Source organism: Lissotriton vulgaris, chromosome 7, assembly GCF_964263255.1.
Source record: "Lissotriton vulgaris chromosome 7, aLisVul1.2, whole genome shotgun sequence".
In the NCBI taxonomy this organism is placed as follows: domain Eukaryota; kingdom Metazoa; phylum Chordata; class Amphibia; order Caudata; family Salamandridae; genus Lissotriton; species Lissotriton vulgaris.
Genome location: NC_141695.1, coordinates 951,919,894 through 951,991,982, shown reverse-complemented (window position 1 = coordinate 951,991,982; position 72,089 = coordinate 951,919,894).

Sequence of the window (72,089 nt, the reverse complement as noted above, 5' to 3'; positions counted from 1 at the left end):
TGTCGTTACCTGGCCTGGGTGTAAAATTAAAATACTGACCAAGTTGCGTAGTCTATCTGCGCCATATGAACCCTTTTTATGCCCTTAGGGAGCCTGTCAAACCGACAGTGAGGCTTTCATAGGAACTATCAACAACTATTGTGCGAACCCAGAGTCCTCAGACATCACCTGTGACCGTACTCATACTTTGTATCGTGCTGAACTGCTGAAATACTTCAGCAAAAGATGAGCTGAGGAGAAGAATGTAAACTGGACAGCGAGCTGTGAATAGGAACTTAATGTCTGATCTCCGGAGGGAAGCAATGAACTGAACTTGGGCACCACCATTCTCCCGCACCATTGGCTATTCCTCCCAAGGAAATGATGAAGGCAACTGAAAGTGGAGCACTCTCTCTTCCCAATATTCACAAAACTAGGACTAGAATGTTGTTCCTTCCTCCATATCCTGATTTAAATACAGTTACTGGTGTAAAGGCTAACAGTGTTAAGAATATAAGTGTAATCTTGCATTTACTGAGTGCTGATAGATATCTTCTAGGTACAAGAGTCTTCAGGGAGGTTGTAGTCATTGATCATTCAGTCCACACTCTAGAAGAACTAACATTTACATAATAAACGTTACCTACATTTCACCCATAATGGCAGCAGCAGGCATGAAACAGCCACCTCCATTTTTAAATGACTCAGGAGTTCCCATCCTGCATGGAAGGAATGGGTGAAACATTGTGATTCCTACTTATTTGCAGTAGGTGGGGACACATCTTCCCCATTTAGGAGACAACATATCCTATTGCACAATTATGGGTATTCAAGCTAGGAAGATATTTGAAAACCTGAGTCAGCCTGGCATAGAGTGAGAAGATGATGAAGAGGTGCAAATAGATGTGTACCAAAGAACATACCACAAACTAGAAGTGTCCTTTAGAAAAAAAATGCAGTTTCAGAAAGTTACACATTCTTTAGTAGAGTGCAAGAAAAGAATGGGAAGGTGTCCATCTACGTTGCAGTGTTACATGGCCTCAAACACCTGTGAGTTCGGAAACATGTGTGATTGTCTGATAAGAGATCAATTGGTCATGTGCACCAACAACTCGAAAATCCTTAAAAAATTGGTCACCCATAATCTTGACCTCAAGAAAGCAATTGGAATTGCAAAAGGTGGGGAACACATAGCTGAGTGCATTTAGAAAATGAAACAACCCATACTCGAGAACACAGTACAAAAGATAAAATTGTTCAAGTTGGAGATGAGACTGTCAAAGTAATAGAAATACATAAACAGTGCATGAAGTGAAGCCAAAAACCAAATCCATATCTATCACACTATCAAATACAATACTAAAAATATTTGTTTTAAGTGTGGAACCAGCAACCACTTTGTCAACAAGCCTAACTGTCAATCTAGCTCCAGTATTCGCAGAAAGTGTAATAAAAGAGGATATTTTGCAAGGGTATGCAGAAATGGGGACACCAAGGAAATACATACTGTAATTATCATGGAAGACAATCAAGGTAAGTTCGTACTTTGTGTAGACCCATTAGAGAAGGAGCGAAATGATAATTGCCCAACATGTGACATTACTCTGGATTGGCAAGTAAGCAATGTATTCGCAGACTCGTGTTCCCTGTTAGACCCGGGATCCCTAGTTGACTGAGGTAGGTACCTTAGGTCAAGTAGGGACCCGCGTTCCAACATCAGGGAAAGGAAGGTCACTTCTTAGATAGCCCCCCGCACACCTCCTCGGTAGCTTGGCACAAGCAGCCAGGCTTATCTTCAAGGCAAATATGAAAAGTATTTGCAACCACGCTCACAATAGCCCAATGATGACACCACAAATAGACTCCACACAAGTTTTATAAAAACGAGCATAAACTTATATAAAACGATACATGATAAGACCACATGATATATATCCAACATATGAGGTTGTGTAATATTCCTCCTGGCCGGTTGTTAGGCCAGCCATCCCTTGTAATTTCTGTCGGTATTAATGAGCACTTCTAAACATTCTCCTGTACTCCTAATATCATGTCATATAGTTCCTAATGCTAGAATCAGGCACTTTTGTAATGTCAAAAAAATGTAAGACATAACGCAGCAATCAGACACTCTGCAATGAAAAGAATGCAATGAATAACACAACAATCAGGAACTTTGCAAGGTAAAATAATGCAATGCTTAATACAACCACCAGGAATGTCGTTATGCAAAAATAAGGCAAAGCGTAGTACACTTATCAGGTAATTTGTTATGCAGGGACAATGCAATGTGCAATACGCCAATCAAGTAGTTCGAACAATGCAATGCATCATACAACAATGAGGTAGTTTGTTATGCAGATAAATTGCCATGTGTCATACACTAATCAGGTAGTTTGTTACACAGGAATAATGCAATGCGTAATACTCTAATCAGGTACTCCGATATGCAGAAATTATGCAATGTGTAATACGACAGTCAGGTACTCCGTTCTGCAGAAATGGAATAATGTGTAATACAGTCAGCCTCTCAACAGTTGCCCCCAACACGGGTAAGATGTAATCAAAAGTGCAGTTCTGTGCTCCGGCCCCTGTACTGCCACTCCCTTGGCAATATAGGCCGCAATACGAGCAGAAGCAGAGGCTCATGCTGCCAACACGAGAGAGAGGCCGGGAGCGTCTCCCTGTGAGCCCCAGAAGTCGACACACATTACCTGGGGGGCGGGAACTCACTCTCCTTTCCTCGTCCAGAGACTGGGCCTCCAATGCAGCTTTGTGAATTGGCAAAGGCAGCTTGGGCTGGCAACTCAGCTCCTCAGGAACTGCCGTTCCGGGCTGCTCCAGTTACGGGTATCTCAGGCTGCCACAAAGCACATGCACACAGCGTCGCTGAGTCTTCCTTACGCTTTCGGTGCACGATCACTCAGCACTCCAAAAACAGGTCTCAGGCTGCACAAAGATCACGCGCACAGTGTCACTGAGACTCACTTTTACTCCGGTGCACACGATAACAAGGCAAATCCTCAAGAAGGTCTCCTGGTGCCCAACGCACACAGTATCGATGAGACTCACTTGGATTCCTGTGCATACGATAACAAGACAAATCCTCACAAAGGTTTCACGGTGCCCAACGCACACGCACACAGCATCACTGCGACTCACTTGGATTCTGGTGCACACGATCACTGGACAATCCTCACAAAGAGGTTCAGGCTGCACAAAGCACAATCACACTGCGTCACTGATCCATCCTTGGACTCCAGGTGCCCACAATCACAGGGCATGCCTTACGAGGGTCTCAGATGCAACATGCACACACTCACAGCGTCACTGAGACTCTCATGGAAATGCTTATGTTCCCGTGTTTCCGAACAGGGAGCAAGGTCACCTCAGGCCCTTGGGGATAAGTTACTTCTGGACACCGCACGCAGCAAAGTCCTTCAAGCAGGGGGACACAGCACACAGCAAAGTCCCTTTAGCCTTTCCTTGGTTAAAACAGCAAACTGCAGGCCAGCCCCAGAACACACCGCAAGGGTGAGTCCTATCCTTCAGTCTCTTCAGTTGTTTCTTCCTTGGCAAAGGTCCCCTTGACCACTAAGTAGCTCCAGTCTTGTTCACACTTGATCAAGCCATTCTCCAAAGTTCAGGGGCTTCAGCTCTCATAGTTATACCCCTCAATGGCTTTGAAGTCTTTGTGTTTTAGGGGGCACTCACCCCTGTTCAAACCAGTTCTGGGTGCCTCTCTACCAGTGACACTTTTTTTCCTTTGATTAGTAGGGGTCTGTATTCTCAATCACTCAGCAGGAGATGAGCCAATTGTTTTATAGCTGCAACCCAGGCCTCTTCACCTCTAGGCACTTCTCCCCCTGCACTCCAGATACAGGTCAGCCTGTTGCTGTCTGACCTCCTCTCCTGGGTCAAGACATTCCCCAGATCCTATCACTTTAAAATCCAGACAGTCAATCCACAGCCAGGCAGAGACACACAGAAATGTTAGAACACAAAAACTCAGCCACTTCTAAAAGAGAGCCTTCTGAACACCCAATGCAAAAACCACCTTCATAAAAAGATGTGTTATTACATTGTGAGTTCAGGCATACTAAGCTTCATCGTTCCATTTTAAGCCTTTGGGAAGATAAGCTGGAAAACATATTACACAGCCTCCCCATTATGTTCTATGGGCAAGATGGCCTTTCAACAGTAAAAAATGAAACAGACATTATTTCACTGTCAGGACATGACACACACCTTAGTACATGTCCTACCTTTTACAGGCACTACATCCTATCCAGGGGGTACCCTAGACCTACCATAGGGGTGTGTTATGTACATAGAAAGGGAAGGGTAAGGTCTGGCAAGTAAGTGCACTTGACAGAACAACATGGCAGTTTAACAAACTTGCGCAGGCCCTGCAATGGCAGGCCTGAGTTCCCTATTTACGGATACTTGTGTGGGTCACACAAATAGTGCTGCAGGCCCACTAGTAGCCGTTGCATTACCAGCCCTGGCACATATAGTGCACTTTACTAGGGACTTCACTTAGTAAGGCAAACCAATCATGGACAACCAATTACCATTACACTGTATACAGGGAGCACTTGCACTTTGATACTGTTTAGCAGTGGCAAAGTGTGCAAAGCATCTAAGTTGGCAACACCCTGTCAGAAAAAAGGTCTAGGGGGAAAGCAAAAAGTGTAGGGACTTTAGCCAAAAAAGGGCCAAGTCCTACATTCCCTTTATACCCTCATTGGAAAAACATATTTGTTTAAACATTTGCAGGGAAAGGATATGTCCTACAAGAGGCAGATGTTAAGTCTGTAGGGTACATAAGAGATACGACACTCCTCGCAAGAATGGCTAAAATGCACATGTCTTTCAAAGATATATCCACCATAGGCAAAGGGTACATAACAGAACAAGGCTCTAATTTACTGTGGTGTATTGTATTGTATTGTATTGTATTGTATTGTATTGTAAGGGGTGCTTGTAAAGTGCACTGACACCATGGGTTTCCTGGCGCTGGTTGGATGTAAAGAGGACAGAAGAACTAGCCAGATTGGGGGAAAAGCCAGGTTTTTAAAGACTTACGGAAGAGGGTCAAAGAGTTAGAGGTTTTGAGAAAAAGAGGAAAAGAGTTCCATAGCTTGGGGGCCTGGTGTGCAAATCTCCGGCCTCCAGATCTGCAGAGCTTGTAAGAGGGGACGGTCAAGAGATGAAGGTGAGCGGATCTCAGATCCCGGGATGGGTGGTAGGGAATGATGAGAGATTTTACAAAAGCTGGGCAGGCCCCAGCTAGCGACTTAAAGATGATACAGCCGATCTTGAAGGCTACCCTTGAGGTGACAGGGAGCCAGTGGAGTTTAGCAAGGAGGGGCCTGGCGGATTGCCACTTCGGGATCCCTAGGGCCAGTCTCGCCGCTTGATTTTGAACCGCTTGCAGTCTGGCCATCGATGTTTTAGGCAGACCGTGGTAGATTGCGTTGGAAAAATCTAAGCGGGAGAGGACGAGGGCCATGATGACCCACAGGAGGGCATCAGGTGTAAGGAGGTATGCCACTTTCCTGATCCTGCGCAGCTGGTAGATGCAGGACGAGACCACCGTCCCCACTTGCGGCCCAAGGGATAAGCCGGAGTCGATTGTGACCCCCAGACTCTTCACCGAGGTCACAGGTGTGGTGGAGGGACCAAGTTCCGCCGGCCAGAATTGTGGCCCCCAGAAGGTGGCGCCCCTGCCAGGGAGGAGGAGCTCCGTCTTACCGGGGTTCAATTTTAGCTGGTTGTGGCCCATCCAATGAAGGATGTGGGACATGACTGCCTGAAAGTTGAGAATAGCAGAGGGGGAGTTAAGAGAGAAGATGAGTTGTAGGTCGTCCGCATAATTAAACACGGTGACGTCCCACTGCCTCAATGAAAAAAGAAGGGGGCGAAGATAAAGATTGAAAAGAAGAGGGGATAGAGAAGAACCCTGGGGGACCCCACAGGGCGAATGCTCCCTGGGAGCCCTGAAAGTGCCCAGACTAAGGGTCTGAGACCTGCCGGTCAAAAAGGATTTGACCCAGGCCAGCGCCAGGCCTTGGATGCCAGCCTGTTCGACACGGTGGAGAAGGATGTTATGATCCACCGTGTCGAAGGCGGCTGACAGATCTAACAATACCAAGGCCTGGGGGGTACCCTTGTCGACACCGTCTCTCAGGGCATCCAGCACGGCCAAGATCACTGTCTCCGTGGAGTGGCCGGGTCTGAAGCCAGCTTGGTTAGCCTAGAGAAAGTTGGAACTCTCGATAAACTGTGAGAGACAGGTGGTGACGTGGGCTTCCAGGATTTTAGAAAAGAAAGGTAAGAGAGAGATAGGACGGTAATTTGCCGGGACGGCGGGGTCGGCCCCTGGCTTCTTCAGGAGGGGCACCAACACAGCCTCCTTGAAGGCGCCAGGCACCGTACCGGAGGAGAGAGAGGAGTTTAGCAGGGGGAGGATGCAGTCGGGTGGTGGAGACATCAAAAAGAACTAAGGATAAAGTTAGACCCTAACACCGCAGAACAAGTCACAGAAGTATGCAGTGAGTTCCCTGAGATTTTTGAAATTGAAAAGTGATGCTGTACCCGTAGCACACAAAGTAAAAGCAGTTACCCACTTAATGAAAGAACCCTTAAGTAAAGAAGTACACCAACTGATAAAACATGGAGTCATTGAACCCACTGAGAGTTCTGAATGGCTTGCTCACATAGTAGTTATCTGGAGGGAACTGGATTTGCCTATGTGTTGATTTAAGATATCTTATTCAAAATATTTGGGTAGATACATATCCCTTTCCACGTATTAATGAAATGCAAAGTATCATCGAAAGTGCTAATTATTTCAGCGTAATTGACCTATCATCCACCTTTTATTAGGTGGCACTTCACCCAGATTTGCACTCTCTTCTGTCATTTATTACCTCATTTGGAGCCTGTTGCTATTGCAGAATGTCCTTTGGACTAGCGTCAGCTGCAGCAGTTTTCAAAGGATTATGCAGCAAGTTGTGAGCAAAATAAGTAAGGTGTTGTGCTTCCAGGATTATATCCTAGTTTATGGGATCTCCGAAGAGGAACATAACAACACATTGAGGGAAGTATTCAGTGCACTAAGGAAAGCAGGGCTAACTATTAAACTAGAAATATGTCCAATTGGAGTAAATTCCATTCACTACTTAGGCCATGTGATATCTAGAGACGGGATCAAACCATAATGTGAACTAATTCAGCAGTCAGAGAAGCTCCGCCTTTACCTTCAAGTGTGAATTCAAATCCTTTTCAGGATTAGTTGAGTTTATGTCAAAATGTATTTAAAAACGTCTTGCTGACCAAGTAGCACCGTAGTTGGACCTCTTTAAAAAAAGGGTTATTTTTGATTAGAGTGAAGAATGTCAAAATACATTTAACAAAATAAAACATGCTATAGTAGCAACCTCCACTTTATGGATTTTTCATGTCCACCATATGACTATATTGACAACTGGTACCAGAAATAGGGGTGTAGGGGCCACCGTTTCACAAAAAGGGGATAGAAGGAAGTAGTACAGGTAAATGCCTCCCTTACCATCAAGGACTCTGAGCAGAATAATTCCGCAGTTGAAATGGTAGCCCTTGCCTGTTATTGGGCCACTTCCATTTTTTTCATGGGGATTACCGTTCACACTGCACACAGATAACAAACCACTTACCTTCTGATTCTCATCAAAAGGGATGGAACACACCACATCTCGTATAGCATAATGGGTAATGGGGTTGAAAGTGAAATATTTTCCGGGTAACATGAATGTAGCAGCAGATTGCCTCTCAAATTTACCTCTAAAAAAAGATGAAAACTGAAAAGGGCAAGGGCGAGGAGCTCGAACCATACTCTCTGTCACCATTCTAGGCATTACTAGAAAAAATAGAGACAACCATATCAATAGTGATGATATGTTGACATTACTGAAGGAAACTATTGTATATGGTTGGATGATTTACAGGATGAGATTAGAGATTTTTGGGAAGTCAGACATGAACTGAATTTAGAGAGGTGACAAATTGGTGCTGCAGATAGAATGGTGGGACAGTATCACTGAGTTGGCCCTTGAAGGACACTCTGGAAAGAGCTTCACAAAGAATAAAGCAAGGCAAATTGCTTGTTTCCAAGAATGGATTCTTTTTTAGAGAATAAAGTGAAAGACTGTATGAGGTGTGCTATGAATGACTAAACCAAAACCACCAAGAAAACTCCTATGTCCCCAGTGATAATCCCCACTAAACTTTGGGACAACCTATCAATAGATATTGTATGTCATTTTAAATACTCTATATGTGGTCTGGAAAATATATATGGTAGTACTGGTAGATTATCATTCTCACTGGTTAGTGACAAAAGTAGTGAGGTACATCACCACAAGAAAATGTGATAGAATTCTTAACAGACACCTTTATGGTGGAAGGCAAACCCACTACTTTGGTCAGTGACAACAGGGTGCAATTTACCTCAGAAGAAATTAAATATTTTTAGTCTGCATGTCCATACATCACTTCAAAACTGTTTTGTACTGGCCTTGAGCTAACGGCTTAGTGGAGCAAGTGAATCACACAATCAAAGAATGAATGCATCTATGGTTTGTCTCAGGTGAACCAGTAACTAAGTCTTTACAAAATATGCTGTGGTCTTACCACACTACACCAAACGCCACAGCAGGAGTGTCCCATTTTGTATCACTCAAAGGAAGACACCAAGGAGCAAAACACCATCCCAGTTGGTTAAATGGAGGAGAACGATTGTGGGTACATAGAGATTAGTGAATGAACACATTTCCCAATATCAAGACAAGTAAAAAAATGACTGACAGCAAATTAGGTGTGAAAAAAAGTAATTGGCATGTGGGAGACATGGTAGGGGTCACATCTCCCATCCCCCACAGAAAAGGGCACAGGACATGTTTTAAGCCGTTGAAAATAAGTCAGGCCAAATGAAATGTAGTGGTCCTGGAGGATGGGAAGATATGGAGTATGGATAGGCTGATCAAATGTATTACTGTTCCAAATATGAGAGGTTTACAGGATCACAATAGAGCCCCAAAGGGAAGGGAATTGGAAAGGAGGTTTATTCAAAGATCCATATGTGTACCTGAACAGCACAAAGATTATATAATAACATCAATTTCTTACTTGATGTGTCCACCTCTCCTCTAGTATTTAATAATGGTGTGACAGATTACTAATGTCTTTCTTCATGAAAAATGGGGAGGAGATGTGTTGTAAGATATATACAATTAATGAGTTACTAGTATACCTTGATATTAATAATCTTCTAATCTGTTGTATTATCCCTGTTGGTATCCCCCACTTTATCAGCCCTGTTGTCTTGGTACATTCTGAAATGACAGTTGGCTCTTGTAAAGGGAGATGATTTATGAGAAAGCAAATCAAGATATATGTGTTTATTAATTAGAATCTCCAATAAAACCTTCTTAAGTTGCTTGGGACTCCTTATTCTTTACGGTAGTACTTGCAAAGAGCAGATAGAGAAGATACTTTTTTCCACCCTATACTGGAGGTGAGCAAGGAGGAGAACTGACTAGCTCTAGGGGAGTACCACAGGAAAGATGTTGTATGGGTCTCTATGAAGATTATGATCAGCCCCAAAATGAGCTTAGTGTGACAGGCTGCAAATGACTGGATCTGCTTTCATGGTTACCTCCACTTTTTGCTGGTGTCATTATGTTTTTCTGACTAGTCTCACTTGGATCCTGTTAATCAGGACCCCAGTCTCTGTGCTTCTTCCCTAAATTGGTACACCCCAGATTGGCCACTGGTTTACCCTTGTAAGTTCCTAGTATATGGTACTAAGGTACACAGGGCATAGGTCCCTGTGGCGGCTCGCAGGGGGCGTGCTGCGGGCGGTGGCGCGGGTAATGGGCAGGGTGGGGTGTGGTAAACTCACAAAATAGGACGGAACAGAGGAACTTAATAATTACTTTCCTCCATTTCATCGTATGGCTGAGTTTACTACCCGACACCCTGGCCCTCGCCCGCCCCTCAGCCCCGTAGCATGCCCTATGCGAACCGCCACTGATGGGTCCACCAGGGGTCCCCCATGGGCTGAAGCATGTATTATGCCACCCATGGGAGACCCTACAAATTGTGGATACAGGCCTGCCATTGCAGCATGTGTCAGCTGGTGCTAGCACCACTTACGACAGATACAAGTTTCCTTATAGCTGAGGTCACTGCACTTAAAATCTATAAGTCACTGCTAAGGCAGGCCTTTCAATTCTGAAGTGTGAAGGGGGCCCTGCATAAGCAGGACACCCCAAAATCCACTGAGTCCATTCTCCTGGGTTGTAAGTGCATCAGCCATTATGATACATAGAGTGGCCATGCCTTTTTAAGTGATGGCTAACAGTAAATTGGCGGTAACGAACCCTAGTGTGTTTGTATCAAACATGTTAAAATTATACCCCAACACTGTAAACAGTGTTGGAGGTAAGATTCAATGCACTAAACGGCCCCATCAGGAAGCCCTCAGTGCTCTCGGTACTTGTCTTGTAGACACAGAGAATGTATGATGTTACAATGCATACATTTACAACGCATGCCTTTACAATGCAGTTTTTACACCATGATATCCCTTACAACGCATACATTTACATTGCATGCCATTACAACAATTTTTTTACAAATACATTTACAAGCATTCCATTACATTGCATCATACCTTTACAACGCATACCATTACAACACATACCATTACATTGCATTTATGGTAAGTGTTGGATAGTGTAGGGGTAAACATTACTATTCTAACTCCAGGAGGTGCAACAGTAGGGTAAGTGTTGGATAGTGTAGGGGTAAAAATGAGAATTCTAACACCAGGGAGTGCAACAGTAGGGTAAGTGTTGGATAGTGTAGGGCTACTAGGCATTGTAATGGTCTGCGTTGTAGCGACATGCGTTGTAGTGTCATGCGTTGTAGTGGCATGGAATGTAATGGTTGGGTTGTAGTGACATGCGTTGTATAGGATGTTACGATGTAATGTCTGCATTGTAAATGTTGTGCGATGTGATGACTGCGTTATAAAGGTTGCTTCCCAGACCCAGACAGTAAACTATGGTTGCTGCCGACCAGAGACACGATTTTGCCCGCCTGTTGCTGAGCCAAGTTTGAGCGAGGGAAGGCAGAACAATAGGTTTCCTGTCACTGAGAGGTGTGACCATCTCTAAGACAGGACTTAATATATTGGCCCAGGTTGGGGGTGCTTGCAATTGCCCCTTGACTGCTTCGAGGGGCACATTTGGCGCCCTCCCTGCATACTCCAGTTGGAACCAGTTCAGGGAGCCATTGGCACCAGCTTTGGCACAAAACTGGACACAGGACATAGGATTATCCTCCCCACTGCCCAGCCCCTCCTATGGGAGGGACCCCTGAATTGTCCCAATCCTTTCCCTAGGGTACCTAAGAACTTACCTGTGGGTGGTTCCCTAGATTCATTGTGGGACAAGATTCAGATCCGAAACCACTTCTTCTTCAACAGTCTGGGTAGTTTGCACTTTGTTTGACTTTGCTTTGGGAACCGATACAGGAATTGGGAAGACTCCTGCTGCTCCCGGCCTCGTCGTCCTGACAGTCTTCTGTGTTTTCCGTGCCTGTGCTTCATACAGGTTCTTCTCCAGGCTTATCCAAGGCACCTGAAGGAATCGCCCTCGGAGTGAAGGAGTCACTCCCCTGCATCTGCAGGAACCAGCAACAAGCTGACTGGTCTGCTGTTCCTAAGATCCCATGGACTCTGAAATGTTCAGCAACACAGGTGGTAGTTCTGTAACTCCCTCGAGGCCCGGACTGCCTTCATGGCAAATTTTAACCCAGTATCCCTGGAGCAGTGCCCTTGCACACTATGTCGACTTGCCGTTCCCAAGGATTGTTGACTCTCTTCTCCAGAGATCTTCGGGCCCAAAGACGTTCCAGCATCAAGCATTTCTTGCAACCAAGACCTTTGTCCTTACCACATCGCATCCTCTGCACTGTGGACCTTTATCATTGGTGAGCTGCTCGAGGGCCTCTTGCGACTCCTGTACCTCGGACCAGTGGGTCCTCTTGAGGGTCTTCTTTGGGTCCAGTGGGACCCCCTGCTTTTTTGGGACCTGCTCGGACTTACCTGCTTGTTGTGAGTCACTTTGACCTTGCTGGTCCAGACACTTCACTTTTTTAGTCTACTACGGTTGTTGCCGTTGCCAAGGCTTGTTGGTGCTCCCAGTGGACACCGAACTCCCTGGCTCTTGACATCCGATGTGGAACAGCTCGTGCATGGCTCCTGGTCTTCCACAGAATCGCCTTGTCCGCACAGCTGCAGTGCCAACGTCACTGTCAACCCTCCTACATCTCCAGCATCGATGGGCTTTCATCTTCTGTGTTTTCTGGGCATTCCTGAGTGTCATCAACTCTATCCCTTCTGCTTGCAGGTACCTCTCATCTTGAATCCACCTTTGGGTTCCACCGGACTCTTTCACCTTCTTCGCCAGTGGCATCTCCACTGAAGTCTTCCATTGTGGGCTATGGTGGTTTCCGATGTCACGTCTTACTTGTGCACCCGGCTTCCCTGGTGTAGGTTTCCTGGTTCCCGGGGTATCCACAGATGGGGTGTCTCTCTAACCTTACATCTTCCATGGGGTTTCTTCAGGGTCCTCTAGGAAAGGTCCTTCTTCTTAAAAACTGGAAACGCAACTTACCCATTGACTTGTATTGAACACGTGGTCGTGTTCCCACTCTGCCCAAGGCCTCCAAGGGGTTTTTGGGTATTTACCTTGGATGGTTCCTTGGGTTCTCAGCTCCTACGTCTTCTGGGTCCAGTTATGACTTAGGTCGTGGTTTGCATTCCCCTTTCTTAGTATATGATTTGGTCTCCCCTGGAGACCTCTGTGTATTTGTGCTAATTCTTTCACACAAAATAGGTTTGATACAAAATAAAAAAAAGTATGGGATGGAAAGCCTGAATGGGCTCTTGGGGATTATGGGCTGGATGCCGGACCTAAATCTGAGTCTTATTCTCCTGGATGTTTCGTCGGACAAGGAAGTAACATGCTACAACAAGTTGTTCCTAGCACTAGCATCTCGGGTTGGCATACGGGACACAGCAGTTGAGTGGAAATCTTAAGTAAATTAGAAATGTTTGACTGGAACGTCAGTAAAGATGCATGTTAATTTTTAGGCTTTGCCTACACAGCACTTGTGCTGTGCTTGTGAGATCTATTGTATTACATTTAAAATTTAAAAGGGACTTACATCCTGTCAATCCTTTTCATTCAATTGTGTGCTTGTCACTTACTTTTACTCCACTTCTATTGTTGCTCTCTATGTCTTCTTATCATTGTCTCAAGCCCGAAGTACTCATTTCAATCCACTTGAACTTATTTGCTATTTTAATTACGAGCAAGCATGCCGCTTGTAAAACCTACTTCTTGATGACTGTGCTTCTTATGGAATTAAAATTTACCATTTTGTTTATATAGATGCCGGGACTCAAATCTGGTTCCCCACTCTAAAGCTGGCAGCTGTGGTCACAACACCGCATCCTCTCCCATCTCTCCCAGCCTTGCTTTCTTCAGCTGTCTGAATGGAGGGCGCTTCAAGCAAATCATGCAGAGGCGTAGCAAGGATGTCATATGCCCTAAATACACTCGGTTCAACTGTATCATAGGACGCCCATTTGTTTCATAGATTTGCAAATTACCAAACCAATTGCCTAACAAGTAAACATTTTATTTTCAATTACTTTAAGGGATTTTTAACCTCTATCCCAAGACTTCTACAGTGGCTTCTACAATTGCTACAGCTGATGAATTTTACAACTTGAAAATAACTTGGAGGTTTGACGTCATGTGAATTTGGGAGACTGAGTTTAAAGCTTTGTCCCCTTTCGAAATGCACTTTGTCCGAGCAGCATTCATCAGCACAGGCTTTTTTTTCTTGTTTCCTCCATCATCTTTGCTTCCTCTTTGCACTCCTCTCACCCCGAACCCTCCATGGCCTCTGCTTCTCTTCATTCCAAGTCGGAACTCAACCCTTATTGCAGATTTGCTTTCAGCAGTGACAGCATCTTCCTGCAAGTACCAAGGAAGCTGCTTTACACCTTTATTATGCAGCGCTCCATTAAACCAAATCACAACTCTTTCAAACTGTTTACTGCTTACTAAATTTTTCTGCGCTGTTATACAGCTCTAAAAACCAATGTATACCATTGCAAAACTCCACAAATAGCTTGTCATTGTTGAAAAAACTAACCCTGGGCGAAGAACTACGCTCCGTTTGCGGAGTTTGCGGAGTTTTGGCAACTCCGCGTTCCGCGGAGTTCGCGTAGCTGCCGATAACTCCGCTATCCGGTGCGGAGCGTAGTTGTCGCGCGCTAAATAACATTGTCGCGCGCTAAATAACATTATCGCGTGCGCGGCAATGGCTTACCTTGGTTCTGCGTTCGCTTTTTCCCGGTCGCGTCTGCCACCATGTTTGTAAACCCTCCCGTGCGACTGTGCGAACGCGATAACGTCATTGGAAGCGCGATAAAGCCATAAGGACGCGCGAGTATGTTTGTTGGTAAGATCGAGTTGCCGAACACGCAGAACCTGCAATCTTGCACAGAATAACTCGCGAGCATGTTAAAAGTTAAACCATAATAATAAATTACCATTTTGGTTAGCAAACAAGTGAAAAACCCCTCAAAGTTGTACCTTTGGATGTATTTTTTGGGGGGAAGGAGTCCTCTTTCTGTTTCTACTCTATTTTTGAATATTAAGGAGGAAGGGCTCTGGAGTTTACAACTTCCTGTTCCTGTCCACCAGGCTCCTCCCAGTGCTTTGTCCATGAGGTGGTCACTTTCATTTGGATTTTGAGCTGGCAGGATCACTTTCTGTGTGTGTTGGCTGCATTACTGCTCTTTTTGGATTTTACTGAGGACTTTTGGATTTTGAATTCTCTTTTTCAAGTAAGTTCAGTAATGTATGAGTGAGTATGATGTTGTAGACTTGTGTTTGTTTGATTTTAAATTTTTTAACTACAGTATTCATTCCTTGATTTAAATTATTGATGGGTGCCTATACTTTTATGAGGTCCCAACTTGTATTTCTTTTTAAATTTCATCCAGGCTACATAGAGAGGTACCCATGGGTAAAATCATAATTCTGTGTTTAAATTTTTATTCAAGTTTGTAAACAAACATCATGGCTGGCATTGGATTATGGTCATCATTATGCAATAGCAATGTCTGCTGTGGAATTTCTGTTTGTGTAATTAAAAAGTTTTTTATTTTTTTAAGCCAATAGCTGACCCTAGTACTCCATGTAGTTAGTGTGTAGGCATGTTTGAGTTCATTGTAATAACTTTCTGTGGTTGGCCTGGCCATGTGTTGTTGGCGGCCATTTTATGTTTCCCAGCCACTTTGCTCTTGCCATAGGCCTCCAAACTTGTGGCCTACTCTGCCAGTAGGCCAGAGGTACTAGTCATAGGGTCATGAAAGGTAATCAACTGTTTTTCTGGTGTACCTCTAATTAGAAAATCATGGATGGACTGGTTTGATTCAGAAAATCTTATGTTTATGTGTGGGGTATGTCAGGTTTTGTGTGTCTGTCAATTTCTGCCATTAGGTAACCCTAGGAATACAGCTCGGGTAGTTTTGGTAACGTCGCACCGTGTGAGAACGCGACCTTACCTTTTTTGTCTTGTTCGCGCGCTCAATGTACTGGCTCGGGAACGCGATAACGACTTTTCACTCGATTCGCGTTGCCGAACACGCCGATTTTGCATTCTCGCGAACAATATGTCCCGAGTTGCATAAAAGTTCCTCGAAAATGTTTAATGTGTCCCCTGTGCTACAAAAAAGTCCTCATTTATGTGTTATTTGGTTGTAGTTTTGTCTTCCTGGAGCATGGGCCACTCCCAGTTCCTTTCTGTCCTCTATGTAATGATTTCTTGTTTATGGTTGGGGTGACCAATTTGGGTGGTGGTGTCTGGTGTGTCCATTTTGTGAAGCTAAGCATTGTCCCTTTGGCATAGGCATTTATTGTCTGTCTTCTCTTTCTTTTCATGTAGTGGTGAGGGCCATTTTGTGTGTACTTACTTCCTTTGTGATGATTCTGCTATGTTGTTGTTGGTGGGCAGGCCATGTGGTGGCGGCCATTTTGTGTATGCTTCCTTTGTGACTGATTTTGCCATGTGGTGGAGGCCATTTTGGGTGCATCCTTTTTCCATGTTGTTTTTGGGTGTCCCGGTCCTCCTGGCCCTATGGAGGCGGCCATTTTCTGTGTCCTTCCCTGGTTCTCTTCTTTTGCCATAGCCATCCAAGGCTTTTGTAGGTACTACTACTCCCAGCCATAGGTGCATTCAAGTTAATCAACTATTTTTGTGGTGTAACTTTAATTACACCGTGTATGGCTTTGGATTGCTTCACATTTTTTGTAATGGTGGTACTTTCAGCTTTTGGTTGCTTGTGTGTAGCTAATATGGCACCCCCTGCCAGTAGGTAACCCTAGGAATACTGCTCGCGTACTTTTGGTAACGTCGCACCGCGTGAGAACGCGACCTTACCTTTTTTGTCTTGTTCGCGCGCTCAATGTACTGGCTCGGGAACGCGATAACGACTTTTCACTCGATTCGCGTTGCCGAACACGCCGATTTTGCATTCTCGCGAACAATATGTCCCGAGTTGCATAAAAGTTCCTCGAAAATGTTTAATGTGTCCCCTGTGCTACAAAAAAGTCCTCATTTATGTGTTATTTGGTTGTAGTTTTGTCTTCCTGGAGCATGGGCCACTCCCAGTTCCTTTCTGTCCTCTATGTACTGATTTCTTGTTTATGGTTGGGGTGACCAATTTGGGTGGTGGTGTCTGGTGTGTCCATTTTGTGAAGCTAAGCATTGTCCCTTTGGCATAGGCATTTATTGTCTGTCTTCTCTTTCTTTTCATGTAGTGGTGAGGGCCATTTTGTGTGTACTTACTTCCTTTGTGATGATTCTGCTATGTTGTTGTTGGTGGGCAGGCCATGTGGTGGCGGCCATTTTGTGTATGCTTCCTTTGTGACTGATTTTGCCATGTGGTGGAGGCCATTTTGGGTGCATCCTTTTTCCATGTTGTTTTTGGGTGTCGCGGTCCTCCTGGCCCTATGGAGGCGGCCATTTTCTGTGTCCTTCCCTGGTTCTCTTCTTTTGCCATAGCCATCCAAGGCTTTTGTAGGTACTACTACTCCCAGCCATAGGTGCATTCAAGTTAATCAACTATTTTTGTGGTGTAACTTTAATTACACCGTGTATGGCTTTGGATTGCTTCAAATTTTTTGTAATGGTGGTACTTTCAGCTTTTGGTTGCTTGTGTGTAGCTAATATGGCACCCCCTGCCAGTAGGTAACCCTAGGAATACTGCTCGCGTACTTTTGGTAACGTCGCACCGCATGAGAACGCGACCTTACCTTTTTTGTCTTGTTCGCGCGCTCAATGTACTGGCTCGGGAACGCGATAACGACTTTTCACTCGATTCGCGTTGCCGAACACTCCGATTTTGCATTCTCGCGAAGAATATGTCCCGAGTTGCATAAAAGTTCCTCGAAAATGTTTAATGTGTCCCCTGTGCTACAAAAAGTCCTCATTTATGTGTTATTTGGTTGTAGTTTTGTCTTGCTGGAGCATGGGCCACTCCCAGTTCCTTTCTGTCCTCTATGTAATGATTTCTTGTTTATGGTTGGGGTGACCAATTTGGGGGGTGGTGTCTGGTGTGTCCATTTTGTGAAGCTAAGCATTGTCCCTTTGGCATAGGCATTTATTGTCTGTCTTCTCTTTCTTTTCATGTAGTGGTGAGGGCCATTTTGTGTGTACTTACTTCCTTTGTGAGGATTCTGCTATGTTGTTGTTGGTGGGCAGGCCATGTGGTGGTGGCCATTTTGTGTATGCTTCCTTTGTGACTGATTTTGCCATGTGGTGGATGCCATTTTGGGTGCATCCTTTTTCCATGTTGTTTTTGGGTGTCCCTGTCCTCCTGGCCCTATGGAGGCGGCCATTTTCTGTGTCCTTCCCTGGTTCTCTTCTTTTGCCATAGCCATCCAAGGCTTTTGTAGGTACTACTACTCACAGCCATAGGTGCATTCAAGTTAATCAACTATTTTTGTGGTGTAACTTTAATTACACCGTGTATGGCTTTGGATTGCTTCATATTTTTTGTAATGGTGGTACTTTCAGCTTTTGGTTGCTTGTGTGTAGCTAATATGGCACTCCCTGCCAGTAGGTAACCCTAGGAATACTGCTCGCGTACTTTTGGTAACGTCGCACCGCGTGAGAACGCGACCTTACCTTTTTTGTCTTGTTCGCGCGCTCAATGTACTGGCTCGGGAACGCGATAACGACTTTTCACTCGATTCGCGTTGCCGAACACGCCGATTTTGCATTCTCGCGAAGAATATGTCCCGAGTTGCATAAAAGTTCCTCGAAAATGTTTAATGTGTCCCCTGTGCTACAAAAAGTCCTCATTTATGTGTTATTTGGTTGTAGTTTTGTCTTCCTGGAGCATGGGCCACTCCCAGTTCCTTTCTGTCCTCTATGTAATGATTTCTTGTTTATGGTTGGGGTGACCAATTTGGGGGGTGGTGTCTGGTGTGTCCATTTTGTGAAGCTAAGCATTGTCCCTTTGGCATAGGCATTTATTGTCTGTCTTCTCTTTCTTTTCATGTAGTGGTGAGGGCCATTTTGTGTGTACTTACTTCCTTTGTGATGATTCTGCTATGTTGTTGTTGGTGGGCAGGCCATGTGGTGGCGGCCATTTTGTGTATGCTTCCTTTGTGACTGATTTTGCCATGTGGTGGAGGCCATTTTGGGTGCATCCTTTTTCCATGTTATTTTTGGGTGTCCCTGTCCTCCTGGCCCTATGGAGGCGGCCATTTTCTGTGTCCTTCCCTGGTTCTCTTCTTTTGCCATAGCCATCCAAGGCTTTTGTAGGTACTACTACTCACAGCCATAGGTGCATTCAAGTTAATCAACTATTTTTGTGGTGTAACTTTAATTACACCGTGTATGGCTTTGGATTGCTTCACATTTTTTGTAATGGTGGTACTTTCAGCTTTTGGTTGCTTGTGTGTAGCTAATATGGCACTCCCTGCCAGTAGGTAACCCTAGGAATACTGCTCGCGTACTTTTGGTAACGTCGCACCGCGTGAGAACGCGACCTTACCTTTTTTGTCTTGTTCGCGCGCTCAATGTACTGGCTCGGGAACGCGATAACGACTTTTCACTCGATTCGCGTTGCCGAACACGCCGATTTTGCATTCTCGCGAAGAATATGTCCTGAGTTGCATAAAAGTTCCTCGAAAATGTTTAATGTGTCCCCTGTGCTACAAAAAGTCCTCATTTATGTGTTATTTGGTTGTAGTTTTGTCTTCCTGGAGCATGGGCCACTCCCAGTTCCTTTCTGTCCTCTATGTAATGATTTCTTGTTTATGGTTGGGGTGACCAATTTGGGGGGTGGTGTCTGGTGTGTCCATTTTGTGAAGCTAAGCATTGTCCCTTTGGCATAGGCATTTATTGTCTGTCTTCTCTTTCTTTTCATGTAGTGGTGAGGGCCATTTTGTGTGTACTTACTTCCTTTGTGATGATTCTGCTATGTTGTTGTTGGTGGGCAGGCCATGTGGTGGCGGCCATTTTGTGTATGCTTCCTTTGTGACTGATTTTGCCATGTGGTGGAGGCCATTTTGGGTGCATCCTTTTTCCATGTTGTTTTTGGGTGTCCCTGTCCTCCTGGCCCTATGGAGGCGGCCATTTTCTGTGTCCTTCCCTGGTTCTCTTCTTTTGCCATAGCCATCCAAGGCTTTTGTAGGTACTACTACTCACAGCCATAGGTGCATTCAAGTTAATCAACTATTTTTGTGGTGTAACTTTAATTACACCGTGTATGGCTTTGGATTGCTTCACATTTTTTGTAATGGTGGTACTTTCAGCTTTTGGTTGCTTGTGTGTAGCTAATATGGCACTCCCTGCCAGTAGGTAACCCTAGGAATACTGCTCGCGTACTTTTGGTAACGTCGCACCGCGTGAGAACGCGACCTTACCTTTTTTGTCTTGTTCGCGCGCTCAATGTACTGGCTCGGGAACGAGATAACGACTTTTCTCTCGATTCGCGTTGCCGAACACGCCGATTTTGCATTCTCGCGAAGAATATGTCCCGAGTTGCATAAAAGTTCCTCGAAAATGTTTAATGTGTCCCCTGTCCTACAAAAAGTCCTCATTTATGTGTTATTTGGTTGTAGTTTTGTCTTCCTGGACAGGCCATGTGGTGGCGGCCATTTTGTAGGTACTTCCTTTGTGCATTTATCATTGGCCTCCCTGCTTTTGGTCTGATCTGATAGTAGGCCAGAGTCCCAGAGGTGGTAGTTACTAGTTAGCGGGGCTGCTTTATGTAGCTGTTTCTATTTGGTCTATTTAATTACCATCATTACGGCATGTGTGTATGCCATTGCATTTCCAAGTTTGTTGTCTGGGCAGGGGGGTAGGTAACTTTTTTGTGTGTGTAATAATTTTATGGCTTGTATGTGTTTTTGCAGTGAAGTTTTACAAACTCTTAGCCATGGGGTATTTTGATTTTCCTTGCATTAACCTGTCATGACTCATGTGTAGCAGGCATCCTCCTTTTTCTGTCCATATTGGTATATGATAGGCCTGCTTGACTTTATTATTGGTTATTTCTGGACTTCATGTGGCTGGGAGCTGTGGTGCTCGTAGTATTAGTCTTCTTTTTTGTGTTTTATACATTGGCCTGTGTGTCTTTCAATTGTTCATGTGTTGGCTTACTGCTTGTTTGACTAACGTGTTCTGTCTTCTTTGCTTGTAGGTGCACAGAAAAAGACTGAGGAGGTGCTGGCTGTTTTCATCCATCGCCCGTTCAACTGCCAGACGGACGTCCTTCAATTGTACGCCACGTGTGGTGTGTGACTCATCTGACCACACATCTCTGCAATTTGTGCTACTGAGTGCTGCTGTGTGCTGACATCAGAAGAAGATGGGCCCTAAGAGAGCAGGTACCAGGACCTCCACCACCAAGAAAGTTGCTGAGAAGAAGGTACAGAAGAAGGAAGTGTCACTTAAGGCTGGTATGGACCCCCAAACCTTTTTTGGGCCCCCAAAACGTACGCCTGCAGCAGCGGTGTCCATGGTGCAAGCTGGAGCCAGCACATCCGCATTAGCGGGGGCAAGCCACCAACCCAGGGCCAAGCACATGAGGGTCGAAGAGGTAGCCGGCCTAGTGTTACAAAGCAGTGATACTGAGCCTGAACTTAACTTATCGCTGTCTCAAAGTAGCACACAATCCACGCAAGATGAAAGTGCTGAACAACCGCCGCCAGCAGTAGATGTTCAACAACCACAACCACTTCCCGCAATAGTTGTTGAAAAACCACAACCACCGCCCGCAATAGTTGTTCAACAACAACAACCAAATCCCACAATAGTAGTTGTTGAAGAACCACAGCACGCTATAGTACTTCCTCAAGAACAACAACCACCGTCTCCGCACGCAATAGTGGAAGTTGTTCCTCCCGATGTCGGGGCAGTTCAGGAAGTAGAGCCTCATTCCGAGCAAGAAGAAGAGGAAGCCACTTCTGGAGGTGATCTACTGTCTTTAAATTTACGAAAGGAAAGGAGGGTTAGTGGCAGTGCATCGAGTTCTTCGCATAGCATCCCTTCAGATGACCTTGATAAGGAATGGCATCCACAACGAAGAACTGAGCATTCAAAGGAGAGACATCCTAAAACCAGGCTGGGAAAAAGGAAGGATCCGTCAAGGCTTGAACTTCCGGAGTTCGATGTAGGTGAACAGGATACTGATGGTGATAAAGACGGGTCTGACACTGACAATGTCATCATCACAAGCGTTATTCCTGGTGCAGAGGATGTAGAGACCAGCATTTTCACCCTATCCAGAAGGGCTGCGATTAGTGATGAGCAGATAGCACATGTAACTCCTACACACTCAGCGCCCAAAGTAACACCAGCTCCCATTTTTGCATCAGCGAAGGCCCGGCAGCGTGCGACATCCAGCGCAAGCGCCACCTCAACAGAAGGAGGTAGTGGCAGTACTAGTACTGAACTGTCACATAGGGAAATTCAACAAAAAGGCTCCAGTTCATCCGGCATTGGAAGTGGGGCCTCCTCTTCCTATGGCAGGAGACAAAAGTTTAGCTCCCCAGTCTGGGATTTTTTTACGGTTCACCCACATCAGGAGAACATTGCTATATGCACCATTTGTCACACCAATGTTAGTCGTGGTAAGATTGGTACAAACTATGGTACTGGAGGCCCAACGACCCATATGAAAAAAACACACACAATTGTATGGGAGAACCACCTTGCAAGCTTAAAAGATGTAAGCACTGGTGTTGGTGGGGAGGATACAGTACTACAAGGTCCACTCATGGAAGAAGAGGGAGACAATGACCTTCTATCTGGGAGTGGTGCACAAATGAGCCCTGTCGCCAGCACTGGAGTGGTGCAGTCCAAATCCTCAGCATCAGCAACTTCTCAGTGGCACCAGAGTCAGCCGGAGACACCAAGGGCAAGGAGTGAAAAGTCTGCGTTGAAAGGTGGTCCGTCTAGCAGAACAGAAAGAATTACCAAGCAGCTTACCATTACTGGCATGTTTAGGCAGGAGGGAAAGTACGAGCGGAACCACCCAACAGCACATTTGTACAATGCGAAACTTGCAAAAAATGTTGGCACTCGACCTTCTCCCATTTTCATTTGTTGAGGCAGTGGGATTTCGGCAATTAGTGGCAACACTCGCCCCAAAATGGGACGTTCCCAGTCGCTACTATTTTGCAAGAGTTGCTATTCCAGCACTACACCACGACGTGCTGGGATTGATTGGGAAAGCCTTACAACAGAGTGTTGTCCATTGTATCCACCTGACAACCGACATGTGGAGCAGTCGCGAAGCCACAGCAGATTACATGTGCATCACCGCACACTGGATCTCTTTTGCAGGTGTGAAAGACAAGTTAACATCAGGCCTTCTTGACGTTGCTGGGATTTTCAATGACACTCGCAAACATGCAACTGTAGCCATGTTTGGTATGGAGAAAAATCATACTGCTGACAACATTTTGTCTGACTTTAACAGCAAGGTCTTTGAATGGCTGAAACCAAGAGGCCTTAAGATTGGTTTTGTTGCCACCGACAATGGCAGTAATGTAGTGAGGGCAATGAAAGATGGACAGTATTTCAGGGTACCCTGTTTGGCACACTGCATTAACTTAGTCGTGCAAGACTTTCTGAAAAATGAACTCCAAGTCAGCACCATACTGACCATCTGCAGAAGAATATGCATGCATTTTAACCATTCTTTCAAAGCGCGGAAGCTGCTACGCGTCATTCAGCGGGAGCATAATTTGCCAGTCAAAGCACTGATCCAGGAGGTCCCAACACGTTGGAACTCGACTTATTTCATGCTTGAGCATCTCTTTGAGCAGTACATACCACTGAATGCTTATGTAATGTCAAGAAGATTAGTGGATCCTACTGTTAATCTTAAAAGCCTGACCGTTGAGATGTGGCAGTGGGACATCATTAAATGCTTGACAGAGATGCTACAACCTTTTGAGGTGTTCACACGTGCAGTTAGCAGGGAGGACTGTACTATGGGCCAAGCCATCCCATTGTTGTACATGCTCGAGCAACAGCTGAAGGAGGTCTGTGAAACATACGAAGGTGACGAAGAAAAAGTTGATGCATGTACCTTGGCCAAGGCCTTACGCAACCGCTTATCTGTAAATGCAAGGCTTAAAATGATTGTGTCAGATCCAAATTACATAACTGCAACAATCTTGGATCCACGGTACAAATTGTTTGTCAGCAGTAGCGCAGTCATTCCTTTTTCAGATGGGGATGTTGCCAATTACAAAAGTTCCATAGCTGTGGAAGCTAATGATTTCGAAACTGAACGGCTGTTACTTAAAGGCCTGACAGTGCCAGCCCAGGACAGTCAAAGTACTCCAGGCCATCCTCCTGAGGCAACTCAGGCAAGTTCATCAGAGCATGAGAGCGGTGCGTCCGCTTCCCAGCAGGCACCAACAGTACCAAAAGCAGCACCTACACGATCTGATTCAGCAGACACAACCAAAAGCATAACTGCTTTTTTTCTACAGAAGGGGATGGGTAAGTCCGTTGCTGTTGCAAAGGGGAAAGAGGAGCAGCAAAGCCGAGCACCAATGAACACTGAGCAGATGGTTCAGGCCTATCTGGATGACACAACAGAGGTGTTCATGGAGCAAAGCCCATTGGTCTATTGGTATGAAAGAAGGAGACAGTGGCCAGTGCTGAGCAGGCTGGCGATAAAGTATTTGGCTTGTCCTGTAGCCAGTGTCGCCTCTGAGCGGGTTTTCAGTGCTGCTGGTGCCATTGTGATATCGAAAAGGACCAGTCTCTCCCCCAAAAGCGTCGAGAGGCTGACAATGATAAAAATGAATCAACACTTCATACCACCAGACTATACTGTACGTGAATCAGAGCAGGATGAAGAAAGCGAGCCCGAAGAATTCATCACTGCTGGGTTACATGACCTACTGCTGTCCGGACCCACAGAGTTTGAGGACGAGCACCTCTTCCCTGACCAATAGGCTGTTAAATTGTGACTTTTTCCCTTCTTTTATTTGTGTTATTTATTTTCTTATTAAAAATGACTTTCTGGTGCAAAACTGCTAATCTTAAAATAAAAAGCTCAACCAAATCCATCCCCACCACTCATTCTTTTAATGTACCTACTGGAGTTGCACACCTGTGCATTTATTTTCGCTGTATCTTTTTTAGTTACCTCCTGGAGTTGCACGCCTGTGCATTTATGTTCCATGTTGACTGCACTCCTCAGAGTCTTGCTCCATCTTCTTGACTCCCACTCAAGTCAATACAATTCCATCTTGGCAGCCATACATTTGATGTTGTAGATGGAGTATAGTACAATAACAATAATGTAGCCTCTAACAGTCCCTCCATAACAAGTGAACCGTACATGACTACAGCCATCCTCTATTTCATTTGAAATCTGCAACTCATAATAACTGCCTTGCTGAGTCTTACTCTTAAGGCTACCACCTCTGTCTGCAGGCATTCAGAGACGACTCTTCTGTGTCAAAAGAAACTTGAGCAGGCATCCACAACTGAAGTCAACTTGTTGTGATGACTCGCATTACAAAGGCTCGGCAGCATCTGTGATCAATCTTCTGACAGTGAAAGAGAAGAGCAAAACAGGTATAAAAATGAATGATGCCATGCATTGCATTGGATGTATTTTTTTGCTGACTCTGAGCTAATGTGCATGGAGTTGAAGTATACTAGTAACTTCAGTTCAGACTCACGTGATAGCCAATTTTTCCATGTTATTTACTAATAATAGAAATTATTTACGCACTTGTGTTCCTACTACTACAGATGCAGTCAGGACTTAATTTATCGTAGTCACTCACTACAGACTGAGTTGCTGATGATAATGATGGTGACCACCATATCTTTGCTGTCAGGCAGTTGGATCTGAGCTGATTGATGCACGATGTTTCTTGGAGTGGAATACAAGGTAATAAATAAATACAAATAAGAGGCACAGCACAGTAGACCCAGGCTACTACATGTTTGTGCACAGTGCTGTGGTAGAGTACAATAGTGGTATGATTGATGACTGAGAATGACGCATTGATTTTGTTGATTAATTTTGTAAATGCTAGGTTGCTTTTTCAATTTCATTCACCTTTCTGTGGCTCTGAAATTTTTAGGGAAATGCAGTTTGTATAACGGGCAAACCTGTGTCGTCGTGGGCCTGTTGTTGTGTGCTGGCTCCTGTCTTTTTTTGTACTTCTAGATTAAAAATGATATGCAACTAGTAGACTTATACAAATTGTATCCAAGCCGCCTCAGTCTGAAAGTCCTCTCATACGACTACTCCTCTTGTATTGTTTTTTTTATCTTCACTGTATTACAATTTGTTTAGGTCATTCACATTCTTTTGTATTTGCCTTTTCTTTTTCAGGCTGGACGTCTTTCACCCACTGCTTTATAGTATGAGCATCAACTCTCACCCTTACCACAAATCCTCATCATCAAGCAATTGGATTGCGGGAAACCAAGAATCATATTCAGCGTGTCCTTTTCTTACGTCCATTGCTTACAATCATTAGCTAGCAGATCAACATCATAAATCATCGTCTTCATTGTTTTGCTTTTGTTGTCTCCAATCTCCATGCGTACTGTTTTTCTTTCTCAAACCTTTCCCAAAACCCCCGTACCCATCCATTAAACAAACCCTAACCCTCTTCCCCCGGGCTGCGTGGTTACATTGAGGTGTGATGTTTCTTACATTAAATATACACCAACAATTTGATCACGCGCTTGCTGGGGCAGATGTGGTCAAAGCAACAATAGTGAAATGTCAACAAGGCATGGCCAGGATCTTCTGCGGCTTCCCAACTCAAGCTCTGTGTATAACGCCAAATAATTTACCATTAACATCAAACAACGAATGCATCTAATGAATCGGCGTAATTTTTTGGGTTTAAAGTGTAAAGCATTATGATTTAGAAAAGTTTGACGTTGCCGTGAGTACTACAAGTAAAGTTGAACTTCTTATCTTCTCTTGCACTTAGTTTCCAGGCCCCAAAACCATTGTTTTGTTTCAGTTTAGCAGTTGCAATATTGGGTCACCCATGCAATGTACTGTACTTACTACCCCCACATTGTCTGTCACGCAAATGACTGTCTCTTTCTTTTTGTCTCTAAATGCTACTGGCAGGGTCTGTCTACTACTATCACAGAAGTTCTGATTCTGAACCACAGATTCTTCGCCATTGTCTTGGAAATCAAATGCAGCCCTTGCAGTGCCACACTTCATGATAAATCATCATCATCTCATCAGCAATCACAGGTAAGATAAGTTTGCAGTGAGGTATAACGCAAGACAGACTGGTCGTTCTTCTAATACTACAAATATAACTCGGTGAGGGTTTACTGCATCTATCTGTTTGCATGTTAAAGATGTGGGCAATATATTTTATTATTAAAAAGCACTGTCCGCCGACCTGCATGGCCAAATTAAACCTTGCGAGGTTGCACAACGTACATTATTTGGTGAAACACTCCCCCCTCCAACCCCACAAGAAACGCAAATGAACTTCAAATGTTTTTTTTTTAACATAACTTTGTGTCTCGTTTATTTTTAACATAATGTAATATATAACTAAAGATGATACAAAAATAAAATATATATAAATCCTACACCACAGCTGTCCCTACCCGCCTCCCCTAACCCCAACCAAATTCCCACGCTCAATGTCATGTAAAAAAAAAGTAAAAACCCAACACCCAATTCCCACCCACCAACAAAAGGATTGAAAAAGGGGCAAACAGGGTCCATCTCATAGCCGGCGGGCTTTTAAGTGTTGATCCACCAGGATCTTTACACGCTCCTCTATTTGTCTTTTAGTCTGACTGCTTTGAGCCTCCAGCCTGGCTACCCGGAGGAGAATTTTTCGCTGGAACTGGCGGCACCTACATTGGCAGCCATGTTGTTGTGGGGGGGTGGACGATGCGGGGAAAATCTGGCGGCGGGCGGCTGCCTGACCACGCCGACGTACTCCTGCAGGCTTGGGGGCCAGGGCATTGGAAGAGGCAGCAGCTGCTGCCGCCGCCTCCTCCTCCTCCTCCTCGGCCTGAGCCACCAGCCAGCGGTAGGCCTCAACGATGGCCTGCAGTTTCCGCTGACGGGCCCGGACTGCCAGCTCCTTCCTCGTTGGTTTAGAAGGAGTAACTATAAAGAAAGAGACAGAATTGTTGTAATCAAAAATCCCAGCAAATCAAGAACACAACATGGATCCAACACATAGTGGGCGGCACAGTACAGTAGCAATAGCAAGCAAGTTGAGTACCTAAAATGTTGTTTTATCTATCTTGAACATTCTACGCCTTATATACTTCATTTGTCTGCCTTTTTGGCACGGCATTATGCCTGCCCTAGTAACATAGGTAGCATGGGTGTACTTCAACGGTCACATACGAACACCTGTCTTTTTCATATCTCGTTTTTTTATATCATATACTCTGTGCTTCCGGGAAAAGTGACAGTCTCCAACTAACATTAATTAACAGTGGCCAGCTAGTACTAGTAAATGTCTACTCTAGAGACTATCATTCTTTATATCGCCAACAAACGTTAGGTGGTTTGTGTTTCGCCAGCAACGACCCGGAATGCATCCAGTCGTCCCCTCCTTCCCTTGCCTTTGGGTTTAACCAAAACACCGCTGCCAACACTAGTATCCACTATCCACTAACCACCGATATTGGATGTGTCTCCCACCCACGCAGGCAGCTGTGTTTTCCCCTTTCTATGCTTCCACAACAACCCACGCATCCAACTGCTCTCAAACACCTGCATTGCTGATTCCAAAGTATCCTTCTATATTATATGATTGGAGCTTTTTCCTTGCTCCTTTCATCATACTTAAAATCAATCTCATGTTAATCCATCGCGGTCATGTAACTAATGTTGTGGATAAGACTTTTTTAGTCTGCCACCAACCTTTCACAGCTGAGTTGTAGTCACATAGAAGAGGACTGTATAACTTATTTTATCAATTCTCGCCGGTGGTAATGCTTTTGCTAAGCTTGGTAATGACAACGGTGGCGTCATATATTGTCCAGTAGAACTTCAAGTTCATTATAAATATCAGAGTACAGTGAGGAAGTTTTCCCCACCCACCAAGTAATGCGGATCACTATTGAATGTAACTTACCATCGCCCACCGTTGTTGTCTCCTCCCCCGCTGCTGCCGGTGCTGCTGTAGGTGCCTCTAGTGGTCCTCCATTCCCCTCCGGGATCGCCTCTGCTGCCGCCGTTGCAGCGCCGCTGCCCCCGTCGGCACTGGTGGATGGTACCGGTTCTGCAAAAATAAAAATAAGTAATTAAGTACACCTTTTTAGATGGATGCACAGCCCCCATTGTACTTGTTCACCAAAAACGGAGTTCTGCAAAACAGTTAAGTACAACGTAATCAGTAGTAGTCCACATTGCCTAGTACAGCAGAGTAAGTAACACACTACACATATTAGCATTTGTTTGGTATGGTATGGTACCCAAGCTCATCTCATCTATACTGCTACTCTAGTCTAGTCCTTGGAAAGTTAGACTGAACCATGTAACCTAACCAGTTTGTACATCAATGACATGTCTACAGTTTTGCGCATGCTACCTCACAGCTTGTTGCGCAGTACGAGAAGACGCCTTTGAGGCCACATGATAGTTCAAAGCATACACCTGAAGAGTTCGGAAAATAGAAAGGCCCGTATTTACTTTTTGAATGTGGATTGTGGAATCGAGTTTCCTTACAGCCTCAGGTTACACCTTTTTTTTAGCATGACAGCTAAAAAGTTGAATAAATGTATGTAATGTTTTCATACTGTCTAACGTGCACCACTTTTGTCATTATCTTTCGGCAGATGAGAAGATTTCCTTCTACGAAGCAAAGATTTCCAGAGCTTACCAAAAAGAGGCATATGCAACCAGTATACGTTCAATGGTGAGGGGTCTCCGACATTTCCCACATTTCCCTATCGTGCACTGGTAGCTGTACAAATGTAGATTACTTTTTATTCAGCCTTTTTTAACTCTGGATTTTTTCTGGTGGCCCTGCCCTTGACGCATTTCACAGAACAACTTAAAAACATTGATGTTACTTACTTAGTTACTTCTAACAAAATAAAGGTTTTGAAGTACCACATTGACTCGGAAGTATATTTTCAGTGTCTGTTGTCTTGTAGACTTACACGAGAGAGTGAGCAAAAGGGGGTTACTTAGGTTATGGATTCTGTAATAAAAGCATTTGGCATCTTCATATTGGGGTTCAGGAAAGGGGTAATTGAATAATTGACCAATGACTGAGCCCATATAGGTTGTCGTTCATTGAATTGTGGGTTCCTCTGAGTTCTGTGACTGAGGTGTAAGACTGTAAGTAAGTAAGGTCCAACCTGCCTATCAACAGCAACATCCAATTTTGGGGTGCATACATAGTTATGTATGTGACTGCATAGAAGAATACCCGCAAGAGTAGTAGTGGTATTCATTACTAACGCTTACAAAATAGTAGACCAACATCTGGATGCATACTTGGTTGGTGTCAATTGGCAAAGAAGAGACATTACAGAGGAAAAAGCATAAGACAGGAGTGGACCCTGTGCCTTCCGCTATTCGATCACAGATTTTTTGAAAAGATTGATACCTTAACTAAAGAGTGGGCAACAGGGCAAGCTTACCTACAGACAGTCTAGTAGTAGCACAGAGAGTCATAAGAGAGGCTCTTTCAAGGAACAGAAAGGCAGGGACAGATAGTAATACCCAAAATTTTGAAAACATAAAACAAAAACAAGCATTTGTCAAAATTTAGTTAGGTGAAATGTCATTAATCGGTTGGAAAAAAAGCTCCGTTAGAAAGTTAGGGAAATATCATTGTTCCAAAAGAAAACACTGTTGGACTTACTAGGGACAGCAGCAGGATCCTCAGTAGAGGAGCTCTGTGCCTGTGGTTCTTCGCGTTCACCCGCCGACTCGGTCCCAGTCTTCTGCTTGCCCCTGGGTTCTGTGGTTCATGTAAGAAATAATAATAAAGAAAGAGGAAAACATTGAGTGCTGTGAAACATAGACAGCATTTCAAAAACCACTGCTACAACATTAAAAGAAACAAACATTGGTCTACCAAATGACTACTGCCTTGCATGATTCACTGACTAGTGTACTTGGAGAAAACAAATCAAATGTTCCATAAACATTCTGATTGCAGATTACTAAGTAACACAGAGGCAGTAAGACCTGAACAACACCACAGATTCAAGAATGGGGTAATCAATCAATTATCTGTAAGTAGCCATTTCTTTTTCATTTTTTGCCAGCAAAATGCATAGATCACAAGGAGGAGACATGCTTAACTTTGTGCATACTAACTAACACGAAATTGTACGTTCATGGCATCATATTTTGTTTTGCTACTGACTGAATGCTACTGCTGCCCTACCCACTCAATAAACAAACTACATCAGTTCTATGGAGGGCTGAGGCAGGGGCGGCTCTAGGCTCATGGTGGTCCTGGACTCCTGGCCAGGGAGCGTAGGTGGGGGGCCCGGAAGAGGAGGTCGGGGCGGAGCACGGAGGCCAGTGAAGAGGGGGGAGTCAGGGTGTTGGGAAGTGGAACAGAGCCGGAGGCACCAAATCCCTGCCAGGGGCCGCCACGCAAATATGTATCCATCCTCTGAGGATTATTAAATTAAGGATATATATTGGTGGGGTGGCCCCTGGCGTTTGGTGGCCCTGTGCAGTTGCACAGCTTGAACATGCCTAAATCCGGCCCTGGCTGAGGTAAGAAGAACAAAGTAACTTTTGCATTCATTGCCAGAGGAGTATTCATGCAGAAGAGAAGGCCGTGAAAAAAAAATGATACAATATGCATTGCAAACACGTACAATTATCCATCAACGGCTATTTCACTGACGGACAAAGGAAGGACAAGACTCTATTAATAGCATTAACTAACTTCAGTTCTCTACAATAAAGAAAATCTCACACCAATAAACAGCAAAAGCTAGCGCCAAATTGAACACGCAAGAGTCAGTGAAGATGAAGAAGCGCAGCATAGACCAGTGTCATACAATTACAGTAGATATAATAACGGAATACATCGGAAATGTAACTAGGAGCACCAGTCATCGCGTTACTTATTCAGCCAAGATTTACAAAGATACAATAACAATACTTATACTACTATAGAGATATATTATACACACACTTTTTTTTTTGGGTAGCCACTCACCAAGACCCACGACCTCGACGCCAAGCAGGTCCAACAGGTCCTGTTCCCGGTCCAAAATGTCTGCCCAACGGTGGGTCAGCTGATGGTGGGTACGCCGGATACCGGAGCAGCGGAAGACTGCCCGGCGCACCTTCACCCACCGCTGGAGACGCTCCTCAATATGCTGGTAGCCGGAGCCGGGCCTGCCACCTGCTGCCAACATCAAGGGGAGGTAGCGCTGGATAAAAAACACCAGGGCAGCCACCTCCTCCTCCCCAAAAAGTTGGCGGGCCTCACCCCTAGGGGGCGCATTCTGCCGCAAGGCAGCCTAGTTTTTTGGGGCACTGGCGCCTTGCCCTTTGAGCCGCCGCTGCTGCTGGCGCCCTTGACCATGGTTCTGGGTGGAGGGTAGAAGAAAACTAAAAGTTCAAGACAAAAAGGTAGGGGAAAGAAGAAGCAAGGTAAAAGAACAAGAAGGAAGTAAAAAGCAATAGAAAAGTTGTAAAAGTAGAAATAAAATGAAAAATATAAACCTAGGCACAGAGAGAAATAGGTAATAACTAAAGAAAGTTAGAAAAAGTGGGTAAAAAGACAAGGATTAAAGAGATTTTAACAGGATGCAAAAGTAGGCCCAAAACCATAGCCAGAGTGTGTGATCCAAGATGGCTGCGCCCATCGCGACCGCATGGGTAGGTTCGCGCGATATTTAGCGCGATCACGCACTTTTGTAGTGCGAACGAGAAGATGAGTTCCCGAACATGTCTTGCACAACGCGACCACGTTAATTGTGACCCGGAACAGGAAATAAGGGAACGCAAGCAGGCGGGACAAACCTCTGGGGTAATTTAGCGCGCTAGCCATCCCGAGCATGCAGGCAACGCCCCGAACACGCGCACCGCGCTCCCGAAGACGAAAAACGGCGCGCGAACGGGCCCAGCAAGCAACTCCGCATGGTTGCGGAGCTACGCGTAGTTCGCGGAGTGCAACTACGTCTTCGCGTAGCTCCGCGGAGTCCGACTCCGCGAACTACGCCCAGGGTTAGAAAAAACACAATTTACAGCCTACAGAAAGTAGTTTGACTTCACCATGTTTTCTGTGGTTTGTTGTGTGTGTGAGGTGTAATTGTTTTTATAATGAGTTAAATTCTCATGCTTGCAGTTTAGTAAAATTTACTTTGCACTTTACATGAGCACCAGTTACATTATGCTTTCATTTTTTGTATCATGGGGAGAGTAAATGATTTGGCCAGAGTCACAGAAGGTTTAGCCAAAGCTGAGACTTGAACCATGTTCCTAACTCACAAATCAACGGTTCTGGCTGCTAAACCACACCCTCTTCTCGCCACTTTAATTTTTTTTTCTGGGACAGAGCTAAGAGCACAGAATTCCCTCCAGAAGCTCACCTAACACTTTGCCTCATCACCAGAAGTGGCCGGTGCAGGTAATAGCGGTGGGGTGATGGGGCTTGGTTTGGGGGGAGTCGACAGACGTCCATGAGAGAATATTAAATAAATAATTAATTTTCCCTCGTCGTCTGTCAAAAATTCACCCCACAGGCCCCACTGCCCCACTGAACTTACCTGCACGGGCAAATGATGCTCTTCACTTGTGTTACATGTTTGCATTTCCCAACAAGCACTCCTTACAATGCATCTGCAGGCCGTCTCTCTCCTCCCTGTGTCTTGTAGCCTCTTTCCGTGTCAAACCTCGTTGCTTCCCCTCTTGTTTCATTAATTTCTGTTTCCCAGATACAGATCCCATCTTTTTGCCATAATTTGCCCCCGCCCATTACACTAATATCTTGGTCTTTTCCAGTGGTTGAAGTGGACGGGATCGGCAGAGCACGAATTTCACATATTCCGTTCCCCTACTTTCTTATTTTAAACATGCCTCCCAGCAGGGTCGAAGTGGCAGGGCGGACAATCGTGCCCGAGGGGCCTGTGGCAGAGGCAAGCGTGTGGCCGCTTTTCTTAGTCTGCGGCTCAAGCAACCCTGTATAACTCAACTTTCCAACCTTTTTCAAGCTTCAGGGTAATTTGAGGAGGCAATTAATTGTTACTTGTGGAATTACAATAGACATCAGGAGGACGCCCGTCACGTGGTGCACCTCTTTCCATCCCGGCCCCCAGAAGGTGTCATAGAGCCTTTGAGAGAGGTGGTCTTTTCAGCAGTATGTATGTATGTATGTATGTATGTTTTCTCCTCCGACAGAGGTTATGACTCTCATTTAAATACTGTGCAATGGAATGAGAGCAGAGAACAAGAAACACTAACGTTTTAATTAACTTTTTAATTTAAAAACAAATCTGACTCGAAAGGATGCCTTTTTAGCCATGAAGGTTTGCGAACTGCAATTCTGGGCCACTTTTTTTGGGGGTGCACAGGGCAATTTTTCATCTCAATCTCACTCTGCCACCGGATGGCAGAAATTGCCAAGGCCGATAGTTAAGCCTAGGTTTTTTGTCGGCGGGCAGAACGGGCAGAGAAGGAAAAGGAGTTTGTCTTTTCCTTCATGCCCATAGAAGACAAGGACAGTGTCCAGTTATTCTGCCGCTGGCAACTGCACCCCCTCTTTGTTTCCCCTCTTCCCTCTCTTTCTGTCTAGCTTCTCTTTAGTTGGCTAAAACTCTAGACTTCAAGAAACGGGTACCCTCTCTTTCCACCTTATGTTTATTTGCTTCCCTTTGAAATGGATCCCAAAAAGGTTTTTTTTTTTGCTGGAAACATTGGGCTATATGTATCAAGCCAAATTGACTTCGCAAACGGCGAAATTCGCAGAATTTCGGCGTTTGCGAATGCAATTTGGACAAATGGTGTGTATGAAGGAAATGTGCTTTAAAAATAAGGGATCGCAAAATGTGCGATTCCTTATTTTGCGATTGCATTTAAAAAATCGCAAATTTTGGGATTCCTTAAATGCAATGTAAGAAGCCAAAAAAATTCGCAAATTGGCCTTAAGGAATCGCAAATTACCACCAACTTCTAGTTGGTGGTAAGTTGCGAATTCCTTTCAAAATGCATATTTTTTTATTTTTCAAAGTGCCATGTGACGTACATACATGCCCTTAGGGCATGTATGTGCGCCACATGTGCACCCATGCTGATTTCAGGGGTGCAACACCCCTGCACCCTTGAAAATATTCTCAATTTGCGATTAGCAAATTGCGAATCGCAAATTTCCCCTTCATTCCTATGGGCCTCCTGGCCCATAGAAATGAATGGGAAATTATTCCTTAATTGCGATTAGCAATTTGCTAATCTGAATTTTAATGAATCGCTAAAAAGAAGCAAATTTCTACATACATACCATTTTGCGATTTCTAAATAGCGATTCCTTAAAAATCGCTATTTAGAAATCGCAAAATGGAATGTTGATACATATGGCCCATTGTCTTTTAGTCACATTTTTCAAAATCTAAGTGCAGTCTAGGGGTGGAAAGAAATAAAACTTTCCAAATATTAAAAAAATATAAACTAATTAAAGCAAGACAGAGTGGTTGCAAGGTGACCATATTGATGTATTCCCATCTAAACACATTAGCGCCACTTTACAGTGTTTGCCAGTGAAGCACTACTTTTGTTTTCTCCTCTCTCTTTCAACATTGTTTTCCCTTGGTGGGAAAGTGCACCTTTCCTGGAAGTTATGAAATACCTGTTTGATGGGTGTGTTGGAAAACAACATGAGTATAGCGGCTGTGTGTTCACAAATGTGGTTTCTTTAAACCATACTGCCTATGTTTTGAAAAGATATATGCAATGAGCACTGAAACGGGTCCCTTTCAGGGCCCTGTAGTCATGGCCTTAGCTTTTTATGTAAAAGCACACACTAATTTCTGAATAATGAGTGTAAAAGGAATAACCATGTTGTTCCTGCCTACATTTCACATGATTTACTTAATCTTGCATTCCATATCGGTGTTTGCTTTTTCTAGAGGTTGTTAAATTTTTTTAGGCAGCATATTGATCTTGCCTAGTGCACAATTTAAAATGAGTCACATCCAGTTGTTTATAGCGGGTCAGTGCAGTGCAAGTTTCTCTAAGTGGGACAGTATGGTGTTCAGTGGGGGACAGGATGTGGCACTATGGTCAGAGCTGCTGAATTTGGAACTGGGGAACCAGGTTCAGTCTTAATGACCAGTCCACCAGACCACTCTCCTGACGGAGCACATTCCATGCAAGAACTTAGAAGACCTGGTGTCACAGCACCAGCCGGTGGACCCTAGCGGTGTGGGTTGACCTTGAAGGGCGGTCCACCAAAATCCTTGAAGTTCACCTCCAATCTTGCGGGCAGGACTATTAATCAGCACATCATAGAGTGACAGTGACTCTGCCATTGAGGTCACAGGACCCTTGAGCAGAGTGCTCTAGGGCAAATTGACCGCACAGGTGCTGACTTCAGGTGGGAGCGCCGTGTTTGTAAGCATACTATTGTTTAAAAAGCACTTGCTGCTTTCTTCCTGGCTTCCAACAATTTTCAGCAACAATGATAATGTTATGATAACTCCAGTGATTAATGTTCTTAGTAGAGAGAGATGGTGTTTTATCTAGTGGAAGTTTTGACTCATGAAAAGGAAGCTCAGAGGGTTAACGTACCTGCCGCTAAGAACATGTATGAGGCAGATCACAAAGTGCACATAATGTAAATAGGTCAGTGGGTTACTGCTTTTGTCAGAGACCCTATTGTTACTTGCAGTGAATAAATTAAGATCCTAACATAAAACAGTGAGCTATTAAGCTATGCTGCCTACTAGTATGGTTGTCATGAGACTCCTACACATTATAGTCCTTTGTCTTCTGGAACATTTCCTATGCAGTGATTTACACACTTATAAATGATTGTCTCCGTGTAATGATGTAAAGTGCTCTGACACCCTACACTGGTATTAGTGGGGCTGTACATTTTCTGATACTTTATTTTTTTGACATTTTTACTCATGCTAACAGTCTATGCAAAGATTTTGCCTCATTAGTACCAGTGGAACATACAAATGCAGCAGTGAGAAAGGTGACCAGTCAACCTTTGCAAAGGGCAATCCACTTTGCAGCAACACAAGTCACAATTTTTTGTAACTTTTGAGCTATAAACTATTTATTAGTTAAGATCATCAGATTATGCAGCGGATGATGTATTGTGTGGCAAATATGGCAAAGCCATAGTTATATGGAAAATATTTTCCAAACTAGGGGGCCGATTATGAAGGAGGATTTTCCGCATCCTCACGGGCCGGGGGAAGCCACCGCCGGCCCGGAGGATGCGGAAAATCCTCTGCGGACCCACCAAAGACCCACGCCACATTAGGATGACTGGTGGGTCTTGGTTTCAGTCTGCCGCTTTTCCGCCGCGTTGGCTTACAACCGCCGTGGAAAAGCCCTAATATGGTGGCGGTGTCTCTCAGACACCGCCAGACATATTAGGATTGCTGCCAAAAAATGCTTTTCCGCGGCGGGTTCTCTGCCGTGGAAAAGCATATGGATCTTCACCTCGGGGGCCCGTAGCAGGCCCCCTGGGTGAAGGGGTGGGTTGGGGGGTGCACATGGGGGGTACCTCTGGTACCCCCCTGCATTTGTATGCAGAAATCGGCAGGCACCGCGCGGTGCCTGCCGCTTTCTGCATACAAATGCAATGTATGCATTTTTAACATTGCGGCGGGTGCAGCTTGAAGCCGCACCCGCCGCAATGTTAAACATAGAAAATGTGACAGCCAGGGTGGCGGTCACATCCTAATTGCACAGGAGGGAACGCCGCAGCATATGCAGACGTTCCCTCCTACTCAGGGCTCACGGACGGACGCAAGTCCGTCCGCGATCGTAATGTGCCCCTAGGATATTTTGCCATTCATGTTTGAACTGCTCTTGTGGGAAAAGGGAGGAGAAGTGCTGATGACAGAAACTCCATGGCTGGGACACAAATGGCATGCAATTCCATTTTTAAGGATATATGAGACATTCTGGGATTGTAAATGTATCCCACTTTGTGAATGTATTTTCATGTCAATAACTCATATTAAACCTTAAATAAACGTGTATTTATTGGTTAAATTAGTAAAAAGGGAAAAATATACAAAAAAGTCGGATATTTTGCTCTTTCTGCCACACTTCTGACTCCGCCTACTGACCCAATCCACTGGTTATTCCCGCCCTTCGATGCTCCGCCCACAGTTCCCCTACTTTCTTTCCCCCACTTCGACCACTGGTCTTTTCAATCATTTCCCTTCAGGCTACAGGGATGAACATTAAGTCCTCTGTGCAGAGGCGCACAAGTGACCCCCAGGGCGTGACTCAGCATTTATCATTGCGAGATGTCTTTCCAGTCAGAGCAAGACGCATCCAGTGACACGCGGCACAGTCTTACCTAATCTCAGACCCCGGCCTCATCTGCATTCACACTGTACTTTACAGGTACAATGTTTTTTTTTCATTTGCCCTCCCCATTTACCTAATCTCCCAACTTTATAATGCCACCAGTAACAGCACAATGTATTGCCTTTCTCAATACACAAGTCATAGCAGTTTAATAGAGTTTTAGTAACTTATATTGCACAAGTACCCACCTAGCTACAATTTACAACAAAAAAACAGCCAATTATTAGTCACATAGGTGAAACCTATCGCATTTACTAATGCTTGTTTGAAAACTTGTTTTCAAAACGTCTGGCTAACTGGGATGTCCTCTACTGTTTAGAATGTGCCACAGAAAGAACATTCGCCACTGAAGAGGAGGGTCGGAGGTAATGGAGAGTGCCAGATGAGAGGGCGAATAGGTTTATACCCGACTAGAATGAATCTGTCATGTGAAGAGGGAAGGTTTGCTGGCAGAGCACACATGATGTATATATCCGAGGCACTGCCACTACGGACTGTCGGTGGTTACACTGTCTATATTGCTAATTCATTGACCAACGTTACATCATGTAACATGATAACTGAAACATTTTAAAAATTAAATAAATAAGCAAAAAAGTTAAAGACAGACAAGGGGAAACGAGATGGAGGGAAAATGTAGATAAAAGAACGCCAAAGCTTGAAATGTGGGACAGACAAGCAGGAAGAACAGATTTGAATATTTGAATAACAAGATTTCGAAAATATCGAAAATAGAAAAACATAATTAGGCTGCGCTTGTTGCAGCCTGAACATGAAACAAATGCTTCTCTCAGTAGAATAATGATTTTACTGCAGAGATGAAAGTGTAATCTGCAGGTCACCAGTACCAATCGTCGGAAGAACGATCAGTGGGTGTATGTACCTTCCATGAGTAGGTAAATTGTAGGTTACAGGTTCTGATCATACTGAGATAAGGTGCGTTGACTTAATAGGTCAATGCACCTTGTGCGAAGATTTGGTCGTAACTTGCAGGTAATAATTCAAAACCTAGGGGGCATATTATCAAGGGGGTTTATCTCCGCTTTTTTGGCTTTAAAAGCCAAGAAAGCGGAGATAAAATGATCTCCCTATTACCTAGCTGTCGCTAACTCGCTAGTAGGAGATAGCGACCATCTTGGGCCCCGCTTTGCATGTCAGTGGTATTTATCACTAATGACATGCAAAGTGGGCGTGCCAAGATGTTAGCGACTGAAAACAGTCGCTAACATCGCTATCTCCTATTACCAACTTTTGGAGATATTCGCGCTAAGCGAGAATATCTCCAAAAGCTAACACCTGCCCTGAGCAGTTCTTAGCCATGTTATCCAATGGGAGGTGGATAACATGGCTAAGAGCATTAGCTCGGTAATGCATGAATATCGCTGACTTTTCAGCGATATTCATGCATTGCGGCGATTTTTATCGCATTTGCGATAAACCTTGGTAATACCAAGGTTTATTTGCGGTAAAAATCGCCGCAGCTCAGCGGTAACTTTTTGTCTCTAACCAAGCAATAGCGATAATTATCGCTATTGCTTGGTAATATGCCCCCTAGTGTGACGGCTCACCACCAACAGAACACTAGCAGTGACCTCAAATAAATCAAGCATTTTCATATGCAATAACTTTTTTAAAGGCTACCCTCACACGTTTCCCAATACCTAGGTATTATCTTCACTTGCACTGGTCCGTCTCTTCCCTTAGTCTATTAGGTTTCCTGTCAGATTTGCCCAAAACAGATAGGGCGGCCAGTAAATAAGCAACGTGTGGCAATGACACCAGAAATTAATGAACAGAACCTTCCCCAGACAGTAATGTACCAGTGCTTGCTAATAGTAAATACATCACTGCCATGAAGTAGCAAATATTTCTCAAAGGCCCCATACAGTAAGACACATTAATGGCCCCACACAATAACATTTATTTCAAGAAAACCTTGCAGTACATATTAATATTGATAAACGTCTAGTTAAATCTTCATCTGAGAAACACGCTCACACACATTAGCACATCACAAACAGTAGAGCTGTCAAAACACCTCCATAATAAACGGTACGAAAGGTTAAAGAACTGTAGGTGGAGTGGAGCAAATACTACTGTCAACTAAAATCTCTGTGCAATTGATCAGTGTCACATGAGTAGATGTTTTATTCCCTTTTGGAAGTACAGAAAAATTCCGTTTGAAATATCTTCAAATGAGCATCTTTTTGATATGTTGGATTACAGATTACAGTCTAAATGCTTTGAACATGTTAAAGGGAACCCTGATGCTTATAGGCTGAGAAAATAGATCTGACAAGAGGAGAGATGAAAAACCAGGGCTGGGGCGATAATGACAATACGGAGCAGCCCCCCCCCCTCCACACAGGCCTTTAGGAATGTAAGGTTACCAACAGACAGCTGTGTGATGGGGTTAGCCTTTGCCTCCATAGACCCAGGGGTTCACACGGCTGCATAGTGCTTTCATTTGCACACTGAGGATCCCCAAATCAATCTGCAGGGATTTACAGTAGTCAAGGCCACTGCGATTATGTGGCAATGGATGAACAAATTACGAGACAATGATACCTACATTGTGCAGCAAGAAGAGGTCAATTATAATCCATTATTCAATGGCAGTATTATGTCTATCGAGTCTAGAGAACATGTTATTTTCTTTTTAAATCTTCAAATCCTTCAGCAAAATATGAGACAAGTGGAGTTAATTTATAATTCCGTGGTAAATGCCTGAGCAACGAAATCGGAGAATTCCAATGGCATGGACCATTTTTAATTTCTTTTATAAAGTCAAGTCAAAATAAACATTATTTCAGCCACTAGGGTGATAAAAGTACAAATAAAACATAAATATTTACATAATAAAAAAGCAAAATCGATTGTGATCATGTAAAACAACAATAACATCATAAAACAGATTGAGTACCTGGTCATATCCCCCAGATAATGAAGAGGCAGCAGGATGCAACAGGACTGATGAATCATAAATGTAGTACTAACTCTACTTGGGTAGAAGACACTTCCAACTCAGCAACCACATGCCCCCTAGAAACTTAGCAACCACACAACCAAATAAAGGACTGCATTCTGATCTAAGAATGCGCAAATCGGTGGGTGGTTGTGCGTACCAAGCTGAATGCATACAGGTGTAAGACAAAAAGGACAGGACGCACATATGCCGGACAAGCAAAGAAGTCATGAGAAACTTTTCCTCCAGATGGTTACACCCAGGGCAGTCAGAAGATGATAGAGCAGACCATCTGGTGGTAAAGCTCTTTATTGGCAACACTCCCAGTCCGAACTGGAATTAGAGTTTACTGTCCATAGGCACAGTAATTATGTCCCAGAAGGGTTCAAAGCCCCAGTATTGCTTAAAATCAAGGCATCCTTGTGATGTAGTTGTAATGGCTGCTTTCTGGGTGTCTTTGGCCATGACATTGAGCCAGTACTTTTGCTTTTAGACAACTTTGGAAGGAAAATGGCCAGTCTTGGAAGCTTCCCAGGGAAGCTTCCAAGAGAGAGGAGCTGCTCTTTGATTAGCTATAACCAAGACATTTTATGGAAATAGTCTGCAGCTAAAGCATCCAGTAAGGCGGTAGCATAAAAGGCAATTTCCGACTTGGTCCAAATTCTCCACCATTATAGGAGGTGGTGCAACTTAGCTTTGGCCGCAATTTATTTTACACTCAAGTCTTTGAATAGAAGGTACAAAGGGATACTTAGGGGCAGGAGGGTGATTGCGCTCATGAATTTGTTTTCAGACATAACGAAATGATTAACATTGAAAAAACCTCACAGTTGGGGCATGGCTTGGAGCCCGGCAGAGATGGAGGTGTCAGGCTCAGGCTCCCGGACCGCGGCAGTTAAATCGTGCCCAGCGGCTTTTATCTACAGCCCACTCAAGACAAACGAGCGGGCGAAATGAAGCGGAAGCTGATGTTGTTCTCCCACTTATGGCTCCGGTGTCTTTGAGGTGTTTTACTTCAGGAAAGACGCGCAATAAAGAAGACGCGCTCCGACGGCCGCTATTTTGAAGTTTTATTGCGGTACGTTCGTACTTCCCTTTTCTCCTTAGTGGAGTTTATACTGGCTTAATTGCTCCATAATGTATCCCCAGGCTTGGAAAATGCTTCTTTATATCCCAGCAGTGATTCATGGCAGCTCGTTGAACCAGTTTCACCTCACCTTTTTATGTGTGAGGTGATGTGGTTTTGGCCGCCATTTTGTGCTTACTCTTCTCTACAAATGGGATAACTCTTCATTATCAACACAAGGTGCACTGGCTACCTCTGTTTTGCGCCACATAGTCCTCATTGAGAGAATTTTCATATAGAAGACACCTCCTTGACTCCATTGTCTCACGCAATTATCTAAAGCGGTAAAACCTGTCATTTTTGAAGTGTTGACTAAGTACCTTTCTGGCATTTTCTGACATTCAAAGGCTCATACTATTTTTTGAATTGCTATATTTTATTATCTGGCTTAGTTCTACATACATTTTGAGGGCTCACCTTCTTTTTTCTATACAATATCTCAGCCAATTCTCTCTTCCTTTTTGATTGCTCCCCAATTTACTGGATCTGTGGTGTTCTTCAAGTCCCTCAATCTAGCAGTTTGATGGGCAGAATAAAAGGTTCTTATTCCTCTGTTTTGATAACAAACCTTATTTTCCTCAAAAATTGAACATTTTTTTTTAACTCTCTCAACTGGAATCCTTGGGGATCCTGGATATAGATCACTGTACCACCAATATGGAGCCTGCGCAAGCTGTGGCAGGGAAATCTAACATGAAACGTTTAAAGAAAGATCCCCACTCACCACCTAAACCGCCTTTCCCAGTCTCAATAGAACTCTTACTTCAGGAAATAAGAGCTCTTAGACCTTTCGTAGAGGAGACAAACAACAAGCTACAAATTCTTTCAGAGAATTGGTCGCAATTAGATGTTAGACTTACAACTGTGGAGCAAAATGTTTCCACTTTTCAAGACACCAAGAAACGCGTTCCCTCCTTGCAATCTCAAGTTTCATCACTACGAAAGCAGGTCGAGGACCTTGAAAATCGAAATAGGAGGACTAATTTACGTACCTACAATTTAGCAGAAGGCGTCGAGGGGGCGGAACCCATTGCTTTTTTAAAATCTTTCCTTCCCAAGATTCTTCATATGCCTGATGGAACTTCATTAAAATTCAATGCGCCCACAGACTGGGTCGCATTGCCACTAATTCTTCATCCTCCCAGAGGCCAAGAGGTGTCATTTTGTACTTTCTTGAATATACAGATTTGTTAAAGGTTCTGACTGCTGCCAGAGCTATTCAAAAGATTTCCTGGTCTGGCGCTACTTTATTTTTTGCACAGGATTATTCAAGAGCTACCACATCAAGACGCAAGGCCTTCCTCGACATTAGACCAGCTCTTCGTTCTATTTGTGCCAGATACAGCATTTTCCACCCATGTTTGTTCAAAGTTACTTATAACAACAAAACCACTTCTTAAGAGGACCCTGTGAGATTGCAAAGCTTCTTAAATGCACATATGACGGATCCTATGGACTCTTCGCAACCATCTTCCTCGCATGTTACTTGATTTGTATAAGTTGCTTCCTCAAGTTACTCTTAGTCATTAAATGCAGGTTTTACGCTGTTGTATGTTCACCACTGTTTTGCATTTTAATGTCATTTTTGATATTGCTACGTATTGTTATGTGTTTCTTATATCAGGTTGAAACTCAAAATGTGCTATAATTATTTTGTCTACTTCATTTCTTCTTTTTCTAGCTTCCACGGTTACCCTTGTTTTGGCGTGATCCCCTCCCGGTTTGGTTTAGTCTTCGCTTGACATCTCGTCTACTCCATGTGGCTCCACCCACCCTTCCTTTCTTGTTCACTTCGTGTAGGTATGTCGTTTGTCTGGTTCTTTGTTCTTTGCTGTGTTACAATTTTTAACTGTTTTCTTCAATGTGGTATCAATCATAATTCTTCCTCATTTTCTCCTCTCTCATGCGTATCATCTCATGGTATTTGTTCTTCCTTTCCCCCTAACCCCTTATTTCTTCTCTATATATTCATCATTTTACTCTGTTCTACCTTGTCTTTGATGTAATTACCTATTTCCTTACAATTTTCTTCTACTTTCCCCATAATTGCCATATTAATTTGGACTCATGTTTATTACTCTCTGTTCATTCTATTTCTCATAACTCATGTCTTTAAAACTGTTTACATGCAATGTTAAGGGATTGAATTCTCCCATTAAAAGGCAAAGAGTTCTGACCCACTTGGCCAAATTAGATGCTGACATTGTATTTTTGCAAGAAACTCATCTCTCAGAGGTTGAGTCATTAAAATTGAAAAAAGGTTGGATGGGTGAAGTTTTCTATTCTCTAGGGGATAGCAAACGTAAAGGAGTAATGGTTTTATGTCGCAAATCTCTCTCTCTCGCACTTACATCTCAAGATTCAGACGATGATGGTAGATGGTTAAATGTTAAATTATCTTTAAAGGGTGTTCAAGTCTCTCTTCTTAACGTTTAGGCACCCACATCTGGTACACCCTCTTTTTGAACCCAATTAGCTAAGCAAATTTCCCATTGTATGGAAGATAATTTTATTCCTGCTGGTGACTGTAATCAGACCTTTGATCCTTTTATTGACAGAAATTCCAAAGTCTCCTTTGTTCCCAACAATCCTCACAAGTCCTTTGTTCATACTGTCACTCAACATAAACTCTTAGATGCCTGGCGTCTTTGCAATCCAACTACTAGGGAGTACACTTTTTATTCACCCTCCCATCACACTCAATCAAGAATTGATTATATATTTGTTTCACATGCCATTTCGCAAACCCTTATATATGCTGAGATTGGTCCCATTTTATTACCAGATCATGCCCCTGTTTCAATTGGCTTGGATATTTTGCCTAAAGTCATAGGTCCTAGAAGGTGACCATTTAATAACACTCTTCTCTTAGATTCCAAATTTACCCCCTCCTTCATTACCTTTTTTGGCGAATACTTTTAGATGAATCAGACCCCAAATATGCCTATTCCAACTTTGGGGTATGCGTTTAAAGCTTCTGTGATAGTTTTTATAATTGGTTTTACTGATAAGAAGCGAAAGATTGCCCGCAAAGTTACCAGAGACCTCCTTCAGGAAATTAAGAGACTGGAACACTCTTACTATACCTCGCACTCTAAAGACTGTCTGACAGATCTCAATAATGCCAAAATGCAATTCAATAAGAAGTCAACAGAAGATGCCTCACTGTACTTATTAAAGTCTAGTGCAAAATTTTATGGTGGCAAAAACAAAGCGGGGAAAATATTGGCCAACTACTTAAAAGTCAAACATAACAAACTAAACATTGAATCAATATATGATGATCAATCAAATTTAAAATTCAAGGTTGACAAAATTTTGAATCAATTCTCCTTTTTTTACAAATCTCTATACAATTCAGAAACACAGCCCACTGATCACTCCCTCTCTCAATTCTTTTCCAACATACAGAAATCTCATCATACCGTTCTAGATTTATCTCCTCTGGAGTAAGATTTATCACAACGAGAATTATTAAAAGCCCTTCAACACCATAAAAAGGATAAAGTGCCAGGATAAGATGGTTTTACGGTTGAATTTTACCTCCACTTTTCTCAACATCTTATGCCCAAATTACATTCCCCAATACATTCCTTTAACTCCTTAGGTGTTTCATCAGGCTCTTTCTCAGAAGCACACATTTGTCTTATCCTCAAAGAAGGTAAAGATACTCGGGGCCTCAATAGGATATTAGAAAATCACCCCGACTGCCATGGAGGCGGAAAACAACCGCCCGCCAGGACCGTTGATAAACCGGCTGCCAAATTAGGATGAACCACCACAAAAGACCGACCGCGGCTGTAGCGGCCCTACCAAAGCCGCCCGACGCGGGCGGTGATGTTTAAAATACCGACCGCGGCGGTCGGAAAAGCAACAACCTGCCGCAAGGAAAGCAGAAATACCGCACAGGAAATTAGGATATCCCCGAGAGTCCCGTGGTTGGAACCACTGTTCCGGACCGCCGCAGTCGCACACAGGAGTGAATGGGAGAGATAGCGGAAGATCGGCAGCATAGCCACCGCAGCGGGCTGAACATGAAAAACATGGCGGACGATTCCAAAACACCGCAGTGATGCCAACATTGCACAAATCAAAGGAGCCATGCCCCCCCAAAAAACAACACATACTAATAAAAATAAGTAATGCAAATAAAAATATAAAAGCACAGGACTAGTCCTACAACACACCTGACAGCCAAATTCCACTTTGACACACCCACACAGCTGAGTATAAAACCACCACCTTCACTGACCACAATCCTTTGCAACACTCCAGAAGAGAAGGCCATACACCACATCTGACAGGAGAGGTAAAAGAGCACAGCAAACACACACATCCCCCACCACTATCACTACCACCATCACACCAGCACCAACAATCCCTCAGCACACAACACACCTCACACACCAACACCACAACCCCCACCCACACACCTGCACCCACAAACACTTCAACCACCACACACCATGACATCACAGAAAATGCCCAAATTCACAGAGAGTGAGTTGACAGTCACGGTCAATGAGATAGTAAGAGTAGAGCCACAACTGTTTGGTAGCCTGGTCCAACAGACACCATTAGCCACGAGGACACAAATGTGGGAAAGGATAGTCCAAAGGGTCAATGCTGTAGGGACCACCCCAAGATCCAAGAAGGAGATCATGAAGCGGTGGCATGATCACAAGAGGGTGGTCAAAGAGAAGAGGAGCAAGAACTGGCATCTGGCGAACGTGACTGGCAGTGGCCCTCCCATCCCACCGAAAGCATTCACACCATGGGAGGAGAAGGTGCTTGCCATACTGCATCCTGAGAGTTTCACAGGAGTAGCCGGGGGAACAGAGGCTGGTAAGTAAAAACAAATGGCAACCAACACACAGAGAAGTACTATCTTGCGCAACCCAAACACCATTACACTGTCCACCCTCACCCAACAGGTAGCTAGCCATCTTGCATACAAGGCCTGTATGGGGGAGGGAGGTCTGTACAACAACTCACACTATACCCCCTCTACCACAGCCTACCAAAATGTATAACCCCCCCAACACCACCCAGAAGCATGTGTCAGCCATTGCACTCTTCAACAAATAGACTTACAGGTAGGTAGACATCTTGTATTGGAGGAGTGTTTGGGGGTGGGAGGCCTGTATCACTACTCCCAGCATGCCCCCTGCCCCACACTCCAGCAGCATCGAGGCCTCACCCACCCAGGAGCATGTGTCAGCCATCGCACTGTTCTCCCTCAGCTAACAGGTAGGTATCCATCTTGTATTGGAGCACTGTTTGGGGGTGGGAGGCCTGTATCACCACTCCCAGCATGCCCCCTGTCCCACACTCCAGCAGCATGGAGGCCTCCCCACCCAGGAGCATGTGTCAGCCATTGTACTGTTCAACAAACAGACTTACGGGTAGGTAGCCATCTTGTATTAGAGCACTGTTTGGGGGTGGGAGGCCTGTATCACTACTCCCAGCATGCCCCTGTTCCACACTCCAGCAGCATTGAGGACTCCCCCACCCAGGAGCATGTGTCAGCCATTGCACTGTTCTCCGTCACCTAACAGGTAGGTAGCCATCTTGTATTGGAGGAGTGTTTGGGGGTGGGAGGCCTGTATCACTACTCCCAGCATGCCCCCTGTCCCACACTCCAGCAGCATGGAGGCCTCCCCCACCCAGGAGCATGTGTCAGCCATCGCACTGTTCTCCCTCAGCTAACAGGTAGGTATCCATCTTAACTGTTCCTGATGTGTGTGTGTGTGAGACCTGCATCCCTACACAAAGCAACAATTTCATGCAATGCATCGACACCTGACATGTATGAGTAAATGATGTTCCTCTGCACTATGAAATTATGTAGTGTACAGAAAGTCAAGGAAACACAGATGATACAATACTTGTACCGTGCACAACACTGACCATTCCCCATCTAATCCACAGGTGATGAAGAACTCACTGCTGAGGACCAGAACATCGACCAGCAGAGCCAGTCTCCACCCCCGGTACATGGACTCTCAGATGTTGACTCCCAGGACAGTTTGGATGATGAGCTCCAGCCCGGCCCATCCGGTGTGCCACAGACCCAGAGGTCCCAGGACCCCATCCTCCCTACCACCACGTCTGCTGCACCAACAACAGCACAGCAGACCCCTGAAGTCACGGCCTCTGCCTCCACCACCGCCACCAGTACTATCACCACCAGTACCACCAGTACCACCTGCAGCACCCCCCCTGTTCCAGGGGATGACCAGGCCACACCAGCAACTGTGGAGGGCAGGGAGAGTGTGCGTGGACCCAGAGTGGCGAGGCAACAGGTCCGTGGCAGCAGGGCAGGTGGGAGGGCCAGGGTCACCACCAGACCTCGGGAGGAGCGGACACCATCCCTGGATCACTTCACCAGAGTTGTGTAGGCATACCAAGAGGTCCAGGGACAAAGTGGCCGGTCTGATGAACTATTAAGGGAGCTCATTCTGCTAATGAGGTCCAGCGACAACCGCCTTGGACAGATGTTGGACCTCATGGGCCAGCAAGTGGCGTTGCATAAGGACAGGCCTGTGTCCCAAACAACACCACAACCCCCTCCTGTTGTGCCGCAGGATGACAGTGCACCATCCTCCCCTGTGCCAACAGAGAGGGACTCGTCCCCTGACGCCACTGGCCAGTCCGCAGACCCCCCACCGCCAAACAGATCAAGGGGGCGTCCAAAGAAGAGCCTGGGAGTCTCCGGAGGCAAAGCACCTGCCACACACCAGTCACGGAGCCAGCCCTGATGGCAACCCTCTTCCCCACTGCATTGACTGTTTGGACTGTCTTTCCCTACATTTCCTTGGCAATGGCACTTGTCTGTTGGACTGGGTCACCACATCCATGTGGTGTCTACTCTTGTATCTCATCGACCATGACTGTCAACTCACTGCTCATTCCCCACCTTCATGTAAATATTCATGCACAAATTACATGTCCACTTTACTAGTAAAATACCTGATGCACCAGATTTTCTGCAGTATCTTTTTTAGTACAACATTTTCAATGCTGACAATGTCCATGATGTGTCCAAATGATATACTGTATGTAGGGAAGGATTATTCTGAAGCACCTAGGGAGACACAACAGAACCACAGTCACTGGTGTCATTGTGGCATCACAGACAGAACACTAAACAAAACATACAGAAGACACTACTGGCATACAAGACAATGGGCTGCAGGTGTGAACAAATAGAGCCCAGCATACGTCCCCATATGGAATGTCAATGTCACATTAACCACACACAGGTGACTGTACGTGTGCCTGTCTTTTACATCTGTGCATAGCCATTCACAACAACATCAACCACACCAGACAATGTACTTGTCGTACGTCGTCACCCACCTTCAAGTGAAGTAGAGGTCGTTGAGCTGTTGGCGCACGTCAACTCCTTCCTCCTCTCCACTGTCCTCATCACTGGACTCAGGTCCTTGAGCAGGTGGTGGCCTTGGTTCCTCACCATCGTCCAGGAGCAGGGGGATCCCCTTGTGGATGGCCAAGTTGTGCAGCATACAGCATGCCACAACGATCTTTCATACCTTCCCAGGCGAGTATGCCAGTGCACCTCCTGTCCTGTCCAGGCAGCGGAATCTTGACTTCAGCACGCCAAAAGTCCGCTCAATTACACATCGGGTCCTGCCATGGGCCTCATTGTACGGGATGTCAGCAGGGGTCCTGGGATTCCTTAGCGGGCTCAACAGCCATGGCCTACTGGGATATGCACATTCACCTGTGAATGACAAACACCCATTGCAATGTTGCACAGCCAGAGTGCAGCAGGTAACACACAGCACGCAACATCAGTGGACATACTCACCCACAATCCAAGCACACTCGGAATGCAGATTTTCCATCATCCGGGGCACCATGCTATTCCTCATGACGTAAGAAACATGTGCAGAGCCAGGAAATCTTGCACACACATGGGAAATGGTCGTGTCCGCAAGGCACACCAAATGCACATTGATAGAATGATAATGTTTACGGTTTCTATAAATGTGCTCTGTTGCCTGTGGTGGCACCAGACCTACATGGGTGCAATCGATGGCACCAACATGTGGGATGCGCCCAAGGGGATACAAGTCACCCTTCAAATCGGCCAATTCTGCTCCACTAGGAAAATGAATGTAGCGATTCCTATGGAGCATCATGGCTGCAAAAACATCCCTCAGCACCTGGCTGAACATGGGCTGCGACATCCCTCCAGCGCTAGCCATGGTCTCCTGGAAGGAACCTGTTTCAAAATAGTGGAGGGCTGCCATCACCTTGTATGTGGGTGTGAATGCAGTTGGATAGTGACGGCGAGGCTGCAGGTGGGGCTCCAAAAGATCACACAGGATCTTCAGTGTTGGTCTGTCCAGGTGGAATTTCAGAATTAGTGCAACATTCTCCATGTCCTCCAGCACTGTCAGGTGACATAGGAGATTTGGCATCCTCCTAGTTGAGATGTAAATTAGAAAATGTCAGTGACAACCTTCATGAGATGGCCACAGCACATACCATCAACGATGTCATGAAAATACAAAGACTGCCTGAGAGATGCATAGCACACCAGGTTACATGGGTGGCCTTTTGATACACACAGAGGGCACACCTCTCCACTAACAATACACGAGTGCCACAAACACATTGGTGAATGTGAATGCACACATAATGAACCACACATGTCACATGTGCATGCCAGGTGCTGTGACATCCACTAATGTGTCTGAAACTACCATGACTGTATCATACCCATCTGCTGTACCTGTCACACCTCAATGCATCATGTAAAGTCTGCACACATCCATCCACACATTCATCACAGTAGCAGGAAAACTTTCAGTTGTGTGCATGAGCTGATGTGAAAGCACCAGTCTGGTATGAAACCATACAGTGATATAAGCCTTGTCAAGGTCAGCACTGACCCACAACACATTGATTTCTTCAACATCATTGACACCAGCTCAAGAGTGTCAAGCATCATCAACCATCGAATGCATAACTAAATTTGCAGGGACCACAGACCAAAATGTGTCACACAAAACGTGCGTCCACCTGTGTATAACATGGAAGAATGGCATTGTGTGTACAAGGATGTGCCCTTCACCATGTTGCTGCACAGTACTGATACAGTGTTGACGATGGACATAGCCATTTAATGTTACGAAAATAGCGGTACCTACTGCCTGGCCCCGGTGGTGTGACACCAGCACTACCCCCTTCACAAGTGCGGTAGCCATTGGCATGGAGACATGTGTAGATGGCGGTGGGCATGCTCCGCCGCATGAATCGCGGTAGCTACCACCTGGCCCCAGCGGTGTGACACCAGCACCACCTCCTTCTCAAGTGCGGTAGCTATTGGCATGGAGACATGTGTAGATGGCGGTGGGCATGCTCCGCCGCATAAATCGCGGTAGCTACCGCCTGGCCCCAGCGGTGTGACACCAGCACCACCCCCTTCTCAAGTGCAGTAGCCATTGGCATGGAGACATGTGTAGATGGCAGTGAGCATGCTCCGCCGCATGAATCGCGGTAGCTACCGCCTGGCCCCGGCAGTGTGACACCAGGACCACCCCCTTCACAAGTACGGTAACCATTGGCATGGAGACATGTGTAGATGGCGGTGAGCATGCTCCGCCACCACGAAGGCGGTCATTGGATACTTTTGAATGATGCACCATCGCGGTAGCGCACCCCGGGCACCCGCGGTGCGTCACCGCCATGCAGCATTGCCTACAGCCAATGGCAGCAATGATCGCGGTGGCATGATGCAGATTTGAAAATCGCAGAAGGTGTGCACCGCCACCGCGGAGGCGGTCATTGGATGCTTTTGAAAGAGGCAAACCTGAACAACCAATTGTAGAAGCTTTCCAGCTTCCAAACGACCCCAGGGTCCTATAAATCTGTGGGATTGAGCCTCACATTCCACTGCTCACAGAGCCTGCTGCCTGGGACCCTCTCCTGCTGCTGCCTGAAGAGCCTGCTGCCTGGGACCCTCTCCTGCTGCTGCCTGAAGAGCCTGCTGCCTGGGACCCTCTCCTGCTGCTGCCTGAAGAGTCTGCTGCTTGGGACCCCTCACCACTCACTTCTACCACAGGTGTTCCATGTCCACAGGGATGAAAGGGCAGAGAAGATCAGTGCCAGTCCATTCACAAGTGAGGAACTGGAGGTCCTTGTGGACGAGGTGCTGGCATAGTACCCAAGGCTGTTTGGTGGTCTCAATGTAATGGTAAGTCTCTATGAAGGTAGTCGTAGGGCAGGGGCGTGTCAGAGGGGTAGTTATGCAGCTGCAGTATATGCCTGAGGGTGTGGGGTTGTGTACGACACCGACAGACAATCTGTCTCCAGGTCGTGTGTGTCCCAATGTCATTCTTTTCGATGCCTGTACTTGTATGTGTGAGTGGGGTGTGTTACATTGTCAGCCATACAGAGCCAACGGATGTTAGCCATGTAGGTGCCAGGACAGTAATTGCTTGTGTGAATGTTTCAGTGCGCCACTGTAGTCTGAGTCAGTGTGACCCACAGAGTAGGTTCAGTGGCTACCCACCCAAACGATTAAACATCACCAGACTCACATGCTCCTGTTCCTTCACACTGAATAGTAGATATGCCCCATCTGTGCCCTATATAATTTCAGGCTTAAACACTTCTGTCGATGCATATTGTGTTGAGGCATCCTGCATTTGTGAGATTATCATGAAGCCTATACTCCCCAATGTGTGCCTGCAATCACAAATGTTTGGGCCATGCAGAGTGCCCTTGTGAGGGCTCACCCAGTTTTGGAGGGAGGGAGGTTATAATGAGTCCTTAGTCTGTGTCTTGCCACTGTACTGATAGATGTTGTTATCTGACATTTGTAACTGTTCATTTACCCTTCTTTTATCTCATACCTGCAGCTCAAAGTACACCAGCGTAAGGCCCTGTGGAGGGCCATTGCAGTAAAGGTGCGAGCCCTGGGGGTTTCCAACAGACGACGCACCCACTGTCACAAGAGGTGGGACAACATCAGCTGGATGGCAAAGCAAGTGGCAGAGATGACCTTGGGGATGCTACCACGCTCAGGGCGATTGGCACGGCGCAGCATGACTCCACTGATAGGCCACATACTGGCAGTGACTCATCCAGACCTGGATGCACGTCGGAAGGAGCATGGGCAGCAAGGCAGGGGTGGTGAGTATCTGGGGAGGGTGACTTTAGCTGGGAGTGGATGCATGTGTACAGGGCCTGTGGCAGCGGTGACCCATGTGATGTGCATGTGTTGCTATGCTGTGCTGTGTGATGTGAGTGGCTACTGTGATGTGTGCTTGTATGAGGCATTGGCCCACCCTGGCCTTACTGAACTGATCCTCCCTGCTGTTCTTTCGCATTGTCAGATGTGTTAGGCTCCACATGGTCATTCATCATTAGGATAGTGTGGGGAATATATATTGTGGTGAACTGCATTGTCAACTTTATGAGTGTGACTTCATGTATGCCTACTTTGCATGCACCATGATGGTTGAGGCCCACACATCTGACAACAATGTGACCGAGATTACCACATGGTGCTTGCTATGGCCTACTTGACATTGTGACATGTAATGTCATAATAGGTGTGTGTGTTGTCCCCTCCTGTTCCGTGAAGGTCTGTCAGTGGTAATAAGGGTTGTACCCACATCATGTCCCTAGGGCAGGTCAAGTTGGGGGGGGCACTCCATCTACGGGAAGGGTGAAGTGCTGTGTGGCATCAACATGCCTCACTCCCAGTCAGTGGCCACATCAGATGACAATGACCACGGTTCGCCTGCGTCAACGAAACGATACAGCACAAGGAGCACACAACAGACACAAGCCAAACACTCCCACCCACAGACACCATCCCCACTGAAGAGCATGTCCAACCCAGAATGCACAGGCAAGAGCCAGTCACGGAAGAGCAAGGCCAGAAGAGCAATCAGGCAGACATCAGGCTCACATGCCGCAGAGCCATCACCAGCAATAGACTCTCCTGTCACTAAAACTTCACACAAACCTACCCATGCAGTGTCTGTCCCCACTGAGGAGGTGTTGCATACCAGGGGTACACCTAGGAAGAGCACAGGGACACATCTACCCTCCACATCTACCCCAAGTCCACGACCATTGCTGCAGGTAGAGGAGGGCACTGTGGAGACCACCCCTGGCAAGAAATCAAAGGAGGGCACTGTAAGGGATACACCTAGCAATAAGGCAAAGGAGGGTACTGTAGGGGATACATCGAGCAAGAAGGCAAAGGAGGGCATAGTAGTGACCAGCCCTGGCAAGAAGGCACAGGAGGGCACAGTAGTGACCAGCCCTGGCAAGAAGTCGAAGGAGGGCACTGTTGGGGGTACACCTGGCAAAGAGGTGAAGGTGGTCCAGAGGCGTAGCCAGACCAAGCGTTCTGCGGGATCCAGCACATCTCCAGAGGTGGTGCCAGTATCTGCACCTGATGTGTGCCAGTTGGTGTGTGTGCCAGTTGTGTCATCACCACTTCCCATCAACCCCAAGACAGGGAAGCCATTTCATATTCCTAAAAAGTGTAGGGGCACCCCTCCCACCTCTCCCACCCACACTGTGTCAGAGGTCTGCATGACTCCACCTCCACGTGCCACTATGCCATCTGGTCCGCACAGCCCTCCAGCTTGCAAAGACACTGTTAGCACCACATCACCTGGGGCTCTGTCAACACAGTCAAGTGGGCCTGCTGTCCCCAACACACAGCCAGCTACAGGTCCGCATGACAGCCAGGAGTGAGTTGACATCCCCCTCATATGCCTGTGCCTCATACAGGTGTGCTAGTCCTGAACATTGTTTTGTATATGGGTGTGTTGACCTCTCACCTGCCATGGACACTGGCCCTGTTTCTCTGCTGTATTGGCCTCTCACCTGCCATGGACACTGGCCCAGCGGGCGCGCCGATTTTGGGCCGAAGGCGCGCCAAAGACAAGCCCGTCTACGCCAGTCCGTGCCTAGACCACGCCCAGCGCCAGACCCCCTGGCCCCCGCAGATGCCATCTCTCCTGCCGGACGTACGACGCTGCCACCCTCAGCGTACTCAACACCGGACGCCTCCCCGGATGCCATCAAGCCACCCCAGGACGCACCCACGGACCCTTAACCTGCCAAGCCTGCACGTTCACCGGCATCCAGACCCGCAACCTACCCGCACCCGCCAAGCCGAGCACCTGCAGCAACCACCTGAAGTGCATCCTGCTCAACACCCGCTCCGTCCACAGACACGCCGTGGAACTTTGGAACTGCTCGACACCACATCCCCGGATGTCGCCTTCCTCACGGAAACCTGGATGAATGCCTCCTCACCGCCCGACATCGCCATTGTCATCCCGGACGGCTACAAGATCATCCGGCGAGACCGTGCCAACCAGACTGGAGGAGGAATCGCCATCGTCCACAAAAACACCATCCGCATCTCGTCCAACTCCGAAGACACCCTCACAGCCGCTGAACATCTTCACTTCCAGATACACACCGACCCCAAGACCACACTCAGAGGCACCCTCATCTACAGACCCCCAGGACCTTGCAGACAATTCAGTGAAGACATCGCAGACTTCATCAGCCCACACGCCCTCCCCTCCGCCGACTACATCCTCCTTGGGGATCTCAACTTCCACCTGGAGAACAACAACGACAACAACACCACCACCCTACTGGACAACCTCGCTAACCTCGGACTCAAGCAACTGGTGATCACCCCCACCCACTACGCCAGACACACGCTTGACCCAGTCTTCACTTCCAGCAAGCATGTCTCCTTCAGCCACTCTACCAGACTTCACTGGACAGACCACAGCTGCGTCCACTTCAGCTTCAGAAAGAACACCACCCACGACCACCCGCAACAGGTTCCGCACAGAAACTGGAACAAGATCACCACCGACCACCTCACTGCATCACTGAACCAGAACCCCCCGCTAGATCAACGGACCCCAACCAAGCAGCCCTCAACCTCGCACAATGGATCACCAACTGTGCTGACGACCTCGCACCCCTGAAAACCCACCCCAGCAGACCCGGAAGCAAGAAAGCCCCGTGGTTCAGCGACGACCTCAAGAACTCCAAGAAGAACTGCCGCACCCTTGAGAAAGCCTGGCGAAAAAACCCAACCACAGCCAACATGACCGCCCTCAAGCACGCCACCCACAAGCACCACCAGCTGATCCACACCACCAAGGAGACAGTATTCAAGGAACGACTAGACAACAACGCACACAACAGCAAGGAGCTCTTCAGCATCGTCAAAGAGCTCTCCAACCCCAGCGCCGGAAACAACGACATCACTCCCTCGCAAGACCTCTGCGACTCACTCGCCACGTTCTTCCACAACAAGATCGCAGACATACACAACAGCTTCAGCGAACAGATCACGCACCCAACCACAGAACCATCGCTCCGCACCACCACCCTCCGCGACTGGACCCCAGTCAACACCGAAGACATCATTCGGACAATGAACACCATCCACTCCGGATCACAAACCGACCCATGCCCTCAACACTTCTTCAACAAGGCCGACTCCGTCATCGCACCCCAACTCCGGGACATCACCAACTGCTCCTTCGACACCGCCACCTTCCCGGAGAGCTGGAAGCACGCCAAACTCAGCGCCCTCCTGAAGAAACCATCAGCAGACCCCACCGACCTCAAGATACTACCGCCCCATCTCGCTGCTCCCGTTTCCCGCCAAAGTCATCGAGAAGACCGTCAACAGACAGCTGGCCGCCTTCCTCGAGACGAACGGGTCCCTCAACCACTCACAGTCCGGCTTCCGAGCCAACCACAGCACCGAGACCGCCCTCATCGCAGCCACTGATGACATCCGAACCTGCTCAACAACGGGGAAACAGAGGCCCTCATCCTCCTGGACCTCTCCGCAACGTTCGTTCCTGTCTGCCACTGCACCCAAGTTCAACGCCTCAGCAACGTCGGAATCCAAGAGAAGGCACTGGAGTGGATCATCTCGTTCCTCACCGGAAGAACCCAGAGAGTCCGCCTCCCCCCGTTCAGATCTGAGGCCACCGAAGTCATCTGCGGCATACCACAAGGCTCATGACTCAGCCCCACCCTCTTCAACGTGTACATGAGCCCCCTCGCAGCCATCGCACGCCAACACAACCTCAACATCATCTCCTACGCCGACGACACCCAGCTGATCCTCTCCCTCACCAACGACCCCGCCACCGCCAGAACTAACCTACACGAAGGGATGAAAGAAGTAGCCGAGTGGATGAAGAACAGCCGCCTGAAACTGAACTCAGACAAGACGGAAGTCCTCATCCTTGGACCAACACCATCTGCCTGGGACGACTCCTGGTGACCCCGGCCCTAGGCAGCACACCCAAACCAACGGACCACGCACGCAACATGGGCTTCATCCTGGACTCTTCCCTGTCAATGACCAGACAAGTCAACGCCGTCTCGTCTTCATGCTTCAACATCCTATGCATGCTCCGAAAGATCTTCAGATGGATCCCCACCGAAACCAGGAAGACGGTCACCCAGGGTCCTGTCACCAGCCGACTAGACTACGGAAACACCCTCTACACCGGAACCACAGCCAAACTACAGAAAAGACTCCAACGCATCCAGAACCCCTCTGCATGACTCATCCTGGACATTCCCCGCCACAGCCACATCTCCAGACACCTGAGAGACCTGCACTGGCTCCCCGTCAGCAAAAGAATCACGTTCCGCCTCCGCACCCACGCACACAAAGCCCTCCACGACCTGGGCCCCAGGTACCTCAACAACCACCTGACCTTCTACACTCTCACTCGCCAACTACGATCGACCAACCACGCCGAACCACCATGGGAGGAAGATCCTTCTCCTACCTGGCAGCCAAGACCTGTAACTCCCTCCCCAACCACCTCCGCCTCACCCAAGACCACCTCTCCTTCAGGAAGCAACTGAAGACCTGGCTGTTCGAGCAGTAGCGCCCCCCCCCCCAGCGCCTTGAGACCCTCCGGGTGAGTAGCGCGCTATACAAATTTCTTGATTGATTGATTGATTGATTGCTCTGCTGTGCTGTACTCTCCCATGTGCAGCCTCTCATGTACTTGCTGGCTCACCTGCCATGAACACTGGCCCTGTTGCTCTACTGTGTTGGCCTCTCACCTGTGCTATGGACACTGGCCTTCCTGTTTGTGTTTCACCTGTGCATAGTATCTTGACTGTGTACATCATTGTGTGCCTTGCTGTTGTCTACTATTATTCTACTGCTACATCTGTGAAATATGTGAATAAATACAGTTACTTCTGTTGTGTGTTTTGTCAGTGTCCTTGCTGTTTAAAGTTCTATTTGTGTTTGCATTTGATTGGCTCTGCCCCATGCTCTATGTATCACTTCAACATTGCAAGGCTCTTTGCAGGCCTCAGATTTTTAGACAGGGGTGACAGGGTCTTCAGTCCATTCTGACCCTGATTATGGTGTAATCTGTGATAGCTATTTTACCTGCCATGCAGTTATCTTCTTAGTGATTTGCTATTGTTGGATACACTGTTCACATGTCAGGTTGTGGGACACTGCCAGCACAGGGTGTGATGCTGTGCTAAGGTTTTGGAGCAAGTTGGGATATGTCATGATGTATGTGTGTGGATTCCTTTATGTGTGCCCAGCCGTGTATGTGTATGGTCATCTTGTGTTGGCCCTTAGTCCTGGTACCATGGCCTACATGAGATGCGTGGTCTTGGGTGTAGCAGAGGTGTGCAGTGTGAAGGGTCTAAGTTTGTAGTGGATGTATGTGTGCCCCTGTATTGTGAGAGACACACATGTGTCACCTAGGAGTTGTATGCCTGTTGTTTGTTTTGTCTTGCCCTGTGTAGAAGATTGTAGGCACTTGAGTGAGCTGTTTGTAGTGCGCTTTGCTGTGTGTTGGTGTGTCCATGCAGTTGTGTGTGATTCCTCCTAGTTGTTTTTGTAAGTTTGAAGTGTGCAAAGTGTGTGAGTTGCACATCAGTGTTGTGTTTGAGTGATTCTCAATGTGTCTTGGGTGTGTTTGTGTAGACTGTGTGCCCTGCTGCTCCACACTGGCATTGTGTTTGTGTTTGTGATGCATTGCAGGCACATGGTGGTTTTTCTCCTCCTGTATCGCATGGTGTGTGTGGTGTTACGCCATCCTCTACGTGTGCCGCTTGTGCATTGCCATTGTGTGTCTCCCCTCCTTCTATTTGTGTGTGGGACACCCATTACATGTCTGCTACTGACATGCAGGGTATTTCACTTTGATGTCAGCTGTCCCCTTGGTTTCCATGTGTGTGTGCCTCCCCATCACTTCATTTGTGAGCTTGTGCTTTGTGGTGCAGTTCTTGGGCCATAAGTGTTGTTCCACTCTGGACATTGCCACAATGGTGTATGTGTGCTGTCCTTGTGCTATTAGTCATTCTGTGATGGTCATGTGCACTTCAGCTGTGTGTGCTGTCCAGTGCTCTGGTGGAGATGGATTGGCTCTTGTGTCCCAGAGTGGTGCATGTGTAGTTGTTGTGTTGGATGTGTTGGTTTTGGATGTGATATTGGTTCAGTTCCGGGGTGTGCTGTAGTATTTGTACAATGCTGAATTGTGGTGTGTGTGATGTGGTTTTGTTGATCATGTGTGTGGGGCTGTTGTGCTTGTTAGCACACACTGCTTGTTGAGCATGCAGTGCTGTGTGTACGTGGCCTGGGCATTGCCTGATGTGCAACCCCTGATACCTTGTGGTGTTTGTTGATTGGTGTTTGATGTGCATCTGTGGTAGGTTTGATGTGGCAGTGTGTGTTTGTCCAGATGCACTTCTTGTGTGATTTGTGTTATGGTGTGTGTGTTATGTCCCTGAGTGATGATGTTGTGTACTCCTGTTGTGTCTGTGCTCCCATTGCTTTTCCCCAGTTGGGAGTACAGGGTATGTCTGTTTCTGTTGGTTTTCAGTATGTGTCCCTGTAGTGTTTGTATGTTGTTGTGTGTTGTGTGTTGTTCTTGTGCAGTCATCTGTTGTGGCTACACCCAGGGTGTGTGTTTGTTTGTGTGTGTATGTGCTGGCAAGGATTGTGAGCCTTCAGTGTGTGTGGCACTGGTGTTGTGTTTTCCTTGTCGGCCACTGCTGCAGTGGCTGTCTCCCTGGTTGTGTGTTGTGTGGTGCAGGGTGTGTATTGTGCTTGCTTGTTGCAGTGATTGTTGGTGTGCATGGGAGTGCACGGGATGGGCACCTGGCCTGTGAATTGATTGGGTTTGTTGCATTGTGGTTTGTGGTGGTGTGGCCCTGGGGTGTTTGTGCCCTGCCCATGCCTTGGAGTGGCCCTGCCTTCTGCATAGTGCACATGTGTCGACCGCGGCGGTGACGTGACCGGGAGTGGGGCGTTGATGCTGGTTGGCGGACGATGTGTGTCCCGGATGCTGAGGGGTGCCATGTTGCCAGGTGGGTGATGTGTGGGTGCCCTTGTGGATGTGTTGTGACCCACATCAGGGTGTCTGTGTGGTGATTGGACCCTGTGTCGGCCAGTGTGTTGTGTGTTGTATTTGTGTAGTTGCGTACCTGCAGCTGCGTTCGCGGCGGCCCATCTGACGATAGTGTTGTAGGAGGAACATCACTGGAGGGCTGAGTTCATGGCGTTCAGGTTCGGTCCCGGCTATCTCGCTCCGCTGTTGAGTTTCCGCCTGCTTAAACTGGGCGGTGTCTCCGCTGCGGTGCATCGACTTGTTTGGGCCATCCTAATTTGTTGAGCTGGCGGACGTCATTCCGCATGGCGGAGAGTTTGGATTGGCTCACACCACCGAGGTGGCGGGGGCGCACTTTGATGGCGGTGCGCAGCGATCCACGGTGGACGGGGAATGACCTATGTTTTGCTATCCTAATGAGGCGGACGTGAGTTCCGCTGCTCGCGGGCGAAAAAAATATGTTTTTCCGCCCCGCCACCACCGCGGTGGTGCCACCGCCTGACATCCTAACGGGCCCCTAAATATTGCAAAAACTATCTGCCTATATCCTTGGTTAATATTGACTATAAAATCTTTTCTAAAGCTTTAGTCATATGTTTAGACTCTTACCTACCAGATCTGTTGGGTAAAGAACAATCTGGATTTGTCAAGGGCCGATTTATAACTGACAACAAACAACTTCTCTTTAATACCTTGTCTAAGTCCTCCCACTTAAATCAACCACTTGCAGCGATAGCATTGGATGCCAAAAAGGCGTTCGACAGTGTTGAGTGGACCTATTTATTTTATACTCTCTAATGGTTTGGTTATCGGCCCAAAATCGACTTCCTTTATCTCTCTTTTTTATTCAAATCCCCGTGCAGCAGTATGTGCAAATGGTTTAATCTCTTCATTTTTTGATTTAGGCAGAGGGGTGCGCCAAGGCTGTCCTCTCGCTCCTTTACTTTTCAATTTGGCTTTGGAAAGCTTTCTCTCTAAATTACGCCAAAACCCCAATTTACATGGTTTTCAGACACCAAATTCCCACATTAAACTCGCAGCTTATGCAGACGATATATTGCTTTTCATGTCAAACCCAAAAGATTCAATCCCTGCCTTTAATGCAGAAGTACAAGCGTACTCCGCCATTTCTGATTACAAATTGAATAACGACAAATGTGAGATCTTGCCCCTGACTAAATTTACTTTCAGGTCTGAATTTAGTGCTTCTAACTTCACATGGAAACCTAAACACAATAAATATCTAGGTTTACATATTACCCCTTCAATTTCAGACACAGTAGCACTATGTATGAGTAAATGCACTCGAAAGATCTCGGATCTATACACTAAATGACATCCCTTATACTTATCTTGGTGGGGTCGTTTGGACTCCATAAAGTTGATGCTGACACCCATTATTTTGTATACCATTTCTAACATTCCAGTCCCTATTCCTTCTAAGTTTTTTAGGAGAATTAATTCCATCCTAAGTTCCTTCCTTTGGAATAACAAGAAATCTCGATTGTCTCTATATAAACTTACTCGCCCTAAAGCAGAAGGTGGACTTAATTTTCCTAATTTTCAAACATATCAAAGAGCTTTTCTTTTATGTCAAGCCTCTCTTTAGTCACTAGATTCTGTATCAGATTGTCCTCTTAAGGACCACAATTGAATGCCTCTTCCTATCCCCCTTTTCTTTTCATGAATACTTTTCATAACTGCATAATTCAGTATTGGTCTCTTTTTGAGCTTCTGACAACCATTCACAATAATCACAGTATTTCAAATAATACTTGAGTTCAAAATCCCTTAAAAATAGAAGACAAGAGGTGTTTAGCAAAACAGGAAGTTTGTTTAATGAAACATTACAACTGGGATAACAGTTACAGGCCCAAGGTTTGAGGACTGTCTCAATTTACAATCAGTATGTTTCCTGCTTTTGTAAAAAAACATGATGGGCTATAAAAGATTCTGGCATACTATATATGGAGAGTAATGTTGGTTGTTGCCTTTGGAGTCATAAATTAGTTCTCTAATGGTTACCACAGCTAGATCTCGTCCTTGCATGGATACAATGTGGACAGTGGATAATGTGTCCAGCAAGGGGAGTGCATGATCACATCATGTGCTAGGTCCTGATTGGCTTTGTGTTCCTAACTCATGTGGCATCTGAATTGTTATGGTGTTTTAGTTGCAGGCGTGTGTGCTTTATTGGGGCGATCTCCCTTCACCCATGTAATGTCATAGCGCCTATCCCTGGGATTGATCAAGACTTTCCTGTTCAAGCATTTGCCTGCCAGCTATGCACCCTCCCACCTGTAACTTATAAATAAACAGTCCGGGGCCTTGGTCACAGGGCCTGCTTGACTACATATTGCAGGTCGAGGTTGATGTGGAGTTCACAGTGGGTGATTCTGTTAATAAGGATGAGATTTAATTTTTATCAATGAACGCATTGATATCCATTTTAGTATATCCCTCTCTAGTTGATTCTTCAACTACACTAACTCATGCATTTTGATAGTTTATTTATTTAGGGCCTGTTGTTCCTTTTGCTCGCTTTCGACATCAACTATCTTCCTATTTACCTACATTCTCCCAGCTTGAGGACAGTATTTTTACAGCAGGAGATCCCCAATTGTATAACCTCACATACCAATAGCAACATATTGATAACTGGCAACAGTGATTAACATAAACTGGATATCCACCATGGAAACCTGGACAACCAATTAAAAAACATGTGCATGTTTATGTTTCTGTGAATATTTCTGCAGTGCTCGAATTGCAAGCGTCAGTGTCCCATTGTCCATGTCATTCCCTGGGCTGAACGTACAGCAAGCTGCTCCAATCTTGGCACAGTCCCCTCCCTCCATTGAGGTCATTAAGTCTGATACATATCGGTGCTGAATTACCATGAGGCGGATTGCTTGCATTTCTGCTTTGATACAATTGAGGCTGAGGCAGTGCTGTTCCTCATTAGGAGCATCTCCTACCTGATTATTTGTGCTGTGTGTTTTGTGGGGGTACATTGTAGGAAGTACATTCATTATAATTAATTAATAATGAATATTTAATTAATGAAAATTAATGTGTTAATCTATATTTATATTAATAGTGTAAATTACGGTTTAGGCGCAGATTGTGACTTTTGTGGTGGTATAGGGTGCGAAGTAACTAATCTAAATTTGTGTAAAAAGTAATGTTTTGTTAATAAAAATATGTATTTGTATGAAAATAATTTTAGTATTTATATATATAATATTTGTAGGTATTTGTGATATGTATTTAACATTATAATATGGTTTTTTTTTATTTTTTTAAAAATATATATATATATTTTCAGCATATTTATATTTATATTTTTTATGTACTTTGATTTTAAAATATTTTTTTTTTGTTGAAGATATTTTGTTTCTTTTAAATGTTGAACTGGACATCTAATAGTGCATTTTACCCTTTGGTATCCAACACTTTCCCTACAGTTGCATTTACTGAAGTGGGAATAATATATTTTACCACTCCTCAATCCAACACTTTACCTACTATCATACCTTCTGTTACGCTTTACCTTCTGTTGTAGTGACTGGAGTAAGAATAGTAAATTGTACCACTCTGCAATCAAGCGCTTTCCCTACTCTTGCACTGACTGCAGTGGGAATAATAAATGTTATCCCTCTGTAATCCAGCGCTTAACCTACTGTTGCACTGACTGAAGTGGAAATAGTAAATTTTACCCCTCAGCAATCCAGCACTTTCCCTACTTTTGCACTGACTGGAGAGGGAATTGCTTTTGTTTTTTGTTAATTATACATTTTATTATTGTGTTCAGTTGAATGAACGGCTTACGCACTGGAGGAAACCGCCTAGACCACAGGACAAGGCTATAACCAGAAACACAGTACCATATTTGTAAATATGGCCTTCTTTTGATAAAATTCCATGTAACCCCTGGATGTATTCTATATGACTGCAATCACAGTAGCTCTTTCATGCACATTTTTAATCATCACCATTCTTGAATTACACTTGGTATAGCCCCCTAAACTCACACTGTGAGTTCTACTTAAATTCCAATGTAACGTACAATTGCACCCCCTTGTCTTCACTTGATCACTAAACTCACTGGTCGAGTTTCACCCCCTTACAAAATGGCCCCCATCCTTACTTCTTAGGCCTTCTTCTCTTTCCCACTCCATTACCCGATCACATGATCCTGCCCGGCCAATCCATGCACGGTTTTACCCTACTTGAAGACAGAGCCAGTCTCACAACTTTTCCCGCATTCACGGAGACGGACCCCCCATACAGCTTACCGCATTCATTGGCCGAAGGTAAGGGCGGTGCTTGCCTTAACTTGAGTGGTTTACAAACACCACCCTCTTAACCCCGTTCGTCCAACCCTCCCCCTCGGAGCCTTCCTGATTTGTATCTCCTTCCTACTTAGGCTATCGTGCCCTCCGAGCACAGAACTGCTCTTCCCCTCAAACTCCTATTCTACGCCCCAGACTATTGATTAAACACTGAGGTGAGTGACCGCCAGCTGCGCCACATGGGTCACCTTTGTTCTCCCTACCCGCCCTGACTCTTACATTTCCTTCCAGCTTTTTGAACACGCTATTGGCCGCATCGACACCCGCTTTGGAAAACCCCAGCTGATGGACCCACTTTAGTTCTTACTTGCGCCACGACTGCTGGTAAGCACCTGTGCATTATTCCCTTCTCTTTGGTTCATCACAACCCATCCCGACCCCAGACATTGGGCTTTCCCTCCTCCAGGATCATCCTCCGGTACTGCCACAGCAGCTTATCCCTCCATTCGGATCTCTCACCCTTCCATCAAGTGAGGACTATCACTTAGTCCTCTAGCTCTAACTATCAGTCGCCCAAAATGCAATTACCCTGCATTGGGCTCTTTTCACACCATGCACAAGCACTATTGCATGCCTATAGAGTTGAATGTAAGTGAGCAGCATAGTGCCAACCGTGGCCTAGTCCACCCCATGTTGTTCTTGCAGACCAAAACCGAAAGTCAAGCCCTTTACCACACTGTCACTGTGCTCATGTCACTGAGCCGTAACATTTCCTGCTGAACACTATGACGATCAGCACCGAAGACACCATCCGCACGATGAACTCCATCCACTCCGGATCTCCGACCGACCCCTGCCCCCACCACGTCTTCAACAAGGCTGACGTTATCATCGCACCCCACCTACAGGACATCATCAACACCTCCTTCAACACCGCTACCTTCCCGGAGAGCTGGAAGCACGCCGAACTCAGCGCCCTACTGAAGAAGCCATCAGCCGACCCCACCGACCTCAAGAACTACCGACCCATCTCGCTGCTCCCGTTTCCCGCAAAAGTCATCGAGAAGACCGTCAACAAATAGCTGGCCGCCTTCCTCGAGACAAACGGATCCCTCGACCTCTCGCAGTCTGGCTTCCGAGCCAGCCACAGCACTGAGACCGCCCTGATCGCAGCAACCGATGACATCCGAGCCCTGCTCGACAATGGAGAAACGGCGGCCCTCATCCTCCTAGACCTCTCCGCTGCCTTCGACACAGTCTGCCACCGCACCCTAGTACAGCGCCTCAGCAACGTCGGAATTCAGGAGAAGGCACTGGAGTGGATCATCTCCTTCCTCACCAGAAGGACACAGAGAGTCCGCCTCCCCCCGTTCAGATCAGAAGCCACCGAAGTCATCTGCGGCGTTCCTCAAGGCTCCTCGCTCAGCCCAACCCTCTTCAACGTCTCCATGAGTCCCCTCGCAGCCATCGCACGCCAGCACAACCTCAACATCATCTCCTACGCCGACGACACCCAGCTGATCCTCTCCCTCACCAACGACCCCGCCACCGCCAGAGCCCACCTACACGAAGGGATGAAAGAGGTTGCCGAATGGATGATGAACAGCCGCCTGAAACTGAACTCTGATAAGACGGAAGTCCTCATCTTGGGATCCTCACCCTCCGCCTGGGACGACTCCTGGTGGCCCCCCGCCCTAGGCAGCGCACCCAAACCAACGGACCACGCACGCAACCTGGGCTTCATCCTGGACTCCTCCCTTTCCATGACCAGACAAATCAACGCCGTATCCTCATCGTGCTTCAATACCCTACGCATGCTACGCAAGATCTTCCGGTGGATCCCCACCGAGACCAGGAAGACGGTCAACCAGGCATTCGTCACCAGCTGACTGGACTACGGCAACTCCCTCTACGCCGGAACCACCGCCAAACTCCAGAAGAGACTCCAGCGGATCCAGATCGCCTCAGCACGACTCATCCTGGACATCCCCCGCCGCAGCCACATCTCCGGACACCTGAGAGACCTGCACTGGCTCCCGGTCAACAAGTGAATCACCTTCCGTCTCCTCACCCACGCCCACAAAGCCCTGCACAACCAAGGCCCAGGATACCTCAACAGCCGCCTCAACTTCTACGCTCCCAAACGCCAGCTTCGATCGACCAACCACGCCCTCGCCGCCGTCCCCCGCATCCGAAGAGCCACCACAGGGGGAAGGTCCTTCTCCTACCTCGCCGCCAAGACCTGGAACTCCCTCCCGACCCACATCCGCCTGACCCAGGACCACCTCGCCTTCAGGAAGCAGCTCAAGACCTGGCTGTTCGAGCAGTAGCGGACCCCCTCTCCCCTAGCGCCTTGAGACCCCCCGGGTGAGTAGTGCGCTATACAAATGCTTTGATTGATTGATTGATTGATTGATTGATTGATTGATTGATTGATTGATTGACACTGCGCCGTAATTTTTTATGATCAACACCATGTCTCTGCGCAATTTTTACTTGACCGTTGCCAGCTGAATCTTATTGTGATTAAGCTCTCCTATTGTACCACTGTTTGTTGATTGCGACAATTCCACTCTTTCTATGGCAGATGGACCTTATTAGGCCTCTCAAGTGCTTTGTAAGTGCTGTCTTAACGTACCATTGAATGTTTAGTAGCTCCCTTGTACATGAGGTTACGTTGCCTTTATAACACATCCCCCCTAACACTTTCCCTTTATGTTTTCTTTTCCTTCCCGAATGTGAATTAACAATATAGTAATCTAAGGCACAATCAAACAGGCATGCTAATTTAATGTCCTGAAGATGATCCACGCATTGCTCTCTTGCATCGAAACGTTGTTGACACCATAAAACGTCTCATACATACACTGTGATGTTACCATTTGCTATGTAGAGTCGTTCCTTGTGATTTGTTTGCCTAAATTGATTACTTTTTCTTGAAAACAAACCGTGAGTGTTGCCTGAGCCTCACCTAAATGTTCCCCAAACTGCATGCCTTTATGTTTGTGTAGTAGGACGGAGGCTTGTGTCCCACTTTCAGTATCTTTGTCTGTGCATATTTTATTGAATTTTTCGTAAATTAAACATTAAACCTCTGTCCAGATGGATAAGTTTATCTAATACAGCACTGATCAGGTCTGTATTTATTGCCTCTCGTTCATCCCTACTCTCCCCTAGGGACCACTGTTGTGTCTAATAAGTGTTAAGTGTAGAAGCAATAGTAAATTCTAGTATTCTGTAATATTACATTTTATGTAATTTTATATTTATTGTAGTTATAATAGTAAATCTTATTTTTGTGTGGTGTAAATTATTTTTGTTCCTGTTGTGTTGTTTTAGGTGGGAGTAATTATGTTTAAATGTATTTAGCAGAATTTTTTTTTCTTTTTAATGTGGTCATAAATGTGTATACATTTATTGTAATTTGTAATAATGTATTTTATGTTGCAATTTATATAATTATGTGTTTAATTTATTATATTAATACGAATATTATAATTTGCTATATTTTTTGGATGCAACATATTTTAATTAAATTGTAAATTATGTGTGTTGTTTAATTTTTATTTTAAATTACATTGATTCCTTTTTTTAATTTTTATGTTTCTGGTATATTTAACTATGCTTACATATATTTTTGATAATATTGTGATTTTTTAAAACTTATATTATTAATTAAAATATTAATTTATATTTGTCATATATGTATAATGATATCCAATCCCCAAAAGTTGCTCCTTGGGTTGTAGTGGCCCCGAGGGAGGTGGCGTGTACACCGGCCAAGCACTCCGGTAATCAACTTATAACATAATAACATCAGACTTACCAGCAACATTAGCAAAGTTACGGCTGAGTACTTAGATGTCAAGATTGACATCAAAGACAACAGGATATATACCTCACTTTTCTGCCGGCAACAGTATTCTACATGCCCTCAGCAGCCATCCGGAACCGCTCAAGTGGAGCATTCCATACGGAGAGTTGCTGAGGGCAAAAAGAAACTGCAACACAGAGGCCAGTTACCAACAGGCCGCTGTGGAAATGCTTGATCATTTCAAACAAAGAGACTATCCGGCTTGGGTGCTTAAAAAAAGCCAAAGCCAAGGCAGATGCTGTTATGCGAACTGACACACTTGATGGCAACACCCTTGAAGAGACAGCACTAGGAGACAATAGCACAGTCTCATCCTGACATTCAATATGGAGTCCAGGCAGATACACAAGATTGTAGCCAAAAACTGGAACATCCTTAAAAGTGATAGCACCATAGGTAATCTCATCCCTGATAGACCAAGCATCACGTACAGGAGAGGCAGGAACATTAGAGATCTTTGTGTCCGCAGTGACATCACGGATTACCCCAACAACCAAGGCCTTGGATCAAAAAGGTTTTTCCCGTGTAGTCACTGCAAAGCCTGTAAACACAGCACTCTGGTTAAGAAAGTGGAGTACAATGGTATAGCCAACGAGATCACACAATTTCTTACCTGCAGCACTATGTTCGTGATTTATGTGATAGTCTGCCTCTGCGGACTATGGTACATTGGCAGTACGTCCACCCATGCCAAAAAACGCATACTGAACACTATCGGGCCATTGTACACAATGATACTAAATATACCGTGGCAAGGCACTTTAGTGATCACCACTTCTCAAATCCAGCACTCATGAGATTTTTCATCCTAGAGCAGATCAACAGGAACCCTAGGGGTGGTAACAGAGTGCTCAAGTTGAGACAGATGGAATCTAAGTACATCATTAATTTCCAAACCAAGGCTCCGGGGGTCTTGAATCATGATGAGGAACTCGCAGTTAATTTAAAAGAGGATTATTCATAACTTCCTGCCAGTCAGCCACGAACCATCTTAGACAAACTCGTTCTTCCATGTTTTATGTGCTTGTTTATTAATTGCATGCATACGATGATGTTAATGTTTTGATTTTAAAACTTGTTCTTTTAATTTACAGGAGCAATACAGGGACAGGGGCCCCACACTGCACCTTGCACTAGGCCCTTCGTCAATCACGTTCAAGTTAGCACTTTAAGAGCACGCCCATTTTGGGCATCACCCAGAACATCAGGACACTGCAGCAGGCACTGGGCTCCAATCAGCTATCAGGACTACCGTCTGGCTTCATACCACCTGGGACACACCATCACCAGCGTTTGTTAACTACCTTATTTTCCAGAGGCTCTGATCCCAGAGCCCCAGGGGATTTTACCTGGCAACCACAACTCTGGATCAGTGGGCACTTGCAGGCCCTTTTTAGACACATGCGCGCATGCTTTTGCCATTTTCACAGGGCAGGCACTAGTTCACCTGTTGACAGAGACTTTATCCAGAGACTGGTTAATTTTTCACTACTCTTGTGTTTGTTATCTGCGTCTCGAGAGACATTGTTCTCACACCATCCCCTGCCCTGCTGCCTATGCCCGGCTGTAAAAGCAGACATAGTTATACTATCGTTTGCGCATTAACATTGAGCCGCACGGTTCACAAGATTATGATAAGTTATCATTAGAATGTGATTTTACTGTGTTGATTACAACAATGATTACAGACCAGACATTGTTTTCATCTCTGGTATTAGTATTTCACTGTTCCAAGATGTCTTCCCAGTCCGTTGTTTGTGTCCATGTCACTGTATTGTAGCTTTATTTAGACTCGCATGCACTGTTTGGCACTTACGTGATCAAGGCTTCGTGGTAAGCCGAAACATGTAGTAGGTGTTAATAAACACCCTTGGACTCTGCTGGCCACGCGTTGTGTTTGGGTCTCTGAGAGCGTGTTGTACCGCTTTGGAACTTTGTTTGTTATGTATAATGATATAAATATGTTAATTTTTTTGAAGAAGTTTATTTGTTCAAATATACATTTTAAATAATTAAATTTATGTTTATTTTAACATTTTAAATTAGATATATTTTTTATTTGATATTTAATACAACTACATTATTGTAAACTATATATTTTTCAGATATTTTTGTACTTACCTGTTCAGGTGTAAGGAGTTGATATTTTTGCATTCTATATTTTTGTGGTCGATATTCTGTCAGTGAAGCCTGTAAACTTTGCAGCAAAGAGTTCAGTCAGGGGAGCAGAAATAAACAATATAGCATGAGTACCACAGGACTGTGGAGAAACCTGAGGTCTATGCATCTGTAAAGGTTTGCACGGGCAGAGTTGGCTTGTGCTGCTGAGCTAGACAACTCTACAGAGGCTTCACAATCATTTGCTCCTGATTATACTGTGCCTGTGCAGGTTCTGAGTGCACAAGAGGACAATAAACCTGCTTTTTTTTTAATAAAGCAATATTTTGCTGCTTGTGTAATAATTTTTTAATGAGAGACAAGCAGGTCTGCCCAGGAGAAGCTTGTCCAAGTACAGCCTCCCTAGGCAGTTCCTGTTGGTGTTTGTTTAACACTTTAAGTTGTATATCTTTGTAGTGCCCTATTAAAAAAGAATTAAAATACCAAAAAATATTGAAAATGCTTGAAAGCACAAAAAATGCATAATAGTTGTTGAAAACTGTTACCAAAATTGACTCTTTTCAGAGCTACCCTCTACTTTTACAATCTATGTTGCTTACACTATTATTCCCTATTTTTCTCTTCTTAAAATCTCTTGCGAGACTACCGCAAGGGCCACGAAAGGGCAACGAAGGGTACCATAATTGACAACTCTCATGATCCTCTCATGAGAGTTTGGAAGAGGGGGAAGTGCTTCCTTGTTTGCTCTCTCGAGCCTTGAGCCTCTAGCGAAATTGTACTTTTTATAATGGATTATGCGTTTACAATGACTAAGGGCCCGATTCACAGAAGTAACTTAAGACAAAATCTAAACTTACTACTTTTGGTATTCACAAAAGTTAGGACTTTGTCTTAAGTTTGTCTTAAGACAGACTTAAGACAGACTTAAGACAAAATCCTAACTTCTGTGAATACCAAAAGTAGTAAGGTTAGGATTTTGTCTTAAGTTAGTTCTGTGAATTGGGCCCCATATATTGATGTAATATGAAAAATTATGTAACTCAAAAAATGAAATCCATTATTTAATTGTGAGGAAAAACAAATCAATTTGATTTATGAAAAAAACTGCATGTT